The sequence below is a fragment of the Pithys albifrons genome, chromosome 22 (genome assembly GCF_047495875.1).
Source record: "Pithys albifrons albifrons isolate INPA30051 chromosome 22, PitAlb_v1, whole genome shotgun sequence".
NCBI lineage: Eukaryota > Metazoa > Chordata > Aves > Passeriformes > Thamnophilidae > Pithys > Pithys albifrons.
In genome coordinates, this window is record NC_092479.1 from 6889689 (window position 1) to 6960929 (window position 71241).

A 71241-nucleotide genomic window follows, 5' to 3' on the forward strand; every position below is an offset into this window, starting at 1 on the left:
ACCACGTGGAGTGTCCCCAGGGATGAGGGACCTGCAGCCTTTGGAGAAACCACGTGGAGTGTCCCCAGGAATGAGGGACCTTTGGAGAAACCACGTGGAGTGTCCACACAAGGAGCTGGGAGAGCCCAAACAGCCCCTGGGCTGAGGAATGTGCTGCCCTGAGCACAGCTGGGTGTTCATCCCCTGCAGGAAGCACAGGGAGCGTCGGGACATGTCGGGACAGGCAGGGGAGGAGCAGCCCTGGGAGAGGAGAAATGCAGGAGAGCTCTAGCCCTGCTCTCCTCAGCCTGCCTGAACTCAAGGAGCTTCCTGGAAAGCAGTGGGAAACTCCAGCCTGGAGATTCCTGGAGAAGAAAAAAACCACTCTGGGCTGGAAAAACCAAACCCAAGAGAAATTGTGGGTGTTGGACCTTTGGGTCTGTGAGAGCCCAAGTGTGTGTGAAAGGAGAAGGGAATGGGCAGGATGATTTTTTCAGAGATTAATCAGGGCAGTGAGTCTAAAATGGGGAGAGTTTAGAGTAGAAAATGAAGCCCCAGCAAGGTCTGCATCAAATCAACAGCAAAGAGGGGGGGAAAATCTTGTATCAAAATGTATTTTTAAGACATTTCATTTATCATTTTATAAATCCCAGATTCAGTACTAGAAATGGGGGTAAAAAAAATCTGAAAACTCACTCACAGAATTTTCTCTCCCTTTAAAATGCTTATTGTTGTGTGGGGAGATGGTACAGCAGGTTTGTAAATCCCAAATATCTGCTCATCCCAAGGGCATCACATTGAGGGAAAACCTCCCCTGGACTTCTTGTCATCATTACCTGGAAATCTGGAACAGAGATATTTGGGGAAGGGAATTGTTCAGCTCTACTTTGTGGCCTTGGCTCTCCTGGAACCTTCCTGGAAACTGCTGCCAAAACTGGAATGATCCTTCATGGACCAACCTGGAAAAGCTCTCCTGGAAGGGACATCTCCAGGTGGGATTTTTAGCACTGAGGGATCCAAAAGCCACATTTCCCACCAGCAGCAGCTGCTCAGGAACAGAATTTTGTATAAAGTTCCCAGAGATGCAGCTGAAGAAGAAGAACCACGAGAAAATCATCAATAGCCTTAATTTCAACCTAAAATTTATATTTGCTCATCCAGAAAAGGGATGAAAATATAAAACCTGGCTGGTTCAAGGCTGGAGAGGAAAGTTCCTCCAGCAGCACAGAGCAGTGAGATCCATTTGAGGGAAGGAATAGGGGAAAAGGAGGAAAAACAGCTTTTCCCAAAGCAAACCTGGGGCAGGCTGTGCCTTCCTGAGAGCTGGTGTGTGCCCAGGGGCACTGAGGTGCCAAAGGGGGCAGGGGTGGCACAGGAGCAGTGGCAGCACCTGTGGGAGATCAGCCCAGGAAATGTTTATTTGTTTTTTCAAAAATCCTAATTCTGAGCCTTGTCTCCCAGTCTGTGCTGAGCTGTAATTGCAGGACCAAAGCTGGGAAAGGGGCCTTTTCCCAAGGAGTGGTGAGAGAGCCAAATCCAACCTGTATTTACAGACAAAGGGGTGCCCAAGGGGAGAGAAAAGGCAGCAAAAATCAGAGCAGCAGAAGGAGCAGCAAGAACGCCCCAGGATGGGATTGGAGCTTTTGCTGTGTCACCAATTTTGCTTTTTACATGGATTTTTAAGGTTGTTTCTCTGAGTCAGGAGGGGCAGGGGGATGGAGGGGAGAAAACAGCAGCTCCTCCAGCCCTGCATGGGCACAGGGTGTGGTGCCAAGAGAATTCAGGGCACTGTGAACCCCCAGCACTCCACAGGGTGAGACTCAGCCCAGCAGCTCCAAACTGCCCCAAATTTCCATCCTCTGAGGCTCCCAAAGGGCCAGTCCAGGTTACTCACCCAGCCCCTCTGCCACCTCCCAGTGCCCACTCCCCAATCCTGCCAACACCCCCAGTAACTGGTCCCAAAGGGCCAGTCCAGGTTACTCACCCAGCCCCTCTGCCCATCTCCCAGTGCCCACTCCCCAATCCTGCCAACACCTCCAGTAACTGGTCCCAAAGGGCCAGTCCAGGTTACTCACCCAGCCCCTCTGCCACCTCCCAGTGCCCACTCCCCACTCCCCAGCCCTGCCAACACCCCCAGTAACTGGTCCCAAAGAGCCAGTCCAGGTTACTCACCCAGCCCCTCTGCCACCTCCCAGTGCCCACTCCCCAATCCTGCCAACACCCCCAGTAACTGGTCCCAAAGAGCCAGTCCAGGTTACTCACCCAGCCCCTCTGCCACCTCCCAGTGCCCACTCCCCAATCCTGCCAACACCCCCAGTAACTGGTTCCAAAGGGCCAGCCCAGATTACTCACCCAGCCCCTCTGCCCATCTCCCAGTGCCCACTCCCCAATCCTGCCAACACCCCCAGTAACTGGTCCCAAAGGGCCAGCCCAGGTTACTCACCCAGCCCCTCTGCCACCTCCCAGTGCCCACTCCCCAATCCTGCCAACACCCCCAGTAATTGGTCCCAAAGGGCCAGTCCAGGTTACTCACCCAGCCCCTCTGCCCATCTCCCAGTGCCCACTCCCCAATCCTGCCAACACCCCCAGTAATTGGCCCCAAAGGGCCAGTCCAGGTTACTCACCCAGCCCCTCTGCCACCTCCCAGTGCCCACTCCCCAATCCTGCCAACACCCCCAGTAACTGGTCCCAAAGGGCCAGCCCAGGTTACTCACCCAGCCCCTCTGCCACCTCCCAGTGCCCACTCCCCAGCCCTGCCACCACCCCCAGTAATTGGTCCCCAAGTGCCAAGGACTGGCAGGAGCTCGTGCTGGGTTTCGAGGTGTGGGAATGGAGCAAAGCACAGGCAGCTCCTCTTTCCATCCCAGTGGATAATGGGATTACTGGGGAGGGGACTGGGCTGAGCTTCACCTCACCTGGGCCATGGGGGGTTGTCTTTGTGCACCAAACAGATGGGCAGGTCATTCAATTCACATAAAGCAGCTTTGGCCAAGAAAAGAGTTAAATAACGTGTTACCTGAATCATCAACTCTCTGGTGACAAAAAACACCAAGTCATGGGGAAAAAAAAGCCTCTCTGGAGACATTTAAGCCCCACCTGGGTGTGTTCCTGGGTCAGGTCTCCAGCTGGCCCTGCCTTGGCTGGTGGGGTGGGACTGGATGAGCTCCAGAGGGCCCTTCCAATCTCAACTGATTGGGAATTCTGGGAAATAACTATTTTTAGGTAAAAAGAAGTGCTGAAACAGGAGCTGCTGGACAGTGGCTCAGTGGCAGAGCCTGAACTGGTCATGTAAAAACACCATTCCTGCAGTTCTCAAATAATCAGAACTTCCTCAGCACTTGGTTTTGGGAACAACATCCCACAGGTTGTTCCACACTGGGACCTCCTGCACAGGGGGGACTTTTCCTTGTGAGAATCCCTTGAGAAGTTGGGTCATCTCTGTAATATCTGATTTTCCTGCCAGGGAAATGCAGCAGGATCTGAGTGGGGGTCAGCCCTGCCCTTGGTGTGGGGAGAAGCTCCAGGGCCCATCACAAATTGAGAAGGAGCCACACACGTTGCCTTGACTTGTTTGAGGAACCTGGAAGGGTTTTTTTTTACAGAGAGCAACCAGAGTCAGGAGGGAGGAAAAACTGAGGGAGGGAAATGTCTCCACCACCTCCTGATTTTGGGGTATTTCACAGGGACCAGGATGGAACCCAGAGATGCAAAACCCTCTGAACAGGAGGGTCTGAATCACCCCCAAACAGGGAGATCTTTAAGGGCCCTCCCAACCCAGACCACTCTGAGATTCTCTGATAGTGTTTCCTGCAGGGAAGAAGGAGAAGGGTTTAATCTCACAACTGTTTTCTTGTGACCACTCACCAAAGTGCTCCCAAACATTCCTGGTCAGTCCTGCCCCTGCTTGCAAAGGGAATTCATTCCAGGCTTTTTTGATTCCAGCCCTTTATTGTTCCCAGCCCTTTTTGGATTCCAGATTGTTTTATTCCAGCCCTTTGTTGTTCCCAGCCCTTTTTTGATTCCAGCCCCTTTTTTGATTCCAGCGCTTTATTGTTCCCAACCCTTTTTTGATCCCAGACCTTATTTCATTCCAGCCCTTTTTTTATTCCAGCTCTTTATTGTTCCCAGCCCTTTTTCATTCCAGCCCTTTATTATTCCCAACCCTTTTTTGATCCCAGCCCTTATTTCATTCCAGCCCTTTATTGTTCCCAGCCCTTTTTGGATTCCAGATTGTTTTATTCCAGCCCTTTATTGTTCCCAGCCCTTTTTGGATTCCAGATTGTTTTATTCCAGCCCTTTGTTGTTCCCAGCCCTTTTTTGATTCCAGCCCCTTTTTTGATTCCAGCCCCTTTTTTGATTCCAGCCCTTTATTATTCCCAACCCTTTTTTGATCCCAAACCTTATTTCATTCCAGCCCTTTATTGTTCCCAGCCCTTTTCTGATTTCAGACTTTTTTGACTCCAGCCCTTTTTCATTCCAGCCCTTTTTTAATCCAGCCCTTTTTTAATCCAGCCCTTTATTGTCCCCAGCCCTTTATTGTTCCCAGCCCTATTTTCATCTCAGCCCTTTTTTGATTCCAGCCCTTTTTCATTCCATCTTTTTTTTTTTGATTCCAGCCCTTTTTTCATCCCAGCCCTTTTTTCATCCCAGCCCTTTTTGATTCCAGCCCTTTTTGATTCCAGCCCTTTATTGTTCCCAGCCCTTTTTTGATTCCAGCCCTTTATTGTTCCCAACCCTTTTTTGATCCCAGCCCCTTTTTCATCCCAGCCCTTTTTTCATCCCAGCCCTTTTTTGATTCCAGCCCTTTTTGATTCCAGCCCTTTATTGTTCCCAGCTCTTTTTTCATCCCAGCCCTTTTTTGATCCCAGCCCTTTTTCATCCCAGCCCTTTTTTGATTCCAGCCCTTTTTTCATCCCAGCCCTTTTTTCATCCCAGCCCTTTTTTCATCCCAGCCCTTTTTGATTCCAGCCCTTTATTGTTCCCAGCCCTTTATTGTTCCCAGCTCTTTTTTGATTCCAGCCCCTTTTTGATTCCAGCCCTTTATTGTTCCCAGCCCTTTATTGTTCCCAGCCCCTTTTTCATCCCAGCCCTTTTTTCATCCCAGCCCTTTTTTCATCCCAGCCCTTTTTTCATCCCAGCCCTTTTTGATTCCAGCCCTTTATTATTCCCAGCCAATTCCCTCACCCCTCACACCCAACCCTCTGCCAGGGAGGGAATTTGTGCCAACATCAGTGGCTGGGGCAAGTTGGGTTGACTTTTAACTGTGCTCAGAGTTCAGCCCATGAAAGGATCAATTAAAGCAAATATTCCACTGCTCTCCCTGTTAGAGGAACTTTTTCCATCTCCTCATAATGAGAGTTCTGTTCTCCTACGTGGAGTATTTAAGGTTAAGAGTTTTGGTCGTTGCTCACAAACATTATCAGATTTCCCAGACTACAAGTGTGTCTTTTGAGGGCATTTTCCCTCCTGCCTTAATTAGATTGGAGCAGGCAGATAAACAAGGATAACAATTAGCTCCCAAACTAATCACTCTTAACACGGCAACACTTCTGAAAGTCCCCAAATTCCCCAGGCAGGAAAATGAGGGTGCAAAGCAGCAAAACCCAGACCGTGGATCTGAGACACAGAGTCTGTTTTCATCTGATCTTTCATTAATTTCCCGAGTTAATCAAGCAGATGGTACAAGCAAATTCCCTGGAATTACACTTGGAGCAAACTGGGAACATCTGGTGGGGACTGGAGGGGTCAGAGCTGGAAAAATCTGGGGGAAAACCAACCAGGAAAAATGTAAGGGAGGGAAACAAATCCCTTTGCTTGTTCTGGACCTGCTGATGGTTTGGTGGCATCCAGCAGATGTTCACAGAACCCCTGAGGTTGGCACAGCCCTGCCAGCCCACAGAGCCCCCCCTGTGCCCGATGCCCACCTTGGCAAAGCCCTCCCAGCCCATGGAGCCCACCCTGTGCCCGATGCCCACCTTGGAAAAGCCCTGACAGCCCACAGAGCCCACCCTGTGCCCAGTGCCCACCTTGGAAAAGCCCTCACAGCCCATGGAGCCCGCCCTGTGCCCGATGCCCACCTTGGAAAAGCCCTCCCAGCCCATGGAGCCCATTCTGTGCCCAGTGCCCACCTTGGCAAAGCCCTCCCAGCCCATGGAGCCCACCCTGTGCCTGATGCCCACCTTGGCAATGCCCTGCCAGCCCCTGGAGCCCACCCTGTGCCTGATGCCCACCTTGGAAAAGCTCTGACAGCCCATGGAGCCCACCCTGTGCCTGATGCCCACCTTGGCAAAGCCCTCCCAGCCCATGAAGCCCACCTTGTGCCCAATACCCACCTTGGCAAAGCCCTGCTACCCCATGGAGCCCACCCTGTGCCTGATGCCCACCTTGGCAAAGCCCTGCCAGCCCATGGAGCCCACCCTGTGCCCGATGCCCACCTTGGCACTGAGTGCCACGGCCAGTCCTTCCTTGGGCACCTCCAGGGCTGGGCACTCCAAACCTCCCTGGGCAGCCCCTGCCAATGTCTGCCCACCCTTTCCATGAGGAAATTCCTGCTGCTGTGCCCCCTGTCCCTGCCCTGGCCCAGCCTGAGGCCGTGCCCTCTGCTCCTGTCCCTGTGCCCTGGGGTACAGCCCGACCCTCCCCCGGATCCATCAGGGATTGCAGAGCCAGAAGGTGCCCCCTGAGCCTCCTTTTCTCCAGCCATTTTTGGGCAGTTCAGACCAGGAAAAATCTTTGTCCTCAACTCTGAACTTCCTGGTTTACTTTCCATCCTTCAACAAACAACCTCAACCCAGCGAGTTCCAACACGTCCCTTCTCTCTTGGCACCTTCCAGGAGAACCCCCATGGAAAGGGCACCAGCAGAGCCTCCCCAGCAGAGCAGCTGCCCCTGGGCACACCCTGAGTCACCCTGCCCACCACGGCACTGGCAGGAAAGGGTGTTGGCCAGTCAGGAAACTCCTTGGGTGAGTCACCACCAACTCCAGCCATACCTCGATAACCCTGGCACTGCCCTGGCACTGCCCTGGCACTGCCCAGACCACACCAGCTCCAGCTCCTCCCAGGCTACTCCCTTTGCAAAACTCTCTGATAAAAGCAGGAGCTGTTGAGCTCCTTGACTGCTGAGGTTTGAAAACTGAAAGTCAAGAGAGGTCTCGTCGCGTGTGAAGAACTGGAGGGAAAAAAACCTGCAATTAAAAGAACTGAGGAGTACCAGGAAAAGCAAATATTTGCCTCCCAGATGGACAAAGGCAGTTCCTGGCAGTTTCACTCCAATTATTCGCTGGTTTTCAGCACTATTTGTAAGCATTTTCTGTGCTTACAAAGCATCTTCTGGGCTTGCAAAAACCCCTCCAGTACCTGCAGGAAATTTCGAGCCAAAGCCTCTCGAGAGGCTGAGAAAGGTCTGCCCTTTGCTCCCAGAAATCTGCACTGCTGGAAGGGCTGGAAAGTGGGAATTAGAGCAGCTCCAAGAGTTCTGAGAGCAGCTCCAAACCTCCTCCTTCTCACCTGCATTGATGAGAATAAACCCCAGTTTGGAGCTGCAGGGGAGGGTTTGATTCTATTCATCATTTTATTGACACCTCATTGTGCCTCCCTGGGGCTGATTTCTCTCTAAATATCTATTTTTTTAATGGATTAAATACCCGAACTCGATGGGATTGTTGCCAACCCCTCCCCAGATCAGCAGGTTTTTAGTGTGTCTGGCCCCAGGGGATGCTGTTCCTTCACCTGGAGGGTGTTTGGTACAAACAAAGCCAGGCTGGGATTTATCAGCTGTCCCAGGGCTGAGACAACTCAAATCCTCCTGGAAGAGGAGGCAGAAGGACACAGAGCCCTGAGAGGAGCTGCACCTGAGCCCAACCCCAGCTGGAATTCCCTGCAGGATGCTCAGCCAGCACAGGAATCACTGTCAATAACTCATATAAAGTTCTTTTGTAAAGAGCTTCAGAACAAATGCAATCATTTTATGCTGATTTTTAATTTATTTTTTTTAATTTTTTTTTAGGCTTTTCAGGTTTTTTGGTTGTTTTCTTATTTTTTTTAATAATTTTGGAAGTATTCGAGGCCAGAGATTGCCTTGGCTTGTTGGAATCTCACACAGATGAGACTGAAATGAAATTTCAAATGGAACAAGAGCTTTGGAGATTTGGATTTTTCTCCCCTGCACCCCGAGATGTGATTCCTTCCTATCCAAGGAAAGCTCAGGCAGGAGGGAGAAGCTGAAGGCAGAGGAGAGATGGGACATATTGGAGAGTTTGGGATTTAAAACCACACACAGAAATAGCCTCACTGACTGAATTTAGTCCATCATGTCAAAAATTGCATTTTGGAACTCCCATAGATGTTTTTTTTTGCCTCCCAATCCATGACTTGAGGTCGGAATTATCAGCCCTGAAGCTCCAAACTCCCAGGGATGTGTTCAGGAACTGAACTCTCCCTTCAAATCTGCCAATGGGACTCCCTAAAATCACCAGGACTCCAAAATTCCCCTGAACCTGAACCTGGTTGATGGGAAGGAGCATTTTGGAGTGGCTGATTCAAAGGGCTCCTCCTCGAGATGAAAAAGAGGAATTTGTGCCCTTGGAAAACAGGAGGGATGAGCTGGAGAAAAGGACCATAAAGTGAAGGAACACGGAGCCCTCCAGGCACGGGCTGCAAACAGCTCATTCCTTTGGGATGAGGCACCTCTGGGGAAACAGCAGCAAAATAAATGAGAAATGGGAGCCAAGGGATGCAAATGATGAGAGGAGGAGAAGGTTGGGAAAAAGGGGCAGTGTTTGAGTTGTGCATTTTCCAGTTCTCAGGTGTTCATGGCAGAAATAATTCTCTTCTTTCACCCTTTTTTCCTTTTTTTTACCTGACTCTGCTGGATATTAATCATGGCACAGGAAAACTTGTTTTGCTGGGGATGGAGAGCAATTTTTTCTACACCATTTCCACACAGGAGCAGGTTAAGGAAAAAATCCTTTGTCCTCCCCTGGGGCCCCAAATGCTGTGCTGGTCACTCTGCCCCAGCCCTGCCTCAGTCCTTCCACTCAGGGGTGCAAATCCCTCTAAAAGGAGGGTCTGGATCACCCCAAAAAGGGGATCTTTGAGGGCCCTTCCAACCCAGACCATTCTGGGATTCTGTTTCCTGCAGGGGAAAAAGGGGGAAAGGTTTGATCTCACAACTATTCCCTTTCTTGTGACCCACTCACCAAACTGCTCCCAAACCTTCCTGGTCAGTCCTGACCCTGTTTGCAAAGGGAATTCATTCCACCCTTTGTTCATTCCAGCCCTTTTTTGATCCAGCCCTTTTCTAATCCCAGCCCTTTTTCATTCCAGCCCTTTTTTCATTCCAGCCCTTTTTTCATTCCAGCCCTTTTCCCATTCCAGGCCTTTTTTGATCCCAGCCCTTTCCTATTCCAGCCCTTTTCCCATTCCAGCCCTTTGTTCATTCCAGCCCTTTTTTATTCCAGCCCATTTTTCTTTCCAGCCCTTTTCCCATTCCAGCCCTTTGTTCATTCCAGCCCTTTCCTATTCCAGCCCTTTTTTCATTCCAGCCCTTTTTGAATTCCAGCCCTTTCCTATTCCAGCCCTTTTTTGATCCCAGCCCTTTGTTCATTCCAGCCCTTTTTCATTCCACCCTTTTTCATTCCAGCCCTTTTTCATTCCAGCCCTTTTTCATTCCACCCTTTTCCATTCCAACCCTTTTCCATTCCAGCCCTTTTTCATTCCAGCCCTTTGTTCACTTCAGCCCTTTTCCATTCCAGCCCTTTGTTCATTCCAGCCCTTTTTCATTCCACCCTTTTTCATTCCATCCCTTTTTCATTCCAGCCCTTTTTCATTCCACCCTTTTTCATTCCAGCCCTTTTTCATTCCAGCCCTTTGTTCATTCCATCCCTTTTCCATTCCAACCCTTTTCCATTCCAACCCTTTGTTCATTCCAGCCCTTTTCCATTCCAACCCTTTTCCATTCCAACCCTTTGTTCATTCCAACCCTTTTCCATTCCAACCCTTTTCCATTCCAACCCTTTGTTCATTCCAGCCCTTTGTTCATTCCAGCCCTTTGTTCATTCCAGCCCTTTTCCATTCCAACCCTTTTCCATTCCAGCCCTTTTCCCATTCCAGCCCTTTTTTCATTCCAGCCCTTTTTTGATCCCAACCCTTTTCCATTCCAGCCCTTTTCCCATTCCAGCCCTTTTTTCATTCCAGCCCTTTTTTGATCCCAGCCCTTTTCCATTCCAGCCCTTTTCCATTCCAGCCCTTTGTTCATTCCAGCCCTTTCCTATTCCAGCCCTTTGTTCATTCCAGCCCTTTCCTATTCCAGCCCTTTTTCATTCCAGCCCTTTTTGAATTCCAGCCCTTTGTTCATTCCAGCCCTTTCCTATTCCAGCCCTTTTTGAATTCCAGCCCTTTGTTCATTCCAGCCCTTTGTTCATTCCAGTCCTTTTTCATTCCAGCCCATTTTTCATTCCAGCCCTTTCCTATTCCAGCCCTTTTTTGATCCCAGCCCTTTGTTCATTCCAGCCCTTTTTTCATTCCACCCTTTTTCATTCCACCCTTTGTTCATTCCAGCCCTTTGTTCATTCCATCCCTTTTCCATTCCAGCCCTTTGTTCATTCCAGCCCTTTTCCATTCCACCCTTTTCCATTCCAGCCCTTTGTTCATTCCACCCTTTTCCATTCCATCCCTTTTCCATTCCAGCCCTTTTCCATTCCACCCTTTTCCATTCCAGCCCTTTTTCATTCCAGCCCTTTTCCATTCCAGCCCTTTTCCATTCCAGCCCTTTGTTCACTCCAGCCCTTTTCCATTCCACCCTTTTTCATTCCAGCCCTTTGTTGTTCCCAGGTTATTCTTTCCCCATTCCCCCCTCCGGGGCAGGAAGGGCTCAGATCTCCTCTCGCCCTCCAGGCTGGGGTGGGCACTTTGCAGCCAAACCTCAGGGAAGGAGAAACTCTCAGGTGACAACGTTGTGAGTCACCGACGAAAAACGTGAGGAACAGCCTGGAAAAAACACCCCAAAAACCACCTTGGAGGGAGTTGGGGAGTATGAAGAGCTCTGAGAGGCTTCTCTGCTCAGCCTGACTAAGGGAGAAGTTTCTCCTGCCGTGCCTGTGCCCAGCAGAGCCTTCTTGCCTGGTTAATCACCCTGTAACTCATTAACCCTCAGCTTATCTCGGCAGCCCTCTCTGTGCCCCTGATGCCAGGCTGGGGGTTCTCCCCAGCACCCACTGGGCTGAGCAGGATGTGCCAGGCACGGCTGGACTGGGCACACTCTGAGCCTGGGCTGTGCCAGGGCTGTGGGACACCCACCTGGCAGAGCCCCCGGGGCTGGCACTGCCCCCAGGGCTGGCACTTTCCAGAGTCACAGAACACCCTGAGCTGGAGGGGGACCCACAGAATCATCAACCCAACCCTGGCCCTGCCCAAACACCCCAACAACCCCACCCTGTCCCTCAGAGCGTTGCCCAAACCCTCCTGGAGCTCTGCCAGCCTTGGGGCCGTGCCCACTGCCCTGGGGACCCCGTGCCAGATGTTTTGCCAGCACCTCCAGTGGCCCATTCCCTGCCTGGAGACCCTTCAGCAACTCCAGCATGTCCTGCCTGGCTGTGAAAGTGCCAACATGAAGGCAAAGAGGAACCCCAAAGCTTGGAGTGGCACAGGAGGTCCCTCCACATCTCCATGTGGGGCAGAACCAGCCCAGGGGCAGCAGGAGGGACCATCACACGTTCTGTGCCCTCTGAGGGGTTCCTGCCCACCCCAAACCAGCAGTGCTGCCCATGCCAGCTCAGCCCCCTCTCTGCAGCCCCTCCCTCAGCAGAGGAGACAGTTCTGAGCTCTCCTCAGGCACTGGAGCAGCAAAGGATTTGTTTGGAATGTTCCTCTCCTTCCTTGGCCTGGTAAATACTGCCCTGACCCAGTGAATGGTTTGGGGTTCAAAGGGACCTTCAAGCTCATCTCATTCCATGGCAGGGACACCTTCCACCAGCCCAGGTGGCTCCAAGCCCTGCCCAGCCTGACCTGGGGCACTTCCAGAGGTGGGACAGCCACAGTTGTGGCAGCCTTTAAAACAATCAGGTCCTTTCCCAATTCTGGCAGTCCCAGAAAGGCAGGAAATGATTTCTCAGCTTCATTAATAGCTCAGAATATGTTCAGGTTTATTCTGAAGCAGAAGAGCTGTTGGGACAAGTTCCAGCTCAGTGGTCCCTGCCCAGCCCTGGTGGGACTGGGAGCAACTCTGGGATCTAGTGGAATTCCAGGGAGGATCTGGGCAAAGTGTCTTTATCTCACACCCTGCAGGATTGTGAACTCATTTGTGATTTCCAAGGAAGGATATCCCTGTGAAGGACCAGGGAAAGGGAAAGAGCCCAAACTCTGAGTGGCACAGGGTGATTGATCTGCCCAGAATTGATTTGGTTTCATTTCTTGGTTTGTTTTTCCTTTAAACACCTTGAGGATTTGCCCCATTCTATTCAAACTCTTCTCGGGAAAGCATTTGAATATTGGAACAAACGTTGCTGTGCTTGTGCCTTTCTTTGCAAATGAAATCAGAGGAGCTGCAAAAGGCAGCTGTGATTCAAACCCCCCCCATTCAAATGTGGGTTTGGTTGGGAAATTCTCCCTGCTGGGAGCTCTTGCTGCCCTTTCTCCAACATCCTCTGTGTGTGTCTCACACACACCTGACAGGAGGTGAATGTTTGGTGATGCAAAGTGTGTCCTGATTTCCAATATTGATTATTAGAGGCACTGATTTCTCCAGTGACTCCCCAGAGAGAAATTAAAGATGCTCCCAGGAAAATGTGGAGGATTTTTGGCCTTTCATCGAAAGCAGGAGTTGAGCTCTTTGCCCCTGGGAGTTTCCAGACAGACAAAATGCACTGTGGGCATTCAAAGCAAGGGGTAAAGTCACAGGAGTTTCAGAACTTTGGGGGGTTTGATCCACACTTTTCTTGCAGATGTCCCTCAAACGGAGCAGGAGAAGCAAAATTCACTCATGTCTCTTAAAAATTCCTCTAGATCCCAATCCTGAAGTTTGTTTCTCCCCATTCCCAAAGGTTTGGTGGTTGATCCAAACGTTTGGATGGAAGTCCTGGCTACAGACCAGCTGTAGGTTCAGCTGCCCCTTCCCCACACCCCAAACTTTCTGTCCCAACCTTTAATAGTCCATCACTGCAGGAATGATCTCTCCAAGGTAATTCTGTGCCTCCTGATCCAAGCTCTGCTGGGATCCCACTGCTGATTGATCCCAGTGAACAAAAATTCCCAAATATCTGGCTCCATCCTGAAAATTTCCCCCCAGGGAAGCAAAGCCAAGGAAGTAGAAGCTTTAACCCCACCAGGAAATTTTGTGCCTCCTGATCCAAGCTCTGCTGGGATCTCTGACTGATCCCAGTGACCCAACATGAACACAAATACCCAAATATGTGTCCCCATCCCAAAAAAGTCCCCCCAGGGAAGCAAAGCCAAGGCAGCAGAGGCTTTAACCCCACCAGGAAATTCTGTGCCTCCTGATCCAAGCTCTGCTGGGATCTCTGATTGATCTCAGTGACCCAACATGAACACAAATACCCAAATATGTGTCTCCATCCTGAAAAATTCCCCCAGGGAAGCAAAGCCAAGGAAGTAGAAGCTTTAACCCCACCAGGACAACCAACTGCACCACCCAAAGCAGCAGAAGATAAGAAAGTTTCAACTCCTTCAGAGTGACTCCACCCAAAAAGACCTGGGAAGAGGTCAGAGCCCCCACCATGGGAAGGTTTTACTCTCCTTCCTGCTCCCCTTTCCCAGCAGCTCAGGGGTTAACCAGGCAGACTCCTGCACCTTTTATTTGCCTTGGATTTGCCCCAGGTTTGAGTCATCACGTTCAAACAGGAGGGAAAAAAACCCCCAACAACACCCCACTGTGCTTTATATTCCCAAAAGGACCTTCCCATCCCAGGCCACTTCTCGGTTCTTTCCAGGGAAAGGAGCACTGGGGAATTGAGACATTCCTGTCTCCTTCCCTGAAGGAAAAGCAGGATCTGAGCCCCGAAGAACCACGACTTAGGTGGGCTGATGTCTCAGTAAAACCCATGATGTCATATCTGCCCCTGCAGGAAGATTTGGGTTTTCTGCAGCTCCACGGGAGGTGGGACCGAGGGGTTTTGTAGCAGCAGAGAGAGGAAGGAACGCGAGGAATGCGGGGTGGAAACACTCAGATCTTTCCCCCACTCTCGCAGAAAGACCTGGATTTTTTTTTTCCCCTTTCCTCCGAAGCTTTAGAAGTTCAAATGAAAGCCTGAAAGGTGCGAGTGACTCAAGGCAGGATTCAAAGCCAACCGTTCACAGGTTTTTCCTGTTCAATCAGGGGCTGTGCAGGAACTCGGGGAAGGTTTGGAACCGGATCCTCTCCAGGGCTGGGCTGGGCTGGGCTGGGAGACACTTGACCTGCAGCACATTAACCCCTGGCACGGCTGTTCCAGCCTGGCACCCCCTGCCATGCCCAGTTCAACCCAGTGCCCACCCTGCACTCACTGGGGTTCTTGCCCTCCTGGTGGGCAGGATGGATGACAAAGGACACGAATCTACACCCAGTTTGGATAACTCTGGGAACCTTTCCCAACAGGAGCTGAGATTTCACCTCACAGGATCCTGGAAGGGAATCAAGGCTGGAAAAGCCCTCTCTTGGAATCAGGGTTGGAAAAGCCCTCCCCTGGAATGAAGGATGGGAAAGCCCTCTCCTGGAATGAAGGCTGGAAAAGCCCTCTCCTGGAATGAAGCATGGGAAAGCCCTCTCCTGGAATCAGGGTTGGAAAAGCCCTCTCAGGTCATCAAGATTGGAAAAGGCCTCTCCTGGAATCAGGGTTGGAAAAGGCCTCTCCTGGAATGAAGGCTGGAAAAGCCCTCTCCTGGAATCAGGGTTGGAAAAGTCCTCTCCTGGAATGAAGGCTGGAAAAGGCCTCTCCTGGAATCAGGGTTGGAAAAGCCCTCTCCTGGAATGAAGGCTGGAAAAGCCCCCTCCGGGAATCAGGGTTGGAAAAGCCCTCTCAGGTCATCAAGGTTGGAAAAGACCTCTCCTGGAGTCAAGGCTGGAAAAGGCCTCTCCTGGAATCAGGGCTGGAAAAGCCCTCTCCTGGAATCAGGGTTGGAAAAGCCCTCTCCTGGAATGAAGGATGGGAAAGCCCTCTCCTGGAATCCAGGTTGGAAAAGGCCTCTCCTGGAATGAAGGCTGGAAAAGTCCTCTCCTGGAATCAGGGTTGGAAAAGCCCTCTCAGGAGATTGAGTCCAACCACTAACCCAGCACAGTGTCCACCAATAAATATATATATATATACATACATACATATATATATATATGCATATATATGTGTGTGTATATATGTATGAGTACGTGTATAAATATATATACATACATATATATTTTTATTTATTTTCATATTTTTATATATGTATTTTTGTATATTCCAGATATATATATTTCATATGTACATATACATACCTATATATATGTGTGTATATATATGTATATGTGTATATAAACACACATACATCCATATATATTTATTTATTTTTATATTTTATACCTAGAATTTTATTGTATATTCCAGATACATAATTTTTTATATATACATATACATACATATATATATACACATATATACATATATATACATGCATATATATGTGTGTGTATATATGTATGTGTATAAATATATATACATACATATATATTTTTATTTATTTTCATATTTTTATATATGTATTTTATTGTATATTCCAGATACATAAATCTTTATATATACATATACCTCCATCCATATATATATGCATATATATCTGTGTGTATATATATGTGCATACATATATTTTTATTTATTTTTCTATTTTATTGTATATTTCAGATACATAAATTTATATATATATACATATACATACATATATATGTGTATATATATGTATGTGTGTATATATATGTATATATGTATATATACACACACATGCATACATAAATATATATTTATTTTTATATTTTTTATATATAATATTATTATATATTCCAGATACATATATTTTTATATATACATATACACACATACATATATATGTGTGTGTATATATATATATGTGTGTGTGTGTGTGTGTGTATATATATATATGTGTATATATATATTTATGTGTGTGTGTCTATATATTATTTATATTTATATTTCACATATATATATATAAATAAAAGAATGCAGGGGGTCATTTTATCCAATGTCTTGCAAACTTCAGGAGGCCAAAAAAAAAAAAAAAAGTGGAGTTTTCTCCCCTGCAGCTGCTTTTGGCCCTGGCCATTTCCAGAGCAGACAGATAATTAATTAATTACTGCTCTATCTCCAGCCTGGGTCAAGGGGAGGGCACAGCCCTGGGATGGGCAGGGCAGGGCAGGGCAGGGCACCCGAGGGCAGGTTGGGGCACCACCCTCTGCAAGGAGGGCAGGAGAGGGGAAAGGGGAGGTGGAGGGTCATGAGGTCCTGCCAGGGCAGAGCATCCTTTCAGTGGGTTGGCATATTAAGAATAAACAGCTGCAGTGCTCAGGAACAACCAAACGTTTCCTCAGCAATCCTGACTCCTTGGCAGGGCATTTGCACAGGATTGCCCTGGGCCTGGTGTGGAGCAAGAGGAATTCCCAGTGCCCAGATTTCAGGCACCCAAAATGTTCATCACCCCCTAAGAAAGCTCAGAAATATTCACAGGGACAAACATTCCCAGAAGGAGGAGACAGACACTTGATGAGTGGAAAATTCCCCCTGGAATAAGTGTCAGCTCTTCCTGTGCTGTTCCCAAGGACAATCTGGAGTGACCTGAGGGTTTAATTTGGTTCCTTCTCTGCAGAAGCTGCAAATTCCTGGTGCTTGTGGCCCTTTCAGTGATTTTCTTTCAAGCCCAAACTTCCATTTACCTCCTTCATTCTGCTTTAGAATTAACCTGAATTTAACCTGGAAATCGAGTTTGGCAAAGATTCAGCGTCTCTAAAAACATGAATAATCAGTTCCCTTCCCCACGGATCTCAGAGCTACAGAAAACATCCCAAAAATCAGAAAATAGTCCCTAATTATCACTCCCTGGTTCATTTTCAGGCAGAGAGCTGGAAACCCTCCCACATCTGCTGAAAAACTCACATAATCCAAGAAATTATGGGAAAACTCATCCCCTAAAAATGATGGGAAAACATCCCCTAATAATGATGGGAAAATATCCATTAATAAGTTGAGAAAACATCCCCTAATAATGATGGGAAAACATCCCCTAATAATGATGGGAAAACATCCCCTAATAATGATAGGAAAATATCCATTAATAAGATGGGAAAACATCCCCTAATAATGATGGGGAAATATCCATTAATAAGATGGGAAAACATTCCCTAATAATGATGGGAAAACATCCCCTAATAATGATGGGAAAACACATCCCATAATAATGATGGGGAAACACATTCCCTAAAAATGATAGGGAAAGACATCCTCTAAAATGATGGGAAAACATCCCCTAATAATGATGGGGAAACATCCCCTAAAAATGATAGAAAAACACATCCCATAATAATGATGGGAAAATATCCATTAATAAGATGGGAAAACATCCCCTAATAATGATGGGAAAACACCCATTAATAAGATGGGAAAACATCCCCTAATAACGATGGGAAAATATCCATTAATAAGATGGGAAAACATTCCCTAATAATGATGGGAAAACATCCCCTAAAAATGATAGAAAAACACATCCCATAATAATGATGGGAAAATATCCATTAATAATATGGGAAAACATCCCCTAATAATGGTGGGAGAACATCCATTAATAAGATGGGAAAACATTCCCTAATAATGATGGGAAAACACACAACCTGAAGTTCCTGGGAGACCCAGTTTGGGTTATCTCCTCATTCCATAAAGATTCCCTCTTTCCAGCCATATTTTTTAGCTGTGCTCCCACCAGGGAGAGCAGAGCTTTGGGTTTGGCCTCCTTTGTTAAAGATTCCCTGCAAACCTGTTCCCACTCCTGGGAATCTCCTGGTTTCTCTGCTCCCACTTTCCAACAGAGCAGGAAATGCTTTCATGGGAATGATCCAGCACTGGGAGTTCCCATCCCCAGGAAAACATCCCAAGTATCATTCCAGACAGAATCATTACACATCCCTGGGGTTAACACAGAAATAAATCAGAAATCAAGTGGCTCGTCTTCTTTTTCCCTTTTTTTCCAGTGGTAATTCCTCTCCTGCCTCTCAAGGAACTGTGTCCATAGCCAGGAGTATTTTCAGGAATCACCACCAAGTGAGTGGCAGGGACCTCTTTCAATGCCCAGACTGGCAGCAGCAGGAACCACTTGGGCACTGGGCAGAGCCTCAGGAAGTCACAGAATTGTGACAATTCCATGTTAAAATCCCACCTGAGTGTCTCAAAATCCAGGAGTTTTTGCTCCTAAACCCTTTGGAAAACTCCATGAAAACTCCCCCACCAGCAAATCCTTCACCAAGAGGGGGATAAAGTCCAACTTACTTGTTGTCTCCCGTCCTTCTGGTCGTGCAGAGGTGAAGAAAACACTCCCCACACCAAAACAATCCTTTTCCCCCGATGGAAGGAGCCCAATCCCAGCTCCAGGCTCGGGCAGCACCTCCCGGAGCAAAGGGAAAAGGAGGTGGAAGAGGAACCCCCTGTGGAATCTGGGAAGGGAGATTTATTCCACCAAGGGCTGTTATCTCAGCCTTGGCTGAGCCAGGGAATGCTGGTGAAAATCTTTGCCTGGTACAATCCGGAGCTGCCGCTTCACAGGCCAGGAATTCTACATTGAATAATTTTTAACTTCAGCTCCGGGCAGGAAAAGCAGGGGAGGGAAATGGTGCTTGATTAGGTTTTAGTCATTAATTTCCTGGGAAAAGAACTCCTGGGTGAGGAGGAAAAGGGGGAGGGAAAGGGAACCGTCCCTTCCAAACTGTGCCCTGGGGTGGAGGGAATGAGGGAATGTGGCACAGGGGGAGATTTTCTGGGAAATCAGGAGATGAAAGAGAGTTGGGAGAGCAGATCGTTCAAGGCCTGGAGATTGTGGGATCCTCCAGGTCAATTAGTAACATAGAAATGAGATTTGAATAGATAAATAAATGAGAGGGAAACGCATGTAAATGGAATAACATGCAAAGGAAGTGAAAATGTAAATAAATAAATCAATAATGGTACATGAGTGTGTAAATCACGATACATAAGTATATAAATAATGATATATAAATATATAAATAATTGTGCATAAATATATAAATAATTGTGCATAAATATATAAATAATGATGTATAAATATACAAATAATTGTGCATAAATATATAAATAATAATGTATAAATATATAAATAATGATGCATAAATATACAAATAATTGTGCATAAATATATAAATAATGATGTATAAATACATAAATAATTATGTATAAATATATAAATAATTGTGTATAAATATATAAATAATGATGTATAAATATATAAATAATTGTGCATAAATATATAGATAATTGTGCATAAATATATAAATAATGATGCATAAATATATAAATAATGATGTATAATTATATAAATAATTATGCATAAATATATAAATAATTGTGCATAAATATATAGATAATTGTGCATAAATATATAAATAATGATGTATAAATATATAAATAATTATGTATAAATGTATAAATAATTATGCATAAATATATAATTAATGATGTATAAATATATAAATAATTGTGCATAAATATATAGATAATGATGTATAAATATATAAATAATTATGTGTAAATATATAAATAATTGTGCATAAATATATAATTAATGATGTATAAATATACAAATAATTGTGCATAAATATATAAATAATTGTGTATAAATATATAAATAATGATGCATAAATATATAAATAATTGTTCAGAAATACAAATATTGATGCAGAAGTGTATAAATCATGCTGCAGAAGTATATAAATAATGATATATAAGTATATAAACAATGGTGCACAAGTATATAAATAATGGTATAAAAGTATATAAATAATGGTATATAAATGTATAAATGATTTTTTTTCTGACCCAGTCCAGCCCAATCCACTCAGAAGTGCTGGAATAACCCCAGTTGACAGTTGTGGTCAAGTTTCTTGTGGTTTTATCCTGGGCTGCAGCTCAGCCCCCACTGCCACCAACACAGACCAGGAGAATCCACATTAAAACACAAACACGCCGAAACCCAGACCAGGGACCAAAGGCCTGAGCTCTGGGGACAATCCCAAACCCAACAAGGAGTTGCTCTCTGTGATCCTTGGGGGTCCCTTCCAGCTCAGGACATCCCATAATCCTGTGATTCCAATCTGTGAATCCCAGGGCTCATTCCCTGAGTTTTCCATGATATTTCCAAGTGGTGTTTCCCTCCCAAGGTGATGAAGGCCCCAGAAAACCACCAAAACCTGATGTGATGCCAGAGAATGGAATATTACATGGAATATTTGATGGAATATCTCATGGAATATTTCATGGAATATTTCATGGAATATTTGATGGAATATTTGATGGAATATTTCATGGAATATTTCATGGAATATTACATGGAATATTTCATGGAATATTTCATGGAATATTTGATGGAATATTTGATGGAATATTTAATGGAATATTTCATGGAATATTTGATGGAATATTTCATGGAATATTTCATGGAATATTTAATGGAATATTTGATGGAATATTTCATGGAATATTTCATGGAATATTACATGGAATATTTCATGGAATATTTCATGGAATATTTGATGGAATATTTGATGGAATATTTAATGGAATATTTCATGGAATATTTGATGGAATATTACATGGAATATTTCACGGAATATTTCATGGAATATTTCCCTCAAGGCTTTGAGAATCTCTGTCATCACCCCCAGTTTTGCCCCAAGGACATTTTACCAACCCCTTCCAGCTCAGGACATTCCATAATCCTGTGATTCCATTCTGTGAAGAAGCCACTGAATCCCAGGGCTCATTCCCTGGGTTTTCCATGCTCTTTTCCTCCTTCCAAGGTGATGAAGCTCCCAGGAAACACCCACAACTCGATGTGATGCCACATCCAAGGTGTCGCTGTCATTGTCACAGCTGGCTTTGATCCCTTTTCCTCCTGCCCTTTCCCTCCCTGAGAGCTTTGCAGTCGGTAAAAGGTTTGCTGAGCACCTGCACAATTAAAGCTTCATTAAAACAGCCACTTTAAATTGCTGTGTCTGTTGATTAATTGTTGTTGGGCCAGAAAAATCACCTGAGCAAAGCGCTGGAGTCAGTCGGGAAGAAGGCAAATAAATTCCCTGTTCTCTTCCCATCTTGCTTTCTGAATGTGCAACTCAGCAAGTTGAAATGTCTGTCCTCAGGAGGGAGCTGGAAATACAGAGATATTTCAGGGAAGAGGGAAACTTTCTCTTAAAAGGAGTTGTCACTGCTCCGAAATCCACAGGATGTTTCTGCCGAGCTTTAGTCACGTTATTGTGTCATTTATTGCACAACACACTGGAGCAAACACCTGCCTGGGATGCTCAGGGAGGGATGCAGGGAGGGATGAGACAGGTTTTATTGCTTAAATGGACCAAAAGCATCAAAACAAGAACGTGGATGAGGAAAAGTTGGAATTTCCCAGGTGGGTGATGCAGAGGGAACGTGGGCAGTGGCAGTGACAGGGTTGGACTCGGTGATCTTTGAGAGCTTTTCCAAACTAAACCATTCAATGGTTCTGAAAAGGGAATTAATACATCCAAAAACCTCCATGCAGCCCAAGAAGGGATTAGAAGCTTTATTTTCAGAGCACTCACCGCCACAAATAGCACATAGAAATGGGATTTGATCAAAGCAGAAATGAAAGGGAAGCGTTTAGAGAAAGAAATTATTTCCATCTCAACTACACCACCAGCAGGAGCATCAAAACCGGAGCCTATAGACAGTTTTTACCCCTTTTAAAAGTTGCTTTGTGCAAGGATTGACTTCAAAGCTGCTCTCACTTGCAAGCACAGGCAAATATTTACAGCCGCGCTCAGTGGAAACAATAAAGTCCAACTCCAGCTTCGCACGGAGCGAGAATAAAGGGCTGGAGGAGCGCGGGGCTGTTCGTGGGGAGGGCACGAAAACAATGGGCACAAAAACCCTGAAAACAAACCCTGGGGAACAGCCCGGAGGGGCTGGGAGAGCCGCGGAGGGGACAGAGTGGGGACAGAGAGGGGACAGAGCGGGGATAGAGCGGGGACAGAGAGGGGACAGAGCGGGGATAGATCGGGGACAGAGCGGGGATAGTGCGGGGACAGAGAGGGGATAGAGCGGGGACAGCGCGGGGACAGCGTGGGGACAGAGCGGGGACAACGCGGGGAGAGATCGGGGACAGAGCGGGGATAGAGCGGGGACAGCGCGGGGACAGCGTGGGGACAGAGCGGGGATAGAGCGGGGATAGATCGGGGACAGAGCGGGGAGAGATCGGGGACAGAGAGGGGATAGAGCGGGGACAGAGCGGGGACAACGCGGGGATAGATCGGGGACAGGCTGGGAACAGATCGGGGACAGAGCGGGAATAGAGCGGGAACAGCGCGGGAAGAGAGCGGGGACAGTGCGGGGATAGAGTGGGGATAGACTGGGGACACAGCGGGGATAGCGCGGGGACAGAGTGGGGACAAAGCGGGGACAGAGCGGGGACAGCGCGGGGATAGATCGGGGACAGATCGGGGACAGTGCGGGGACAGAGCGGGGATAGAGCGGGGATAGATCGGGGACAGATCGGGGACAGATCGGGGGCAGAACGGGGATAGAGCGGGGATAGATCGGGGACAGATCGGGGACAGATCGGGGACAGATCGGGGGCAGAACGGGGATAGAGCGGGGACAGAACGGGGACAGACAGGGGACAAGGCGGGCACAGACTGGGGACAGAGCGGGGACACCAACAGCAGGTGCTGCCCGTGGCAATGGGAACCATCGCTCAGCAACGCCCAGCCCAGCGAGGGCAAAGCCGAGACTTCCCCCCCACACGGAGCCTGAAGGGCAGACACCTCGTGGCGCTTCTTGGGTTGGTTTCTTGTAATTATAATTATTATTATTATTATTGCTGGATCCAGGCGGCACGGAGGAATTTAAAGCCGTGCTTACAGGGGGCATTGCAGGAGAATCATTCCCTCTCTCGCACCACCCAGAGGTGGGCGGAAAAATGGGAATCCTCGTGCTGGAAAAAACATCCAAGGAAAAATGGGAAGCCTCGTGCTGGAAAAAACATCCAAGGAAAAATGGGAAGCCTCGTGCTGGAAAAAACATCCAAGGAAAAATGGGAAGCCTCGTGCTGGAAAAAAACATTCAAGTGACATTTCTAAAAGTCCTCTTGTCCCCAAGCCAGGCTGGTTTGCCCCCACGTTCTCCTGCAGGGTGATGCCCTGAGGCTGCCCAGGGTGACTGTGGGTTGTTGCTGTGCCCTCAGGTCGAGCAGAGTTCACAGCCCCGCTGGGTTCCTGCAGTTGGCACCAGGGTGGTTTATTGCCTTTGCCCCCTCAATTACCCCCTTCTGCCTGTCCCACCCCTCCAAGTGTTCAAGGCCAGGTTGGAGCAACCTGGGACAGTGGAAGGTGTCCCTGCTCTTGGCTGGGAGTGGAATGAAGGGAAGTTCTGGCCAGGTGAGGGTTGGTCTCTTCTCCCAGGCACTCAGCAATAGGACAAGGGGGCACGATGGGCTCAAGCTCTGCCAGGGGAAATTGAAGTTGGAGATCAAGAAAAAATTCTTTCCAGAGAGAGTGCTCAGGGATTGGAATGGGCTGCCCAGAGAGGGGGTGGATTCCCCATCCCTGGAGGTTTTTAACCTGAGCTTGGCCGTGGCACTGAGTGCCATGATCTGGTAAAGGGACTGGAGTTGGACCAAGGGTTGGACTTGATGATCTTGGAGGTCTTTTCCAACCCAGTTAATTCTGTGATTCTGTGGATGTGGCACTGAGTGAGAATCCACCACGTCTTGATCCAACCCCACTGTGATCACCAGCCCAGGGCACTCCATGCCCTGGGCTGGTGATCACAGTGGGGTTGGATCAAGGGTTGGACTTGATGATCTTGGAGGTCTTTTCCAACCCAATCCATTCTGTGATTCTCTGTTGGTGGATTCCCCATCCCTGGAGGTGTTTAAGGTGACACTGGACATGGCACTGAGTGCCATGATCTGGTAAAGGGACTGGAGTTGGACCAAGGGTTGGACTTGATGATCTCGGAGGTCTTTTCCAACCCAATCCATTCAGTGATTCTATGAGATTTTTGCTTAAAATTGGCTCTTAAAAGAAACCTCTAAGACTCAGTTTATGAGTTTTGGAAGCTGAAGAAGGTGATTGTTGAGGTCTCTTCCAACCCAAACCATTCTATGGTTCTATGACCTCAGGTGCACTCAGGTGACAGTAAAACAGGACAGAAGGACCTGACTTAACCATCAGCTCAGGACTGAATCACAGGCAGAAAACCTGGATACAGAAAAGGAAAAAAAGTCCTAATTTCGGGTAAAATGAATGCTTAGAATTAACAATAACTTCACACGATTCAACAACCGGTTGATGTGGAAGACAACTGGCAACATCCCCCTTTCCCAACGCCTGCAAAAAGCCTTTTTAGCACCTCTAAAGAGACTCTTCCCCAGCAATGCCCATCGCGGGCAGAGCTCCGGGCTGTGTTTGTGCAACGCCCTCCCTTGCAGAGCAAACACGGCGCCCCGGAGCGCAGCAGGCTCTGCATATTGAGGGGCATCAATAAAATGGGATTTACAGCAATGTCGCAGGAACGTTTTGTGCTTATGGAGCTGCAGATAAGATAGGAGGGATTGGGAAAGGCTCATTAAAGCGCGGGCTGGCAGGCAGAGCGGTAACGAACTCGCGTTTCAAAGCTCGTTAACAAAGAGGGAGCCGCTACAAATGAGCAGCTTGCAGGGGGAGGTGAGCGTTGAGAGGGAGGATTAACCCGCTGCTGGTGGTTATAACCCAACCTCTCTGTTCGAAAAGTCCACTGATTTTATGGCCCTGAAATACTCCCCAGCTCCCCTGGGGATGGAGAGCTCAGCACGCTCCTCCCACCCACATCCCCGTCCAGGTCAAGGTTTAATCAGAGCGTTGCTGAGAGCCACTTTCATTTATTTTCCTCTCACCGAAGTCACAGAATCCCAGACTATTCTGAGCTGGAAGGACCCACAAGGACCATCGAGTCCAACTCTTAAGTCAATGACCCACACAGGGGATTGAACCCATGACCTTGGTGTTATTACAACCAAGTTTTAACCAACTGAGCTTGGATTTCTCAAACACGATGCAGAAACAGCAGCAAATTGAAGTGCTGGTCTTTAGTCCCCTGGAGTTTCCAGATGATGCTGCAGTTGGACCAAAGCACCAGCTGCAAGTGAAAGAGGCTGGAAAACTGGGTGTACTGGGAGTGAACTGGTGGCTGGAGAAATGGGTGTACTGGGAATGAACTGCTGCTGGAAAACTGGGTTTACTGGGAGTGAACTGGTGGCTGGAAAACTGGGTGTACTGGGAGTGAACTGGTGGCTGGAAAACTGGGTGTACTGGGAGTGAACTGGTGTCTGGAGAAATGGGTGTACTGGGAGTGAACTGGTGGCTGGAAAACTGGGTGTACTGGGATGACTGGAGAAATGGGTGTACTGGGAATGAACTGCTGGCTGGAAAACTGGGTGTACTGGGCATGAACTGGTGGCTGGAGAAATGGGTGTACTGGGAGCGAACTGGTGACTGGAGAAATGGGTGTACTGGGAGTGAACTGGTGACTGGAGAAATGGGTGTACTGGGAGCCACTGGAGAACTGGCTGTACTGGGAGCCACTGGAGAACTGGCTGTACTGGGAGTCACTGGAGAACTGGCTGTACTGGGAGCCACTGGATAACTGGCTGTACTGGGAGTCACTGGAGAACTGGCTGTACTGGGAGTCACTGGAGAACTGGCTGTACTGGGAGCCACTGGAGAACTGGCTGTACTGGGAATCACTGGAGAACTGGCTGTACTGGGAGTCACTGCTCTTGGGACCCCCAGGAGGGACTGAGCTATTGCAGAGGGTGTCACACCCTGAGACAGAGGAGTTTGGGTCCTTTGTTTCCTATTCCAACCCCCAAATTAACTTCTTTGGAGAAGCCCCACCCTTGCAGAAGGAGAAAAGCTGAATTTGTGTTATTTTGTGGATAAATTACACCAATTTGTGTTTGCCATCAGCTCCCAAGTTTCCTGACACTCAGAAACTTCCCCAGGGCAGCAACACTGACAAAGTAACTCTAGAACTGCAGTTCCCCCCGTTCTTTGCCGGGAAAGGCAAAGCTCTCTGGGCAGGAGGAGAGGAGGGCACTGCCTTGCCCCGGGCAGGAGGAGAGGAGGGCACTGCCTTGTGCTGGGCAGGAGGAGAGGAGGGCTCTGCCTTGTGCTGGGCAGGAGGAGAGGAGGGCACTGCCTTGCCCTGGGCAGGAGAAGAGGAGGGCTCTGCCTTGCCCCGGGCAGGAGGAGGGGAGGGCTCTGCCTTGCCCCGGGCAGGAGGAGAGGAGGGCACTGCCTTGCCCTGGGCAGGAGGAGAGGAGGGCACTGCCTTGCCCCGGGCAGGAGGAGAGGAGGGCACTGCCTTGCCCCGGGCAGGAGGAGGGGAGGGCACTGCCTTGTGCTGGGCAGGAGGAGAGGAGGGCTCTGCCTTGTGCTGGGCAGGAGAAGAGGAGGGCACTGCCTTGCCCTGGGCAGGAGAAGAGGAGGGCACTGCCTTGCCCTGGGCAGGAGGAGGGGAGGGCACTGCCTTGCCCCGGGCAGGAGGAGGGGAGGGCACTGCCTTGTGCTGGGCAGGAGGAGAGGAGGGCACTGCCTTGCCCTGGGCAGGAGAAGAGGAGGGCACTGCCTTGCCCTGGGCAGGAGAAGAGGAGGGCACTGCCTTGCCCTGGGCAGGAGGAGAGGAGGGCACTGCCTTGCCCCGGGCAGGAGGAGGGGAGGGCTCTGCCTTGCCCCGGGCAGGAGGAGAGGAGGGCTCTGCTTTGGCCTGGGCAGGAGGAGGGGAGGGAAGGGCTCTGCCTTGTGCTGGGCAGGAGGAGAGGAGGGCACTGCCTTGCCCCGGGCAGGAGGAGAGGAGGGCACTGCCTTGTGCTGGGCAGGAGGAGAGGAGGGCACTGCCTTGCCCTGGGCAGGAGGAGAGGAGGGCACTGCCTTGCCCTGGGCAGGAGGAGAGGAGGGCACTGCCTTGCCCTGGGCAGGAGGAGGGGAGGGCACTGCCTTGCCCCGGGCAGGAGGAGGGGAGGGCACTGCCTTGTGCTGGGCAGGAGGAGAGGAGGGCACTGCCTTGCCCCGGGCAGGAGGAGGGGAGGGCACTGCCTTGTGCTGGGCAGGAGGAGGGGAGGGCTCTGCCTTGTGCTGGGCAGGAGGAGAGGAGGGCTCTGCCTTGCCCCGGGCAGGAGGAGGGGAGGGCACTGCCTTGTGCTGGGCAGGAGGAGAGGAGGGCACTGCCTTGCCCCGGGCAGGAGGAGGGGAGGGCACTGCCTTGTGCTGGGCAGGAGGAGGGGAAGGCTCTACCTTGCCTTCTACCCCCCTCAAGTGGCCACAGCACCAGGAGATCCCTGGATTTCCACTGCCAGGACACTGGAGAGGGGGGAGAAACTGCTGTGACTGCAAAAAGAAGAGGAAAACAGGGACAAAAAGAGGAGGAGGAGGAGACTTGTCACAGAACAAGGCGAATTTCCGTGGTGTTGGAACTCGGGATTCCCAAAAGCCAGACCTGACACCACAAAGGAGTGGAGTTGGTGTGTTGTGAACTTGAAAACCCCTCAGAGCCAGCCCTGGAGAGAAGGGCAAAAATGATCCTCCTGCCAAGGATTCCTGGATAAAAAGCAACTCCAGACCAACCAGCTTTTCAAAGCCCATTTTCTGTAGAGAAGGAACAGGAGTGTGGTTGGCAAACATCCTTATCCAGGAAGGAGGAAGCAAAAGGCAGAGCAAAGACAAGTCCCCACCTTTGGTGCTTGGCATTGTGGCACTTGAGTGGCACAACAATTCACCCAAACCCAGTCTCAGGTCCTTAAACTGGCACCTGGCAGAGAAATGAGGGTGAAAAGCACAACAAAGCTCAGCTTTACAGGCCAAGGAGGCTTTGCCTCATCAGGGCAGAGAGGCTGCAGGATGTAAACACAGTAATTAAGGCACTCATCCTAATTGCAGGCAGTTAATTGTGCTGGTTGCTGCCTAATTGAGCCACTCTCCCAACTGCAAGTCCCACAGAATTCCAGATCCAGGAGAGGAGTCCAAGCCCTCACTGCCCACAGCCTGAGTTTGAGGGATCCTCTCCTTCCACCTCAGCTTTTCCATTGTTATCCAACGATTCAGGATGAGAATTCCCTAAGGAATGGTGTTGATGGGCTTAGGGAAACAGCAGCGAGCTGAGTTTGCAGCATTGAGGGCAGCAGGGCTTTATTTTCCTTTTCCTGAGCAGGTTTATACATTCCCTGGCACTAAAATGAGAAATACTTCAGGAGAAAGTCCCCCAGGTAGTTAAGGCTGTTTAACTCCATTTCTTCCAAAATCAGTTTTGGTGCTTCCTGAAAGTAGAAACAGAATTCAAAGTGCTCATATTCTTTATAAATAATGAACTCATTAAGGCTTCCCTGCCCAGCAAGTGCTGACACCCCCTCCTAAATACAATATATTTTTATATCTGTGTCTTTTCCATGGCAATGACTCCACCAGGCTCTGCTAAACCATCCCCAAGTCCCAACCCCGAGAACTCTGGATCAGGTCAAAGCCTTTGTTGTCTGGGCTGTGTTTGGCTCCCAAGATGCAGCTGCTTTCACCTCTACCCAGGAGGAAGGACCTGCCAGGGCAGGGCAGGAGCAGCTCCACGACACATTTGTTGGGCTTGGTTTGGAGGCAGAACAAGAAATAACTTTTTCCTGCTCTGCAGAAATGCCCAGGCAGAGAAAGGGTGTCCTCATTTCTCCATCTTAATTCAGATTATTAATTGTGAGAGGTCACATCCATTAACTGTTTGATATCCTGCCAAATTCCCACCTGTGAGGAGCAGGAAAACATCAGCAGGGATTCACCACCAGGGAAAAAAGAGCCACAGGTAAATTCCAAGTGGCTTTTCCAGCAAAATTCTCCCACCCCTCAGCAGACTTTGAGGGCTCTCCCACGAGTCAGGAGCCTCCAAACCATCAGTTCTGGGGATAAAATTTGCTTTAGGAGATGAGGAAAGTTCCACAGGGAACAGGTGAGCCCCTTGGCTCCCTCCTGGCAGGAGATAAAGGAGTGGGAATGTGGATAATTCATGAAATGACACGCTCTGTTCATCTTAATCACTGCTGAGCTCAGACCCTCCTGAAAGAACATTTACCTGCAGCCCCAGATTGGCTCTCGCTGTGTTATCTGAGGGCAGCATATGCTTGGAATTAGATTTTCCAATATTATCTCCCCACTTGCTCCCTTTGTTATATTTTCCAACTGAGGGTTTCTCGTGAGGCAGAAGATTTTTTGACAGGTTGCAAACTCAAATGAAATGCACCATTAGGGCTCTTCACTTCCCTGTTGGGCACAAAGCCCTTCTGCTCTCGTCATGACAGATAATAAGAGTCTATTTACCAGTCTCTCTTCATCAGAAGTAAATTTTCATTCTAAAATGATATTGTAGAATGAGGGAATAATCTGTAATGAAAAGTAAAGCAGCCACTGTCGTCTCTTATTTCATAGCTGGGATCTACTTAATTCCAAATTATTCACTGCCAAGCCAATTAAAACGACAAATCCTTGTGCTGGATGGATTTCTGATTTAAAATGCAGGCTGGAGAGAGGCTGCTCACACAGACTGGGCTCTTTCTGGTGTTTAATCCTTCGTGTCCTGCCCTTTCACTGCTCTGAGGGGCAAAGAACCAGCTCTGGAGATCACCCAGCACATCCAAAAATGTGCTTTTCTCTGCTTTTAGCAGGGATAAAACTCCACCCCCTGCTCCTTCTGTGGCAAACAGGCAACGAAATTCGGGTGACAAACCCACTGGGGTGTCCCAGTTCAGCTCAGGAGCCTCGAGCTGGTCCAGCCTTTGCTCTGCAGATGGAAAATTCTCATTCCTGAGACAATTCCAGGTGCCACAAGGTGTCACCATCCACCACTGAGTGCCTGGAAGTCTCTGCACACCGAGGCACCTCCTGGAAGTCTCTGCACACCGAGGCAGCTTCTGGAAGTCTCTGCACATCGAGGCAGCTCCTGGAAGTCTCTGCACACACCGAGGCAGCTCCTGGAAGTCTCTGCACACCGAGGCACCTTCTGGAAGTCTCTGCACACACCGAGGCACCTTCTGGAAGTCTCTGCACATCGAGGCAGCTCCTGGAAGTCTCTGCACACCGAGGCAGCTCCTGGAAGTCTCTGCACACCGAGGCAGCTCCTGGAAGTCTCTGCACACCGAGGCAGCTCCTGGAAGTCTCTGCACACCGAGGCAGCTCCGGGCAGGGCAGAGAGTTCTGACAGGACATTAAGGAAGGTGTTTTGGGCCATGGCACGAGGTCTGTGGTTCAGACACCCTGAGCTGTGGCACCGAAGCTTTCACTGCACTAAACTCGATGCAATCCCCACCAAACCAACCCCTCAAAGACAATCCTGGGTGTTCTCAAAGCTGCTCAGTCAGAGAGGTTTGAAAGGAGGGCAGTGCAGGTTCCCACTGCAATGACTATTGAAGTCCAGATCTGCTCTCAGGTCCTGCCTGCAGCTTCCACTTCAAAAAGGAAAGGACACACAAATGAACTAAATGGAAATAAAAATACTAATAATCACCAGACTCAGTTTCTTGCACATTTGCACACTCAGGGCCCCAGTTTTCCCCCTATAAAGTGAATATAATGCAGGGCCTTTCTTTGAGGTGCAGCAGAAGCTTCTCAAAGCCCTCGTTCCTCAGGTGGGCACGGCCAAACCAACACAACCCCCGTGTGTGCCCACCTGCCCTTCAGGCAAGTTCCTCCCAGAGCCCAAGAGCTGCAGATCTGGCTGGAACACGATTTTGCTGCCCCAGGACAGGTCCTGTTCCCTCACTGGTCACAACCAGCTTTTTGTTTGCTTGTCTAAGTCATGGTTATAAAAAGAGAACTTATCTCTTGGAGCCATCACTGGGAAAGAAAATTCATTCAAGAACTGAGGCAGTTACAAAGTGCTGAGAATGTAAACAAGGACAAGTATCTCCAGCCATCTCTTCCCTGGGACTTTGCTGTAAAACTTGTTTTCAGCCCCACTTGGCTCCTTTACCAAGAGGAGCTTCTTAGACACAAGGCAGGGGTGAGAGCACTTGTGAGCAGGACCAGCTCTGAGCTGTATTTTTGAGATATTATCACACCCCAGAAGGCTCTGACCTCCACAGGCAGCAGAAACTTCCCCTGCAGGAAAGATCCAGTGCAATTTTTTCAATTTATTCCTGTTAAGTTTTCTTTTGGAGAAACAAAATTCTCATTCACCTCCTTGTGTCTTCAAAAGGTGCATTTTTAGCAGAGCACAGAGATCATAGAAAAGGTGTGAAAGGCTTTAAGGGGATCTTGTAGCTGGCATGAATCATGATTTTCATAAACTCAGAACAGTTGGGCAATTGCTTCAAGTCAGTTTGGAAGGAAATGGAAGCCTCCAGTAGCAAGATTTTAAATAGAATCAAACTTTTTGGGGCACACGGATCAAGTGAGAGCCACCATCAGATAACTCGACTGGGTGGGAAGCTCTGCCAAAAAATATCAGGCAGGAGACTTGTCCCCTGCAATAATCAGCAAGAAAAGTCAGTTATTTACTTAAGAAATTCTTTAGGGGAGAGTGAGAGCTTTCCAAAGGTCATGGTCCTGGACTCAGAGTCACCCAGCAATAAAGAGCTGTAAAATGGCACAGCAGTGAGACCTGTGTGCAAACAGAGTTTACTGGGATGTTGGGAAAAGCAGGAATAACCAGACAGGGCTCACAGGCTCTGGGGCAGTGGGATCTGCACTGGGCAGGAAAGGCCCCTCACAGCAAAGAACTCCTTCCTAATGTCGAATCTAAACCTCCTCTCTGTCAGTTTGAGCCCAGAGTCCCACGGAAGAAGTAAGATCACACATTTTCAGAGAGCCTGGACTTGTCCCTGTGGCAGTGCCTGAGTCACCTGTGGCTGGGAATTGGGAATGGTACCTTGGGATGGGGATGATGCCTTGGGATGGGGAGTGGTACCTTGGGATGGGGAGTGGTGCCTTGGGATGGGGAGTGGTGCCTTGGGATGGGGATGATACCTTGGGATGGGGAGTGGTACCTTGGGATGGGGAATGGTGCCTTGGGATGGGGAATGGTGCCTTGGGATGGGGATCACTCTTCAAATGGGATGAAGGTGAGGTGGGTAGTTAAAGGTAATTGATGTTAAATATAAAAGAAGGGGAAAAAAACTCCGTGACTCTTGCTTAGAGTGTCCTGATTTGGGGGGGTCTGTTGCTGGGGCCATTGCTATGGAGGACCTGTTGCCAGGGCTGTTGCTATGAGGGGGGCCATTGCTATGGGGGGGCCATTGCTAAGGTGGTTGCTATGGGGGGCCATTGCTAAGGTGGTTGCTATGGAGGACCTGTTGCCAGGGCTGTTGCTATGGGGGGCCATTGCTAAGGTAGTTGCTATGGGAGGCCATTGCTAAGGTGGTTGCTATGGAGGACCTGTTGCCAGGGCTGTTGCTATGGGGGGGCCATTGCTAAGGTGGTTGCTATGGGGGGGCCATTGCTAAGGTGGTTGCTATGGGAGGCCATTGCTAAGGTGGTTGCTATGGAGGACCTGTTGCCAGAGCTGTTGCTATGGGGGGCCATTGCTAAGGTGGTTGCTATGGGGGGGCCATTGCTAAGGTGGTTACTATGGAGGACCTATTGCTAGGGCTGTTGCTATGGGGGGGCCATTGCTAAGGCGGTTGCTATGGGGGCCATTGCTAAGGTGGTTGCTATGGGAGGCCATTGCTAAGGTGGTTGCTATGGAGGACCTGTTGCCAGAGCTGTTGCTATGGGGGGCCATTGCTAAGGTGGTTGCTTTGGGGGGGCCATTGCTAAAGTGGTTGCTGTGGGGGCCGTTGCTAAGGTGGTTGCTATGGGGTTTTCATCATCGTAGTCATTTTCATTGTCTTCATTTTCATCATTGTCTTTATTTTCATCATCATCATCGTCTTAGTTTTTGTCATCATCATCGTCTCTGTCATGTTGCTGTCATTGTCATCATCATCATAGTCTTTGTCATCATCATCATCGTCGACATCATCATTATCATTTTTGTTGTCATTGTTGTTACTTTCATCATCATCTTCATTGTCATCTTCATTGTCTTCACTGTTGCTCTCGTTGTCCTCATTGCTCTCATTGTCCTCATTGCTGTCATCGCCGTTGCCATTTTTGTTGTCATTCCCTTGCTTGTCCCCTCCTCTGGAGCTGTGCTGAAGGTTCTCCCGAGGCCCTGCCTGTCCTGCAGTGAGTGTGACCACGGCACAGAAAGGAGCAGAGAGTCTTTATTCCAGGAAAGCCCTGCCAGAGCCACCTGGTTTGGAATTGCAGGGATAAATGTTTGATCCCTGTGCAGGTATCAGCTCTGAGAGGCTCCAACAGGGCCCAGACTTCCCCGGAGTGGCTCCATCCTGGGGGCTGAGCCACCAGCCAAGCTCAGATGTGGTGGATTTTATCCCCTGCAAGGCACAAATCCCTGCTCAGCCCACAGCAGCTCAGCCCATTCTTCCCAGCCTGTCCATCAGCTTTTAGCTGCTGTCAATGAGCATCCATTGTTAATTACTTTTGCACCAATTTCCAGGGAGGGTGGCAAAGATTTTAACTCAGTTAATTGCCTGATGGATTGGGGTGTGCTCTGAAGCACACACTGCTGAAAACCTTTGGAGCATTGGCCTCTTTTTGCCTTTTTATTTAAGAATAATTAAAAAAAATAATTCAACTGCAGTACAATTCAACAGAAACCCTGTTAAAAAAATATATATATTAACTACCCAGAGAAACCAAAGAATTCCAAATTGAATTGCTCCAGTCTGAGTGTACCATTGTAGTTCTGCTCTCATGATGTGGGAGACATTATAATTGTTATCTCTGGAGAGGCGTCAGCTTAAATCTGCTCTCAACAATAATCTTTCTCTTCTTGTGTGTGTATCAGTGAAGGTTTCTCATTTTACCAGCCCACTGGAGCAGGAGGCTGAGGCTGAGCAAGCTTAACCTTGAACAATTTATTTGGGAACAAAAAGGCACCTTTGTTTCCACCCTCCTGAGGGCACGTGGAGGGCTGGGAAGGGCTCAGGCTCCACAGAGGGTCACAGGGATGAGTCCAGGCTGCAGGACAGACCCCTCAGACCCACAACCCACTTTTGCACCTACTCATTTTCAAGCTCATGGTCTGCTGGATTTTTGTCTGCCATTTTTGTCTTTTTTTTTAAATTATTTTGCTTTTTTTTTTTGCCAGTTGTGATTGCACCATTTCCACACAGAAAGGTGCTGGGAAATGCAGATCCCACCTTATCCAGGGATAAGCAGGGACAGCAGAAACACCACCACTCTGTCACCATCCTGGAACATCAACCCAACCACCAAATGTCCCAGCTCTGGAGGGCCAGGCCAGGCCTGTGCTGGGAAGGGGCTGCCAAACTCATTTTACAGCAGTCAGGAATGATTTGGGCTTGATGTGACTTGGCAACAGTTGCTGATGAAAAGCATTTCCCCCTCATGGCAACAGATCTAATCACAAGTGCCCTCAGTCAAGTGAGGTCCTGAACCTTCCTCCTTACAGCTCATTTCCCAATACATTATAAACCAGCAGTTCATTATGTAATATGTAAAATTGCATATGCAAACAAGATGCCTCCCCACAGTTAACTTATTCCTAAATTATCTTCAGTGCAATTACTGCTCAAAACATTCCTGGAGCTGTTTCAAGCTCTGCCAAAAAAAGAGTTTGAGCAGCATTTAAAATTAGCTTCATGTTATGTGTGTGTCTATGTGCATATATATGTGTGTATATATATATATTTATATATATTTATATTTAGGCCAGGTCAGATGGGGCTTGGAGCAACCTGGGCTGGTGGGAGGTGTCCCCTGGCAGGGGTGGCACTGGATGAGCTTTAAGGTCCCTTTAACCCAAACCATTCCATGATTCTATGATTTATATATATATATATTTAAAATGAACCCTTTTTCAAAGTCTCCCTTTTTCTTGACCCCTTGGAAGTTTCAGATTTCATTATATAAAACCAGGAATTCTTTATATCCCAAGGAGCACATCCAAGTGTTGGTGGCACCTCCTGCCCTTTGAGGGTTGTCTGTGGCAGTTGGCAGTGTGAGAATAACAGAGGGAGAACCACAGAGTGAGGGTTAAGTGTGGAAGGACAGATCCTGCTCCAGGAAAGAGCAGTTCCATGTGGGAATCCAGAGAGGAGGAATTGCCATCAGGAAACCACTGGAGTTTTGCAGGCACTGACACCGATTGGATGAGCTGATGGGCCCCACTGTGGAGCAGCCTGAGCACTTTGGGAAGGGGAGAACTCCACTCCAAAGGACTCTTCTTGTGGGGCTTGGGACTGGGAAGGAGCAGAGGAACTTTTACAACTTGATGGATGTAAAACTGCAAGGAAACAGATGAATTATTTATGACCAAGAGCCACGTATGAACCCAACCCCCTGGATCAGTCCTGATGCAACACAGCAGTGGGAAAGATCTAATCACTTGGAGCAAATCCCTCAGAGCTGCATCCCATCCTGTTGGAACTATCATTTGAAACCACTTTTAACACTTTACAAAGGGCCATAAATCACCAGGCTCTGAAACAGGATGCACAATTATCCGAGTGCTGGTGCCTCCAATCTGCTGGCAATGAAAAGATGTCAAGGCCATTAAAATGATAAACACTTTATCATTTCATTTTTCCCCCAACCAAGGGAGCATTAAAAATAAATGACAAAAATGCAAAGCAGCTTTAGACATCTCAGCAAAGCTCACAGTGTTGGGAAGCAAGAGGGAGGCCAGAGCCTTGAGATATGTGGGGTGTGTCTTAAAGGAGTTCTTTGAAATGACCTGACATGACAACTGAATTAATTCTGAGTGCAACCAGCTGGTTGTCTCCTCAATCAAAGGTGCTGTCACATCTTTATGGGCACTACCTGGGCAGCTGGAAAGGACCCACAAGGATCCAAGTCCAGCTCGTGGCCCTGCACAGACACCCCAACACTCCCACCTGCCCAAACAGCCCTTGAGCTTTGGCAGCTCTGGGGTCACAACCCCTGCACCCAATCCCTCCTCCCAGTTACCCACAAATCTCAAGGAGCTTAGAGAGCCTCAAGCTTCTTTTAGCAATGTAGGATCCTTTCCTGCTTTTCCATTTTCTTTTCTCAGGCAGCTTAGATCACATCCTCTGTCTGTACAAAAGCAAAAGTACCTGTTCCCCACCCCAGCTTCTTTTTCCACTCCTATTTCTTCTACAGCTCAAGAGCTTTCACCCCTCAAATCAAGAAATTAGACTTGTGCCCATAATCCCAGTTGTATTTCCAAGCAGAGTTCCCAAGAAGCTTTTGATGGAGGCAGGGGAGAGAAGCAGGGAAAAAAAACCTGCAGAGAAAGCCCCAGGAGAGAATTTCAGAGCTGAGTTGCTGTGAACTTGGATTAATACCTCAGGGAGGGGAGGTTGAACCCAAGCCATTATGTTTGCACAAAGCTTTAGCACTTCATCTAGCAAAGCTCATGCATTTCACACAGCAAAATGTTTCAGTGTGTGTGTGCAACATAATTTCTACTTCCCTCTTGGTGCACATGACACCAGCCTTGTGGAAGGGCTGGAGCTGCCAAATAGAATTCAATGAAACATGAGGGTTTAGGGTTATAATTTTAAGAACTGACTGTCAGGGTCTTCCATCTGCAGTGCACTCACCTTGAGCTGGGGATGAGGGAGGCAGCTCTGCCCAGGTGTGCCAAGCACAGCTTCAGAGTGGGCCCTGTGGGGGCACAGCCCCTTCCAGCTGTCCCAGCTCACCCACCAACCCCACGGGGGGACTGATGGCAAGGACACTCAGCTCCTCCTTCTCCTCCTCCTCCCCAGAGCTGTTCCACCTTGGTGTGCAGAGCCCATTTAACTGACAAATCCACCTGAAAGCCTCCTCATCCCAGTGGGATGATCTCCCAGGGCCGTTTCTCTTGGGCTGTGCCACTGTCACCTTGGCTCTGACAATGATGTCTGTCAGACCTGGCACGGTGAGTGCACAGGGGGCACTGAGGCTTTGGGCTTATCCCTCCTCATCAGCCCAGAGCTGGCAGCATTTTCCTCACAAATCACCCTATTTCAGGGAAAAAAGCATTGCTGAATTTAAGCATTCGTGTTTCAGACCCCCCCAGCTCAGCACCCTCCTGTCCTTTGGTTCTGCTCTCCCTGTTATGGAATGTTGCAGGGAAGAATCCAAACAAAATTTGATTTTAGGGAATGATGCCCAAACCCCTCCCATCCCAAACCATCATCTTCCTTTCAACCACTAAGAAGTTGTCCTGATTACCTCAAATCCTGGCACCTCTGGCACTGTGAGCAGCCTCTTTCAGTGTTCCTGTTCCTCCTGCTCCTTTCTTTGAACGAGACTGAAGTAAACATACATTAATGTTAAAATTGGCATTTACTAAAGGTACATTCTCTGCCAGAGAATTGTTCTCATGGTACCACAGGTAAGGCCATCACAGGTGGATTTTTTTAGGACTTTAAGGTGTGGAAATAGAGTCTCTGTAGCACAGCCTGACTATCTCTCTGTAGGGCTGAGCAGGAAGAGCCACCAAACTGTTTCCTTGTTTATTTTAACTCCAGTTCTGGTGGAAGTAACAAGCCAGATGAGCTGAAACCATGATCTGCTTTGGGTGTTAATGTTGCTCCCTTCATTCTGTGCTTAAAAAGGAAACACATGAATGAGCTCCACAGCCATTAAAAAAACCCCAAACAGCTCAAATATGTTTATTTTGGCACAATCTAAAAATATACAAATACCTTAAATAACAGGGATCATTAAAGCCAATTTTTTTTAAAACATACATTGTTATTTTCAAGGGAGATGGGAACAAAACCACCACATTATATATTTAATTTGACAGTGCAAACCAATGAGGAGCAGTTTAGACCAGGAATTCACTGGGTCAGACAGCAACAACAACAGCTGAAGAGTCCCTGAAACACAAAAATTAGTAAAAATATCTGCTGCATTTAGAAGTTTGCTGGGTGAGAGAGGTGTTGTCATTGAGAAAAACTGGACTGCACAACTGGAGCTTCTGGTTACAAGGAGCACAGGAGGATGAGGAGGCTCAGACAGCCCAGTGAGCTGATCCTTCAATAATTTAGGGGGAGAAAGGACATATTTGCAACTGAGCAACACAAGAATGCACTGTCAGGGACAGGCTGACAAGCACAAATTCCCTGCTCCCAAAGGTGCAGTTTCTTGGCATTATTTGCATAGTTACTCCTTTTCCTAAGGAAAATACTCAGCAACTAAGTTCAGAAAAAAAACCCAACCTATGACTTCTACACATGATTTCTCAGCAGCACAAAGACAAAAAGACACTGAAATGACAGAAACAAAAGTGCCACCATTTCCTGAACCTCTGGAACTTGGACCATCCAAAATGTAGAGATCACATTTCCCATGGAAAGCTGAAGGGTCTGAAAGTGGCATTGCCTGTCCAATAAATCAATAATTTTATTTATCATCATGATAGAAAGACAATGTGGAGTTTCAGGAGGTTTTTTGCACAGGAGGCTCCTCATGATTTTTTTTTATCCCCTATAGATTTTACATGAATCTCACTAACTCTGAGAGGAGATACAAGAGCCAACACAACTTCACTGAAACTTCCAGAAAATGGGTCTATTCAGTAAGATAAATTTATCTCCTCCCATTCCACTTCTCCTCTTTGAACAAGCTTTTAACCCCAGAGAAAAGGGAATCTGGATCACAAGTCTGGGGCTCTCCATATGGGTGTCATGTCAGATCAAGACAATTTTGTTCTCCTTTTCCTGAAAAAAAGGAGAACCAACTGTTCCAGTTCACATTCCTGCCAGTGGATGCTGAGGAAGAGCTTCCAAAGAATTTATTTTAGGAGCACAGACCCAGAATGGAGTGGCAGCTAAACCAAAACAGGCAACAGCAACACAGGTAGGTGGCAATGCACAGGCTGCATAGTTAGAATTCACACGAGGTGACAGTGACACTCCAACCAGTTTAGCAACCTCTTTTTTTCACTGATTTCCCAGTCACCCACTCTCATGCCCATCCCAGTATGCCCAGTAAGGGTTCACATGGCAACAGAGTCACCCCTGCCAGGAAAAGAACTGGTGAAGGACAACCTAGACAGAAACAAAAGTCCTTTTGCAGCTCCTGGAGTTCCCTGAAGGAGTGACCCCTCAGGCACACAGAGAGGGCAGGAACATCCTCAGTGGGGGATGTTTTGGCTGGTGCTTTGAACAAGGAAATCCCTGCTGAGCTCTGCCCTAAGGTGCTGGCCTGGAGAATTCAGGAGTGTTAATGAAGGGCTTGACCAAAGAAACCCCTTATTGCATTGGCAGAGGCTGCTCTGACCTCTCCAGTCCATCCCAAACCTCACTGAGGTGTCCAACAACTGTCCTGCAGGAATTCTGGGCTCCCAGGTGTCCCAACCAGCAGGGACAGGTACAAACCCCAGCAAACAGCTCTTTAGCCAAGGACTGAGCTGAAGCCAATTGAAAAAACTTCCCAAGACATTCCCACACTTGGGACTGGACCCCTATTTGAGCACAGCCTTCCAAAGCACCAAGAACAGCAGTATCTGGAGGGTGGGTCCATAGTCACAGTTAGAAAACAGGGTCAGCTGTGTCAGAGGCTGCAGAGGATGCCCCAGGAGCATCATTTTTTGCTGCCAAAGGATTCTGCATGTTAATTATTGTTATCTTGTTAAAGCAGTGGCACTTAAGTGTTCCCATTTCTAACTGGGTCCCTTCCCCAAGCCCACATCCCTGGGTAATGCCAGGACTTTGTGTGGGCACACAGAACAAGCCACAACACAGGGAGAAGACCTTGCCAGAACACAAAGTGTTCCAAAGAAAGGCAGATTCTTGAAAGATTTCAAACCCAGCATATGTAGGAAAGAAAGGAGCCCCCAGAGCTGGAATAGTGCACTGAACTGGGGGTCACTGCCAGCAGCTCAGCCCTGGCAGGACATTTGGCACAAACCCTCTGACAGTCATTTGGTTCCCGTTCAGGGTCAGCTGCTTGCAACGTTTTCCTGGCACTTCAGTGGGTTCAGAAAAGGGTTCTTTGACACCAGGAACACTTGAAGTCCTCAAGAGGAGTGAAGGCTAAACATTGCTGACCCTGGTTTCAGAGGAGATGATGGCAGCAGAGGCAGAGGTGAGCAGGGAGCGCTCCCGGCGGACGTAGCGCGGCTTCCGCACTGAAAGGCACAGAACCAGCGTCAGCTCCTGCTCCAGGAAAGTGCCCTCAGCACTGACTCCTCATGGAGAGGGTGGGCAGGCACTGGGAGGGGATGCCCAGGGGTTTTTGGAGTGCCCAGACCTGGAGGTGCCCAAGGGGTGACTGGCAGTGGCACTCAGAGCTCTGGGCTGGGGGACAAGGTGGGCATCGGGCACAGGGTGGGCTCGGGGACCTTGGAGCTCTTTCCCAACCTCAGGGATTCTGTGAATTCCTAATTCCTCAGTGACCAAAGTGATTCTGGACTTGGAAAAAAAAACCCAAGAAAACCAAACCACAAAAAAAACCTACATAGAGTTGATCATAGAATGAATTGGGTTGGAAAAGGAGATCATCCAGTCCAACCTGGGTCCAACTCCAGTCCCTTTACCAGATCATGGCACTCAGTGCCACGGCCAAGCTCAGCTGAAAAACCTCCAGGGATGGGGAATCCACCCCCTCTCTGGGCAGCCCATTCCAATCCCTGAGCACTCTCTCTGCAAAGGATTTTTTTCTGATCTCCAACTTCAATTTCCCCTGGCAGATCTTGAGCCCATCGTGCCCCCTTTGTCCTATTGCTGAGTGCCTGGGATGCTGCAGAAGTCCACAAATAACCTTTGGAAACAAGTTCCAATGGCCTAGAAAATGAGATGCCCAGTATAAAGTGGCATTCCTGTTATTTGAAATGCTTACAGTACATGGAGCTTTCCATTTTCAGCCCTAAAACCCCCTCACAACTGTGTTTCTTCCATAAATCAAGGTCAAGGAGCCAACACTTTCCAACAGCAGCACTGGCTGCCAGTTTAACAGCCTGCAACACATCTAAAAATGTCTGAAGGCTCAAGACTGCCTTAACAGGAAGGAAATTTTAATGTTTAAATGAAATCTGCCCCAAGAAATTAATTTCTGCACGAGTTTTGCACGAATTAAAACCACACCTTGGCAAAAAGAGCCAAAATAGCAGCACCCTCCTCAGCACACACACTAATGGTGTGTCCCAAGCACTGTGGGTTTGCTTTCAAGAAGCTGAGAAGTCTGAAAATGAGCCAACCTGGCATTGTCAAGGAGAATCTAATCCTGAAAATAGGCCCCAGACTGAATAATTTACTTAGGAAAAAAAATACTGCACCTCCTTGTAAGAGTTCTCTGCTAGGCCAGGAGTGGAAGAGCTATTTTAGGAGCTGTCACAGATCTATTTTCTCATCAAGCACTCCATCAATACTGGCTGCCTGCATTAATTAAAGCAATCAATCCTATCAAAGAGGCCTTACTGGACAGATCTCATTGGATTTCTGTCCCCTCAACTGATTCCACAGTTCTACAGATCATTATTTTGACTTGTTGGGTATTCTCAGCATTCCCACTTGGAGACAGTTTCCCTGATTTTAACAGGGAGGAAAAGGCAGCCAAGAGGTGAAATCCTGGGAGCAGCACATGGCAGGGAGCAGTTCCTCACCTGAAGAAGCTGGGGGAGGTATCATGGATGCCTGTACAAAACAGGAGAATGAACATGTCAAACAAAGCACTTTTTCCACAGTCTTTCATTAAAAAAAAAAATTAGAGTTCCAATAATATTCACTGTGTGTTCATAGTTTTGTTTGGAAAAATAACTCAGTGGATGGTCAGTATTTATCTTTCCCCTTTCAGTTTGGACAAAAGCTCCAAACATCTTTTGTATTATTTCAGTCTCACACAGCAGATTAAGGAGCTCATTAATGAACTGTTACAATTGAAATTATTGTTTAGCTGATGTTTTATTTGCTTGTTCCTGTTGGAGGAACAGAATTTACTTACTGTTTCACTAGGCTGGAGAACAGATGCTAAAAGGGAGAGAAAGAGATAAGATTAACCCTCATTAATCTGTAAGGCTGGAACTGCTGGTTTTCTAAAAACACATCCAGGCCTGGAATAGTTTAAAAACCCAGTTTAGTCACAAAACAGAGCAGGGCAGTCAGAAAAATCCATCAGTAGAATACACAGGACTCTTCAAGGTTCAAGATAAAGGGTTGCAAAGGTCTTTAAGAGGGACTTCTTTTGCTTCCAAAGGAGGCAGCCCCAGCAGCCTCTTTAACAGGGAGAAATTTCAGTGGGAAAAATGTCACTGTGAGCCAGAAAAAGGGAGCACAAACAAAACCAGTGGAGCAGTGAAAGGTGCAGCCTTTAGCCAAGGGGTTGTTGCCTTCCTTGGCCACATGGTCATCATCCCCCAGGCAGAATGAAAGCTGAAAATCAGCCAGGGAAATGTTTGGAAGGTTTTCTCCCTCAGAGAAGGAACACTTTTGCTTTATCCTGCTGGATCAGAGGGAATTATCAGCACAAAATAGGGAAATCAGACCAGCAGCACTGAGGTTTGGTGTCCTGGCAGCTCAGAAATGTCCCACAACAGCTCTTGGTGCCCTGAAAACTGAAGGAGAATGTGACACTAACTAAATTTCCTCAGAAAAGCAACCCAGAGGTTTCAATCCCTCAAGGAGACCAGGAGTTCCTTGGCACTGACCAGTCCAGACTCAGAGAGACCCTGATGTGAACTTTCACATGCACTGAGACAACAGAGATTGCAAAAGTGATGGGCCTTGAAGTCATTGTGAGTAAAAAACCATTCTCAGCCAAAGACTGGGATTGTGTTGCTCCCCCCCCAGCCCCTGTTGTGGCTTTTTTAGGGTCATTTGTGCTGTGACAGTCCAGGGATTCGTGGCTGAAGCCTGGGCAGGGCTGGTGGCTCAGCAGAGGTGCCAAGAACAGCTCCCTCTCAGCAGAAGGAGCTCTAACACAGCAAATGTTGGGCTCGAGGTTGGCATGGGCATCACTCCAAGGCACTGCAGAGTCCCAGGGCAGCTCCAGGCAAACCCTGGGGACAATGGAACCACCACCTGCCACAGGTTTGGCTCCCTAATTCCCAGAAACTGCAACCAGGCAAAGGTGGACACACAGAAGAACATCACAGAAATGGAAGCATCTGATGTCTAAAATCTTGGGGCTCATGGCTGAGCACAACCCAGGGGTTCCTTCCCTAGTTTTGGTGGAATCACTTTGCCATGAAGTCAGATTTAGGCTGCTCCATCCCTGGAACTGTCCAAGGCCAGGCTGGACAGGGCTTGGAGCAGCCTGGGCTGGTGGAAGGTGCCCCTGCCCCTGGCACAGAGGGTCTTCAAGGTCCCTGCCAGCCCAAACCAGTCCATGATTTTACTTAGATGGTTTCACTTCTCAATAACAAGAGTGGCAGAAATAAAGAATAAATTTCCTTATAAAAGAAAAGCTAAGGGGTGTTTGCTTAAGAAAAGTAAAAATCAGGCAGTTTGTTCTTCCAAACCCCACTAAATCCTGAATTTTTAAATCCAGTGCAATAATGAGGGAATTGCAATTCCATTTTTAAATCCAGTGCAATAATGAGGGACTTGCAATTTCATTTTTAAATCCAGTGCAATAATGAGGGACCTGCAATTCCATTTTAAAATCCACTGCAATAATGAGGGACTTCCAATTTCATTTTTAAATCCAGTGCAATAGTGAGGGACCTGCAATTCCATTCCCTTTCTCCTGCTGCTGCCACATCCATGGTAACTACACCACCCTTTGCTGTTACTGCTCTCTAATCCAAGAACAAACAACAGCTGTTTTTTGTAAGGCTTTAGAAATGTCTCCCATTCAGTGACAACTGAAGTCAAGGGTTGTAGTCTGGAAAATCTCTGGAACCAAGGGCTGGGTGAGTGAGAGTCACTGAGCCAGGTGAACCTCAGCACACCCAGATCTCTGCCCTGCCTGGAAAGCAGGACCCTAAAAACACACACCAGGAAAGCAGGACCCTAAAAACACACACCAGGAAAGCAGGACCCTCAAAACACACACAGGAAAGCAGGACCCTAAAAACACACAACAGGAAAGCAGGACCCTAAAAACACACAACAGGAAAGCAGGACCCTAAAAACACACAACAGGAAAACAGGACCCTAAAAACAGACACAGGAAAGCAGGACCCTAAAAACACACACAGGAAAGCAGGACCCTAAAAACACACAACAGGAAAGCAGGACCCTAAAAACACACAACAGGAAAGCAGGACCCTAAAAACACACACCAGGAAAGCAGGACCCTAAAAACACACACAGGAAAACAGGACCCTAAAAACACACACAGGGAAAACAGGACCCTAAAAACACACACAGGGAAGCAGGACCCTAAAAACACACACAGGAAAACAGGACCCTAAAAACACATACAGGAAAACAGGACCCTAAAAACACACAACAGGAAAACAGGACCCTAAAAACAGACACAGGAAAACAGGACCCTAAAAACACACAACAGGAAAGCAGGACCCTAAAAACACACAACAGGAAAGCAGGACCCTAAAAACACACACAGGAAAACAGGACCCTAAAAACACACACAGGAAAACAGGACCCTAAAAACACACAACAGGAAAGCAGGACCCCAAAAAATACACAGGAAAGCAGGACCCTAAAAACACACAACAGGAAAGCAGGACCCTAAAAACACACAACAGGAAAACAAGACCCTAAAAAACACACAGGAGAACTTGACCCTAAAACACACAACAGGAGAAAAATTGCCACTGCTTTGGAGGACCAGAAAAACCAGCAGCAGCTACACCGAGTTACAACCCACAGGAAGACAATTAAAAGGGTTTAAATCAATTTAGAAATTAAACAGACAACTGGAGGTATCTTACCTTTGTTTCTTCTGTAGAAAATGTTAGGAAGTTTGTTGGCACGTTTGAGGTAGAAGAAAGAAGCAACAGAGAGAATGAGGAATAAACTGATGAAAAAGGTCCCTAAGATGAGAGAGGCTGCCACTTCTGGGCCCCCTGTGCAAACAAACACAACAGAAAGAGAGGGAAAAGATCATTATTCACTGGGAATCTCTTCTACTAAAAGGGTTAGACAACAGATAAAAGCCCAACTTCCTGATGCTCATTCTGTGCTGGAGAAGTTCATGTTCTGAAGAGCAATAAATGCCTCAAATTGAGAATATAGACAAGACAAGACTAATGAGAAGGGGATCAGCAGAGCCACCTTGGCCTGGGCTGCTGAGCCTTCCCTTCCAGGAAACACTCAATCACTTCCACCACTAAATCACTTGATTCAGTCTCTTGCTGAAGCTGCTGCCCAAATATTCTCAATTTGGATTCTTCTTACCTGTGTCCAAGTAGTTTTAGGGGTTTAAACTGAAATGACTGGGAGAAAACCAAGAGATGTGTGACCCCCAAAGCCCCCAAAGGTTCAAAACTCAGCTGTGTGGGCTCATAAACAACCAGCTCCACCTGGACCAGGAAACCACTTCAAGGTCACAAGGGGAAAGAACCATTCAGTAAAACAGTTATTTCAAAATTCAGCTCAGATTTAGGAAAGATTCTTGTGGAGAACAAGCCAGGAAAGGTACTACAGAAATTGCTACTACACTGAGAAGAAACCCTGGTAAGCAAATAAAATCTAATAATTAAATAAAACCTAATTAAACCCTATAATTTCACAACTTGTTTCCAATTCCTTGGTAGAGAGTAAATAATCCCCAAACCTGCACCCAGGGGCTCTTTCCATTTACTCACCTATGTTCTGTATGAAAGGACTTACAGTGCTTATATTCATTTGGAAATTCATCCCTCTGCCACCAGCTGAAATTAAACAGAAAGTTTTTAGAGTAAAACCTGACAGGAGCTACAGATTGGGTGAAAATCTCAGTAAAAGATTGCTCAGTAATTATTTGAAATTGTACAGAAATCCTGCTTTCCTCCATGATAAATTTGTTATGTCACTCTGGGATTTTTTTTTAAAAAGAAACAAACATCAACAGAATTTGTCCAAAAAAAAAAAAAAAAGAAAAAAGAATTCCCTGCTGCATTTCCCAGGAGTTCAGATCAAGTTTCTGATGAGTTTCATTAAACTTCTTTACAAGGACTTGGATGGTTCTCACCTCTCCAACAAAGCACAGACACAAAATGAAATCTGGGCTCCTTAAAATAGATTTTTCAGAGACCTCAAGCACAGTCTGAGCTATTTTGTGCTCTGGAGAAGTCCTGGCAAACACCCACAGTGCAGATTAAAGCTCTCACTGTGTGTCTGACACAGATCCCACTCTGGGAGATTCACCATTTTGGTGTTTAGGGCTGGTTTAGTTCATCACTTTTAATTAATGCTGCATTTGCCTTTGCATAACAAGGTCCTGAAGGGTTTTTTCCCTTCCTTAGGAGGATTCCACATCACTGCAGTTTCTTTACACTGAATTTCCAAGTTTTACAGGTTTTGTTGCACATTCAAAAAGCTCAAAGCCACAGGAGGGCTTTGGAAAAGTTTTACAGAAGAGGGGGAGTGAAAACCTGCAATGTTTGATGCCTTCTTGATCAACCTTTGCTGGGCCAGGTGTGAAAGAAGAGATGGCAGGACTGAAAACCATCACAAAGGGCTGGTAAAGAACTCACTGTTTCTGCATTCACTCAGGTTGGACCCAGAGGAGACAGGCAGGGTTTCATTTCTGCATTTAATGCAGCTGCTGCTCCCATCCTCATTCCACCTCCTGTAACAACCTGCAAGGGAACAAGAGGTACAGAGGGAGGAAAACAACAAAACCCCCAAATATCTGCCCCTCTTTGGGTATTTCTTACTCTCCAGAAAGAGGCAAAGACAACAAATTCCCTCTGCTGGTTACAAACATCTCCTCCTTCCTATTCTATTACAATTATTTTTATTATTCATTTCATTTTATTTCTAGTATATTATTTTCATTTCAAAGTGTTTATTCCAGAAAAAATCCAACTTTCCAAGGGGCAAAAAGGAGAGTTAGAACCAAACAACCCCCAGAGGGCAGTTCCACCACACTCCACATGGTGCAGTTTGGAGCAAGATGGGAATTGTCCAAAGTATAATTACCCTCCAGGACACCAAAAAAAGAGTAATTTTACTGTTTTCAAGGGTCATAAAAACAAAATTTAATATCATTTTAATACTGACAATACAACAGGCAGGGATGATGTGCCAAGAACCAGAAAAGGTGCACTTGGATAAAAGAAAAGGTGTTGGAATTGTATTCAACCCCCTGCAGGATGGCAAGTTAAAATACAAATAGTGCCATAATAAAGTCCTTTTTTCCCCAGGGCTTTCAGGCACTGTAGGATTTGTTTCACTTTAAAGACAAGACAAGCTGGTTCAAGGACTGTGTGACAGATGGTGAGTGTTTTCTATCAGTCACCTCACCATGCAGGGCCCTGATTAAACCTGCCCTGGGTCTCTGGTGTTGAATCTCCCAGTTTATGTTTAAATGTGTCTTGGTTAAGAAAAAGGAATTTTAGGGCCCATCTTCCCCAGTAGCTTCATTTAATACAATAAAGCTGTGCTGGTCTCACTTAAGGCTTAGGCTTGAGTTGTGCAGATTAGGAGGATATTCCTGCTGGATCTTATCCCAGGCTGCATTTAAAGGGAAAAGCCACTTCCTGGGCTGGCTGAAACCCAGTTCTGGAGAGCCCTGAGCCAAAGTGGTATCAATTATCCCCAAAGCAAAGCATCAGGAAGGTGCTGATCTCCACCCAGCTCTGCTGCCCCCTTTTCCTGGGGCAGGAGCAGCAGATTTGGGGCCCACAACCAGAAAGTGCAGCCCAGTGGGAAGGCAAAGGCTGCCCAGAGGGACAGGGAGGAAGCACCAAAGCACTTGGGTGACACCAAAGCTGCTGGGAGATTATCAGATTACAGGAAAATTTAAGAGAATTTAATCCCATAACTTGGAGGCAATTGTTTGTACCACAACTAAGATCATTTAGAGGCAGAAATTAAGGTATAACTTCTCTAAGAGTTGCTTCATTTAAATGAAGCAGTGGCTTAAAGTGTTCTAGCAGAGGGACCCCAATTTTAAAGTCACTCATTCCCTTGCACTGTGAGCTCTGAAGTCACTTTTCCTGCTTTTACTCTCTGATTTTAAAGAAAACAGCATTAAAAAAGGACCTCCCTTCACTCCTGGAGAGTGAGAAAAGCAGTTTTTAATTCTGTTTAGAAGCAAACAACTCCAGGTGTGTGGCAGGAGGAAGACTGAGGCATTCTGTGCCAATAAGACCATTGAAATTATTCTTACTAATGCTGCCTTGGATACCCATTACAGCATTCTGGCTTTTGATGCTCATTATCAGGGCTTTTAGGGCTTTTAAGCATTTACAACAGCTCTTACATAATCCAAGTGCACACTAAATAAAAAGCCATAAAGAATTACCTTATCAGTAATTTTTTTTATTCCCTTCACCATGAAAGAACAACATTTGTGAGTCATGAGCAGCATTCCTTGTGTGTGCAGAGGAAGAAGGACTTGCAGATATGCATTTATTATTTTGTTTTCACTCCCCAATTAATTAAACACAATTGGTGTTAATAAAATTGGGATTTTTTTTATCCCTGGAATTGCCAAGGCCAGGCTGGATGGGGCTTGGAGCAACCTGGGATAGTGGAAGGTGGGGGTGGCACTGGAGGAGTTTGAAGGTCTTTTCCCACCCAAACCATTCCAAGATTTTATTAAGCAATGACAATCCCTACCTGGACTGCACTGGTTGGTCACTGGACAGGAACTGTTTGAATCCAACACATCCACACAACATTCTGTTTCTGAGACCTGAGAAAAGAAATCACACCCTGCAGTTCATGTAAGGATTAAAATGCTTCAAGAGCAAGAAACATCCCCCCAGAGGAGGCAGAGGAACAAGCAGAGCTCAGTTCCAACCTGCTGGAGGAGCTTTTCCTCTGCATTCAGCAGCTTCCCAAGGAGGGAACGAGCTGGAGGCACCACCAGGCTGAGGCTGAGGTGGCAGAAACACTCTGAGAACAAACACACCGTGCTTGGGACACTCCACAAAGCCTCAAAAGAGCTGAATTGGAAGGAGAATTCAGAGGGGGAGGGAGTTGTCCTTCCCACAACAAACTCCCAGACAGGTCTGCTCAGAAAACCATTGGCAAGCCCCAGTTTTCATTGAATATTCCAAGTGGTGCCAACCCCTCCACTCAGAGCAATCCAGCACAAGCCTCTCCCTTCAATATTTAACATAAAAACAAAACTTCACACAGCCTGAAGGCACAGGGTTTATTCTTAATTTTTGTTTATATAAATGCCAGTTTCCAAATGATTTACAAATTGCAACAAGCTGTGACATAAAGCTCAGAGATAAATGGTTGTTAGAAACTCTGTGGTTCTTTTGAGAGATATTTGGAACATCTCAGAGACCTGGGAATATCCACACTCTGAACCTGTGCAAGAAAAATAAGTCACCAAACTTCCACATCTTGCAGGTACAATCAGTCTGAAAAAATCTTGGCCAAAAGGAACAAGACCTGCTGCAGAATCAGCCACAGGAGTAGTTTAAATATACCTAATAAGTAACAGCAAATATTACTTGTGCTTATCAGCAAACACCATCAAATCTGAAGGTGACAAAGATCAAAGTTACCAGGACAAACGGCTGGGGCTGTTAAAACTGAAAGGAGCAGGTTGGGCTCTCAGTTGGTGCATCCTGGGGAGGTGGAGAGCAGAAAAAACAAGCAGATTTACAGATAAAATGCTAAAGACCAGTTCCTTCAAAATGTTTTGTTGGTTGAACTCTCCTGCAAAAAGAATTTTATACTCTGACCTTTTTCTGTGACTTGAAGCTTCAAAGCTCCCCAGTCTTTTGAAATGTTAACTTTTGGGTATGCAGGGTTTGGATTATTTGCAGTTTAACTGCCAAGCAGTTTAAAAAGGGGTTTCAAGCAGTTTAAAAAGGGGTTTCAAGCAGCTTAAAAAGGGGTGGTTTTTTTGCTCATCAGGGTGTTTTATTGTGAGGCTTTATCCATTGCACCCTCCTGTCCTACAGGGAGAACTCCCTGTCTGACCAGGCAACCAGAGCAAACTGACCCACTGCAAAGGTTTCAGTTAATGGTAATTTCTGCTCAATTAAAAAGCCCTCCAGAAACTACAGTAGGAGAGGAAAAGAAGGATCCCAGTTAGACAAAACCCCACAGAGCACCTACCGAGCTGTCTGTGGATTTGCTGGCAACTTCTGCCACGAGCCTTGTTAGGAGAAGGACATATGGCACCTCCATGCCCAGCAAAGACACAGCTCTGCATTGAGAGGGGGAAATAAAGGATTTATTAATGCCCCAGAAGTGAAGGAAGGATTTATTAATGCCCCAGAAGTGAAGCATCCCCTTTGCTAAGGAAGTTTTGCCCACTCTCCTCTTTCATTCGCAGCAAAGGCCTTTAAATGAAACCCGAGGAGGGGAAGGACTTACCTTGGGTCAAGCCCCGAGTCTGAGACATTCAGGATTTTCCTTCCAGCTGCAGAAGGGCAGGGTTCTGGTTGTGGTTGCTAAGGAACAAGGAGCCTTATCAGCCTGCTCCAAACTGGGCCACAGCAGAGCCTATTCCACAGGCAGGATCTGCAAATCAATGTGATTGCCATGAGCAGGTCCTGCCTGGCACCAGCAGCGATAACCCCCCAGTCAGGGCTGCACGTGGCACTGGGATGGACTGGGAGCAGCACACGGGGCACAAAAAGGCAAAGCTGCAGCTCAGCTCCCCCATGGCAGCACAGCCCTGAAGCATTAATGAGGTAGGAAGCATTAATGAGGTCTGGCTGGTAATAAATTGTATTTCTGACTGGCCTGAGAACACGTTTGGCCAGAATATTTTGGTCAGTCTGCACCAAAGCTTTGCTTTTAACTCCTCAAACTGCCATGGAAATCCACAGCAGTTCATGTTTCTTATATTACATTGTCTGATAAAATAAAAGGCATTTGAGGAGCAGTGTCAGCCCCTCCCTGTGTCAATATATAAATCTGCCTTTTCTCTAGTCTATAAAAGCCACAGCCAGTTCTCAGAACTGCCCCACCTGAAGCCCAGACTTAGGAAAATATAATCCTTTTTATTATACATAAAACACTGGGACAGAGAAGACCCTCAAACCAAAGCAAAGAGTCTGAGAAAAGCCTCCAACTGCAGGGGAAAACTCCTTTAGTGACTCATTTCACCAAGTGAAATTTGTTACTGTTTTTGTTAAATAATAATCCACTGGCTGTGCTTTAAATTACTGCCAAATATGCACCATGACCCTTGGCAAGTTGTTTTGCTGAAGAACAGAATCATTGAGCAGTTCCTATGATTAATTTCTGGGGTTTTTTTTTTTGTTGTAAATCACTTACACAGAGTCTCAACTTCAAACTAAGATTAGTTCAGCTTGGTGGGAAAACTTATTATTCTGTCCTGCCATCAGTGAGAGCTCCAAGATCAAGGGCTGCAAATCCTGAAAACCAAAACTCCAGTTTTGCTGCTGCAACTCCTTTCCACACTGAGGATTGGGGAAGAGCAGGAAAACCTTGCACTGGCCTGATCTTCTCCAATTTAAGCATTTAATTATTTTATGTTAATTATTATCTCACGTTAAAACAATTTTAGGCATACACAGACTTTGCCTTATCAGTTTTCCCCAAGTTTTCTGCCATCAGTTTTCTAAAATTCCTCTTCAGAAATGAGATTTTGCTCCTTGGCTGCCAAAAAATTCCTCTGGGGAAAACTGTTGGTATTTGCTAATAATTTGTTTCATTGATTTGGATGCTTTGCACAGATTTTTGTCAATACCTGATTATTATAATAGGTGTAAATACCAATTAAAAGGCAGATTTATTTAAACAATATGTGCTGCTTACCTAGACAATAATGTCCAGGACTAAATGAGAAAATATTGGGGAAAAAAAAAGCCACTTTTAAGTGGCCAATCCTCCTTTTTGTGGGTGCAAAGCTGAATATTGGCTGGATTTCCATGCCTGAAAGAACTCAGGCCACTCATCACCAATATTGTTGCACTGCTGGGCAGACATTTGTGCTCAGCCACAACCCACAACCCCCTCCCTGCAGCTGCTCCAGCAGGGATGGGACTCACATCAACCTGCCCTCAAACCATCAGCCAATACTTTGAATTCCCATCAGAAAAAGCCAATATTTGAGATTAATATGGATCTCCACATGTTGCTGGTTGGAACTGCAGCAAAGGGAAAGCTGAGCTGAACGAGCTGCTTTAAAGGCATAAACTTATTTGTTATATTTGTTCTATTTCCTCAATTTACATTTTATTGCAAGTCCCACAATTATTTCTCCACATCCTGGTCAATTCTTTATCAGCCAGTAAAAATTAGCAGCCTATTAACATAATAGATATTTTCCTTAACATAATATTTTCCTTACCATAATAGAAATAATAATAATATATATAAATATATATTTATATATATATATGTTTGTTTATTTATGTAAATATTCTATATTATTATATATTATGGTTTTTATATATATACACACACACATATATATATAAAAATAAATATATATACATATATACACACACACATATATATATAAAAATAAATATATATACACATATATATACACACACACATATACATAAAAAATAAATATATATACATATACACACACAGACATATATATATAAATAAATATATATACATATACACACACACACATATATATAAATAAATATATATACATATATACACACACATATATATATAAAAATAAATATATATACATATATATACACACACACATATATATATAAAAATAAATATATATACATATATATATACACACACACATATACATAAAAAATAAATATATATACATATATATATACACACACACATATACATAAATAAATATATATACATATACACACACACACATATATATAAATAAATATATATACATATATACACACACACACATATATATATAAAAAAATAAATATATATACATATATACACACACACACATATATATATAAAAATAAATATATATACATATATACACACACACACATATATATATAAAAATAAATATATATACATATATACACACACACATATATATATATAAATATATTTATATAACCTTAATATATAGTAATATAGAACTCTCTCCAAATGAGGCAGAAATTCAAACCATGAAGGTCACACTGAATATCTACTTTTTGTTTAGGATGATTCCTGTGAAGAATATCAGACTTTAAATGCAATAATATGTTTAAATGCAATAATATGAAAAGCATATATAAGTGTTCCTAAAAACCACAGCTCTTGGCAAGAGTTTGTGATCTTCAAGTCAGGGAATAAATGAAGTGCAGAATTCCAAGAGAGCAACTCCCAGTTCCAGTGAATTGGCCTCACTGTCCAACCCACAGAAGGAACACAACCCATTTTACTCCTTTCCAGCCCCCATGGATAATATTTGATACCATAACTTGATAATTAGAAAGAAAAAAAAGCCCTAAAACCTTCAGGATATTCAGTCTGGGGAAATACTGACTCAGAGGAGCTGAAGTTTTAGCTTGGAAATGAAGTAGGAAAGTAGGTTTGGGTTGGATATTAGGAAAAAAATTCCTTAGTGTGTTGGTGGGCAGGCCCTGGGTGGGCAGAGATGTTGGGGCTGTTCCAGCTCTGGAAGTGTCCAGGGACAGGCTGGAGGGGGCCAGGGACAGGCTGGAGGGGGCTGGAAGTGTCCAGGGACGGGCTGGAGGGGGCCAGGGACGGGTTGGAGGGGGCCAGGGACGGGCTGGAGGGGGCCAGGGACGGGCTGGAGGGGGCCAGGGACGGGCTGGAGGGGGCCAGGGACGGGCTGGAGGGGGCCAGGGACGGGCTGGAGGGGGCCAGGGACGGGCTGGAGGGGGCCAGGGACGGGCTGGAGGGGGCCAGGGACGGGCTGGAGGGGGCCAGGGACGGGCTGGAGGGGGCCAGGGACGGGCTGGAGGGGGCCAGGGACGGGCTGGAGGGGGCCAGGGACGGGCTGGAGGGGGCCAGGGACGGGCTGGAGGGGGCCAGGGACGGGCTGGAGGGGGCCAGGGACGGGCTGGAGGGGGCCAGGGACGGGCTGGAGGGGGCCAGGGACGGGCTGGAGGGGGCCAGGGACGGGCTGGAGGGGGCCAGGGACGGGCTGGAGGGGGCCAGGGACGGGCTGGAGGGGGCCAGGGACGGGCTGGAGGGGGCCAGGGACGGGCTGGAGGGGGCCAGGGACGGGCTGGAGGGGGCCAGGGACGGGCTGGAGGGGGCCAGGGACGGGCTGGAGGGGGCCAGGGACGGGCTGGAGGGGGCCAGGGACGGGCTGGAGGGGGCCAGGGACGGGCTGGAGGGGGCCAGGGACGGGCTGGAGGGGGCCAGGGACGGGCTGGAGGGGGCCAGGGACGGGCTGGAGGGGGCCAGGGACGGGCTGGAGGGGGCCAGGGACGGGCTGGAGGGGGCCAGGGACGGGCTGGAGGGGGCCAGGGACGGGCTGGAGGGGGCCAGGGACGGGCTGGAGGGGGCCAGGGACGGGCTGGAGGGGGCCAGGGACGGGCTGGAGGGGGCTGGAAGGGTCCAGGGACGGGCTGGAAGGGGCTGGAAGGGTCCAGGGACGGGCTGGAAGGGGCTGGAAGGGTCCAGGGACGGGCTGGAAGGGGCTGGAAGGGTCCAGGGACGGGCTGGAAGGGGCTGGAAGGGTCCAGGGACGGGCTGGAAGGGGCTGGAAGGGTCCAGGGACGGGCTGGAAGGGGCTGGAAGGGTCCAGGGACGGGCTGGAAGGGGCTGGAAGGGTCCAGGGACGGGCTGGAAGGGGCTGGAAGGGTCCAGGGACGGGCTGGAAGGGGCTGGAAGGGTCCAGGGACGGGCTGGAAGGGGCTGGAAGGGTCCAGGGACGGGCTGGAAGGGGCTGGAAGGGTCCAGGGACGGGCTGGAAGGGTCCAGGGACGGGCTGGAAGGGTCCAGGGACGGGCTGGAAGGGGCTGGAAGGGTCCAGGGACGGGCTGGAAGGGGCTGGAAGGGTCCAGGGACGGGCTGGAAGGGGCTGGAAGGGTCCAGGGACGGGCTGGAAGGGGCTGGAAGGGTCCAGGGACGGGCTGGAAGGGGCTGGAAGGGTCCAGGGACGGGCTGGAAGGGGCTGGAAGGGTCCAGGGACGGGCTGGAAGGGGCTGGAAGGGTCCAGGGACGGGCTGGAAGGGGCTGGAAGGGTCCAGGGACGGGCTGGAAGGGTCCAGGGACGGGCTGGAAGGGTCCAGGGACGGGCTGGAAGGGTCCAGGGACGGGCTGGAAGGGTCCAGGGACGGGCTGGAAGGGGCTGGAAGGGTCCAGGGACGGGCTGGAAGGGGCTGGAAGGGTCCAGGGACGGGCTGGAAGGGGCTGGAAGGGTCCAGGGACGGGCTGGAAGGGGCTGGAAGGGTCCAGGGACGGGCTGGAAGGGGCTGGAAGGGTCCAGGGACGGGCTGGAAGGGGCTGGAAGGGTCCAGGGACGGGCTGGAAGGGGCTGGAAGGGTCCAGGGACGGGCTGGAAGGGGCTGGAAGGGTCCAGGGACGGGCTGGAAGGGGCTGGAAGGGTCCAGGGACGGGCTGGAAGGGGCTGGAAGGGTCCAGGGACGGGCTGGAAGGGGCTGGAAGGGTCCAGGGACGGGCTGGAAGGGGCTGGAAGGGTCCAGGGACGGGCTGGAAGGGTCCAGGGACGGGCTGGAAGGGTCCAGGGACGGGCTGGAAGGGTCCAGGGACGGGCTGGAAGGGTCCAGGGACGGGCTGGAAGGGGCTGGAAGGGTCCAGGGACGGGCTGGAAGGGGCTGGAAGGGTCCAGGGACGGGCTGGAAGGGGCTGGAAGGGTCCAGGGACGGGCTGGAAGGGGCTGGAAGGGTCCAGGGACGGGCTGGAAGGGGCTGGAAGGGTCCAGGGACGGGCTGGAAGGGGCTGGAAGGGTCCAGGGACGGGCTGGAAGGGGCTGGAAGGGTCCAGGGACGGGCTGGAAGGGGCTGGAAGGGTCCAGGGACGGGCTGGAAGGGGCTGGAAGGGTCCAGGGACGGGCTGGAAGGGGCTGGAAGGGTCCAGGGACGGGCTGGAAGGGGCTGGAAGGGTCCAGGGACGGGCTGGAAGGGGCTGGAAGGGTCCAGGGACGGGCTGGAAGGGGCTGGAAGGGTCCAGGGACGGGCTGGAAGGGGCTGGAAGGGTCCAGGGACAGGATGGAAGGGGCTGGAATGTCCAAGGACAGGCTGGAAGTGGCTGGAAGTGGCTGGAAGGTGTCCCTGCCCATGGCAGGGTGTGGAACAGGATGATCTTTAAGATCCCTCCCAACTCAACCCATCCCAGCCCAACCCAACCCACCCCACGATTCCACAATAACGTGGATTTTATCAGGATCAAACACCCCCAGCAAAGTCTTTTTCACCATAAAATATGTTTCATGCTTGGCAGAGTTTCCTCTCTGGATTATGGAAAAGGAGATAATGTCATGCACAAAGAGGAGCCTGAATTGGGAAGTGTTTGTGCTTCCGAAGCCAACGCAGACGCCTCAATTAAAACAAGGATTTCACACCAGAGTTTCACATCTGAAACAAACCTCAAATCACTGTCAGCTTGAGTGCCACAACACACCCCAGAGAAACAGCCACTCAGGGGGATTCTTCCTCTGGCTGCTTTTAAAAGCAACACAAACAATTCATGAACACCAAGAACTCGGAGACTTTTTCCCCTCCCACTCCTTTAGTTTATCTTTTTTCCTGCAGTTTCTCTATATCCATTATTTATCTTTTTTCCTGCAGTTTCTCTATATCCATTATTTCTGCTGCATTTCAGTGTCTTTCCTGCTTAAAGCTTTTTTATGAGCAAAGAAATTCCTACAGGTACCTGGAAAAAGATGGCAACAAAAAGAAACTTTGCCTGAATTTCAGGTGGTTTCATCATTCCCTCAGCAGATCAGAGTTGGAAACTGCACCACATTCATTCTGATGTGACCATAAGTTAGTCCTGAGAGCAGCAAAGCCCAAATTCAGGCTCAGAGGGCTGTAAAAATTAAATTCTCACTTACCAGCTCCTTCCCAGGGCTGTGCATCTTCCCCAGGGAACAGCAAAGCCCTGAGGTTTGGGGATTGCTGTGAATTCCTCGCTGCCACTGCAGCTGTTTCACAACCAACCTGCGTGGCAGAACATCAGATATGGGCTGTGCTGGAACCAAAACAATCCTCCATCAAATTCAGCCTCCAGGAGGACTCGTTTTTCCAGCTTTCTGAACATGCCCCCAGTGAAAAGAACCACCATCCTACCCCTCCATCCCCAGGGTTGTGCAACAATTAAACCCTCACACCCTCCTGCTCCACTGAGCTCTACCTTAAGCCAGGCTTTGCTGCAAAAGCTCTTCCACACCTGCCTTGAGCAAACACTAATTAACACCAGCACTAATTAACACCACCATCTCCTGCTGCAATGTATTTTGCTGGTACAACAGCTGGAGGGAATGTGCTACAGGGAAAGATGGAAAAAGGGTATAGAATAAAAGAACAGAATCATGGGGTGGTTTGGGTTGGAAGGGACCTGAAAGATCAACCAGTTCCACCCCCTGCCATGGGCAGGGACACCTTCAACTATTCCAGGTTGCTCCAGGCTGGAATTGGGCACTGCCAGGGATGGGGCAGGCACAGCTTCTCTGAGTAAATAATTTCATCTTCATATTTAATCTAATATTAAATCTATTTACTCCAACCCTCCTGTCTGGCAGTATGAAGTAATTCCCCTCGTCCTGTCCCTCCTGGAAACAGTCTCTGTCCGTGACTTTGTGAGTTCTCTCCAGGTCCTGGAAGGCCACAATGAGATCCCCCTGGAGCCTCCTCTTCTCCAGGCTCAACAATCCCAATGTTTGCATGGCCTGTTTGGGGCTTTTTTTACCCCAAAATGGTGCAACAAAAAATCCGTGTTATCGAGGCGTGTATTGGGTGGAAGTTTAGCCAGAAAAAACAAACAAACAAACAAAAAAACCCACCCAAACCCACCAACAAAAACAATAACGCCAAAGAGTAAACCTCAAAACATCTCAGATTATCACAAAAATTGATTTAGACTGAGTAAGTTTATCAGGAAATAAAGCACCGGGGGTTTCAGCGGGTGATGAAGAGGAGAAGATTCGCTGCCAAACCCACCGGGAACCGACGAGGGGCGACCCCGCCAGGCCTCACTCTCAGCCCGGGGCACCTCCCGCCAGCCCCGGGGGGGCTTTTCCCCCGGGAATTCGCCCTCCTCGGCAAACCCCTCTGACCCCGGGAACAAAGGGGCACTGCCCGGGACTCTCTGCCCGCCCCGGGGCCCACCGGCCGTCCCTTTTCCCTCCCGCTCCTCCGGCCCGTCCTCACCTGCGGACTCACCTGAGCGCCCACCGCGGCAGCACCGCCGGGGTTCCCGTTCGTACCCCCCGCCCTCCGCCGGCGCCCTGCCCGCTCCCCCCGTTGCCCATTGGGAGTTGTAGTCCAGTCGCCGCCTCCCTCCGCCCCGCTTCCCTTAGCGGCCATTCTGCTTTGAACTACAACTCCCAGCAGCCCCCGCGGCGCGCCCCACCTGTGCCCCGCTCCCCGCAGGTAAATGCGCTCGCTCGGCCCTTGGCGCGGCGCCGCGCGGGCTGATGGGAAAGCGAGTCCTGCACGGCGGGCAGGGCGCGGGCGTGGTGGGGTACTGGACTACAAGTCCCGACGTGCCTTGCGCGGGCGCCGCCATTTTAGGCGTTGCCTGGCAACGCTGACGCGGCGGGAGGGAGGAGGCGGCGGGGCCAGGCCTGTGCGCCCACAAATCCTGAAAATACCGGGAATTGCGGGAAAGGAGGGAATGGGCTGCCCAGATGTGCATTCCCCAGCCCTGGGAGTATTCAAGGCCACTGTTGGGTGGAGCTCGGCGCAATCTGGTCCCTTGGAAGGTGTCCCTGCCCATCACAGAAGGGTGAAATGAAATCGTCTTTTAGGTGCTTTCCATACCAAAGCATTCCATAGTTTCATAAAGGAAGCTTTGAGAAGCAGAGGAGCATCATCCTGCCCATCACCTACACCTGAACATCCCCCAGTCCCAGGTCCCAACTGCAGGAAGGGCAGGAAAATTCCTGCAAACTTCTCAGCTAAACTAAGACTTGAAACAAAACCCGGCATAAAAGTTGCTCTTCTGACCCAAAATCTTCACCCTCACTCTGCCCAAGTTGCCTCCTCTCGAAGAGGAGCATTAAATTTGTACCAAGTTTGAGGCATCGAACTTGTAACAAGGTTAAAATAAAGATACCAGACAAGGCCAAACACCAGCTGGGAAAAGGTCTCTGTGCCACAAACTGGGTCTTTTGGAAAAAAAAAATTGCCATATTCAAATTCTTTGAAAATTCCTGGACCACACATGGGAATATTTTATCCAGTGAGGAAGAAACTGAGTGTAATAAGGAACAAAAACACTTCCCAAGGAAACTCCTGTTGGGTTTTGCTGAATGTTTATAAACTGAGGGCAGCTCTTCCCAAAGCTCCTCATCTGCTGCAGGAAAACCCCCTTTGCCTTCCATTCCTCCTCCCAAAGGAGGGGAAATGTCTCAGATCGGGACCTGCAGCCTCAGAGGAACCTGAACCTTTTATCCCCAAGGAGTGGGAAGTGCTGAAGCTGCAGCAGAATTCTCATAATTGGCTTCATTTGCTGTTGCACAGAACCAAAGTCACATCATTTGCACATTAACGGGGCTCTGGAAGAGCTTCTGGGGCTCCTTGGAATTCTGGGTGCAAAGAACCCACAGCAAATTCTGCATTTTGAGTTAAAAGCTTCTGTGTCAGCTCAGCACAGAATTCCTCCTTATCTCTTTGTGGATTAAACCTCCTCCTGCTTTTCTCTCTGCTCACGATGATTTCATAGCCAGGGAAACACATTCAGCTCCTGCTCCTCTCAGCTGTGCTTTGCTTATTTCTTTATTTCTTTGCTTAATTCTTTCCTCTAATTCTTTGCTTATTTCTTTGCTTATTTCTTTGCTTATTTCTTTGCTTATTTCTTTGCTCTATTTCTTTCCTTTATTTCTTTGCTCTATTTCTTTGCTTAATTCTTTGCTTATTTCTTTCCTTTATTTCTTTCCTTTATTTCTTTCCTTTATTTCTTTGCTCTGTTTCTTTCCTTTATTTCTTTCCTTTAGTTCTTTGCTTATTTCTTTGCTCTATTTCTTTGTTCTATTTCTTTGCTTATTTCTTTGCTTAATTCTTTGCTTATTTCTTTGCTTTATTTCTTTGCTCTATTTCTTTGCTTATTTCTTTGCTTAATTCTTTGCTTTATTTCTTTCCTTTATTTCTTTCCTTTATTTCTTTCCTTTATTTCTTTCCTTTAGTTCTTTCCTTTAGTTCTTTGCTCTATTTCTTTCCTTTAGTTCTTTCCTTTATTTCTTTCCTTTAGTTCTTTGCTCTATTTCTTTGCTCTATTTCTTTCCTTTATTTCTTTCCTTTTCTTTGCTCTATTTCTTTGCTTTATTTCTTTCCAGATTCCTCTTCCCAAACAAGCCCTGACTCCCTGGGATTCCTCCCTCAATGACATCCCCTCCAATATCCAGATTTCCCTTCCCAAGCCCTGATTCCTTGGGATTCCACCCTCAGTGACATCCCCTCCAATATCCAAGCTTTTCCTCCCCAAACAAGCCCTGATTCCTTCGGATTCCATTCTCCATTACATCCCCTCCAATATCCAGATTTTCCTCCCCAAACAAACTCTGATTCCTTGGGATTCCACCCTCCATTACATCCCCTCCAATATCCAGATTTCCCTTCCCAAGTCCTGATTCCTTGGGATTCCTCCCTCAATGACATCCCCTCCAATATCCAGATTTTCCTCCCCAAACAAACTCTGATTCCTTGGGATTCCACCCTCAGTGACATCCCCTCCAATATCCAGATTTCTCTTCCCAAGCCCTGATTCCTCAGGATTCCATCCTCCATTACATCCCCTCCAATATCCAGATTTCTCTTTCCAAACAAGCCCTGATTCCTTGGAATTCCACCCTAATGACATGCCCTCAGATACTGAGGTTTCTCTTCCCCAAACAAGCCCTGACTCCTTGGGATTCCACCCTCAATGGCATCCCCTCCAATATCCAGATTCCTCTTCCCAAACAAGCTCTGATTCCTTGGGATTCCTCCCTCAATGGCATCCCCTCCAATATCCAGATTCCTCTTCCCAAACAAGCTCTGATTCCTTCTATTCCACCCTCAGTGACATCCCCTCCGATATCCAGATTTCCCTTTCCCAAACAAGTCCTGATTCCTTGGGATTCCTCCCTCAATGACATCCCCTCCAATATCCAGGTTTTCCTTCCCAAACAAGCCCTGATTCCTTGGGATTCCACCCTCCATTACATCCCCTCCAATATCCAGGTTTTCCTTCCCAAACAAGCCCTGATTCCTTGGGATTCCACCCTCCATTACATCCCCTCCAATATCCAGATTTCCCTTCCCAAGCCCTGATTCCTCAGGATTCCACCCTCCATTACATCCCCTCCAATATCCAGATTTCCCTTCCCAAGCCCTGATTCCTTGGGATTCCACCCTCAATGACATCCCCTCCAATATCCAGGTTTTCCTTCCCAAACAAGTCCTGATTCCTTGGGATTCCACCCTCAGTGACATCCCCTCCAATATCCAGATTTCCCTTCCCAAGCCCTGATTCCTTGAGATTCCACCCTCAGTGACATCCCCTCCAATATCCAGATTCCTCTTCCCAAACAAGCCCTGATTCCTTGAGATTCCACCCTCAGTGACATCCCCTCCAATATCCAGATTTCTCTTCCCAAGCCCTGATTCCTCAGGATTCCATCCTCCATTACATCCCCTCCAATATCCAGATTCCTCTTCCCAAACAAGCCCTGATTCCTTGGGATTCCTCCCTCAATGACATCCCCTCCAATATCCAGGTTTTCCTTCCCAAACTAGCCCTGATTCCTCAGAATTCCATTCTCCATTACATCCCCTCCAATATCCAGATTCCTCTTCCCCAAACAAGTCCTGATTCCTTGGGATTCCTCCCTCAATGACATCCCCTCCAATATCCAGGTTTTCCTTCCCAAGCCCTGATTCCTTCTATTCCACCCTCAGTGACATCCCCTCCAATATCCAGATTTCTCTTTCCAAACAAGCCCTGATTCCTTGGAATTCCACCCTCCATTACATCCCCTCCAATATCTGGACTTCTCTTCCCAAACAAGCCCTGATTCCTTGAGATTCCACCCTCAGTGACATCCCCTCCAATATCCAGATTTCCCTTCCCAAGCCCTGAATCCTTGGGATTCCACCCTCCATTACATCCCCTCCAATATCCAGATTTCCCTTCCCAAGCCCTGATTCCTCAGGATTCCACCCCTGGCAAGTGCCCTGTTGCTGTAAAACACACCCAGCCTTTGCCTGAGCAGTTTCTGCTCCTGTTTTAGTGCTCAAGTAAGAACCAGAAGCCCCAAAACTTATTTTCCCCAGTGCTTTTAATATTTTCCTTAACAGAGGAGCAAAATCTTCCACCAAGAATTCTCCTACAGGAGCAAAACCTCTTTGTTTTCCTCACCCACTGATATGTAAATCCTTTGTAAATAACTCCCAGCCACAAACCTTTGTTGTGCACAAGTTTATCCTGCAATAAAAAATTGCTTTTGATGTGGTTTCTTTTCCCCTTTGTGCTCTCCATGCACACCAGGCCCTGCACCCTCCCCAACCCCAGAGTTGTTCCACCCACTTTGGGGCACATCCACATTTAAATTTGCTTTTTCTGAGTCAGCTGCTCCTTTAAATCAGAAGTTTAAAGGTTTGCAGGGTGCCAAAAGCTTCGGGGCATGCAAAGGGAACACCCTGGAGCTCCTTCCAGACCTGCTGGGAGCTGCTCAGCACCTTTGTCTTGCCTTTCCACTTGCATGGAAAAGTCTTTTTTTTTGGGATGTCTGGGAGTTGAACTTTTCCAGGCCACAAGTTCTACTCTGCAAATTGGACATAAAATATTTTTTCTCTCCTTTATTACAAAGCAAACCAGCGTCTTCAGGTGCAAATATTTGTAAAACACACAAAGGTAGGAGGTGAAAAAACCCATAAATATTCATCATTCTTAATGAAACCCTTTTTTCTGCGTGTTTAGTGGAAGGTAAATCTGTCAAATATGATAATTATATGAATTACAGCTAATGAGGTTTAAATGTTGTTTAATTTCCATGGCTTTGCAAACATTTTCCATGCCTTAGACACAGGGAAAAGGAGGTGGGGGAATCACTCTTGAGGTTCTTGCTGTGAGTCCAAAGATTAAATAGAAGCTTTATAAACATCCCTAAAAGTGTCTTACAGCTTTAATGCTTCCAGTAATGCACAGCTTTAATTACTATCCCCTTGAAGAAAAGGGATTCTCAGGGATATATTGACTTCCATCTGAGGTTTATTAAAGAGTAAATTGCATTCTGCTTTGGTGGGATTTTTCATCTGGCTTGATAAGCACGAAAATCAATGGCAGGGAAAGGATTTTTGAGGAGCTCAGGGTGGCCCAGAGATGAGAAATGCTGGGCTGGAAGATGGACAGGAGTGAGGACAGGATGAACAGCAGTGGCTTGAAATGTTCTTGAGCAATCAGAAAAAAAATAACTTTCTTTTCACAATAAAAAGTCATCATTTCTGCAGCCCCAGAGCCCTTGGCTTTGTTGCTTTCTTTTGTTTGGTGGGTTTTGTTTTCTTTTCTTGCTGACAGATTAATTTGCTGGAGAACTGCTCTGTGGAGCAGCACTTTTTAAAAAGATCAACTGTGGGTTCATAAAGGAAAACCTGCATTTAGAATTTCACTTTTATCAGTGCAAGACTTGGGGTACTGATAGACAGGAAGCTCAACAGGAGCCAACAGTGTGCCCAGGTGGCCAAGAAGGCCAAGGGGATCCTGGCCTGGATCCAAACCAGCGTGGCCAGCAGGCCCAGGGCAGTGACCCTTCCCCTGGACTCTGCCTTGGTGGGGTCACACCTTGAGTGTTGTGTTCAGTTCTGGGCCCCTCAGGTCAGGAAAGAGATTGAGGGGCTGGAGCGGGGCCAGAGAAGAGCAACAAGGCTGGAGAAGGGACTGGATGTGGCTCTGAGTGTCCTCTGAAACACCTCCAGGGACAGAGAATCCAACATGTCTTGATCCAACCCCACTGTGATCACCAGCCCAGGGCACTCCAAACCTCCCTGGGCAGCCCCTTCCAGTGCCTGACCACCCTTTCCATGAGGAAATTCCTCCTGATGTTCCACATGACCCTCCCCTGGTGCAGCTTGAGAATGTGTCCTCTCCTGTGTCCCTGTTCCCTGGGACAGAGTCTGACACCCCCTGGCTTCCCCCTCCTGGCAGGGATTGCAGAGAGCCAGAAGGTCCCCCCTGAGCCTCCTTTACTCCAGTCTGAGCCCCCCCAGCTCCCTCAGCTCCTCCTGCTGCTCCAGCCCCTTCCCTGGACACTCTCCAACCCCTCAAGTCCTCCTGAACTGAGTGACCAGAACTGGCCACAGCACTGGAGGTTCCCCAGCACAGGGGGACAAACCCTGCCCTGCTCAGCTCAGCTCCCTCAGTCCTTCACAGCTTGAAGGGATGGATTGTTCCTGAAGAACATTCCCAGCTCAGGAAGCCACAAGGAAATAGGTTTGTGCAACAGGATGTCCTGCCTGGAGGTTCCTGCCCAGCCCCAAAATGGGTCATTTGGTGGCTTTTCCAGGACCTCCAGTTCGGTGCCATTCATCAAACTGGCCCTGGGGGGGTTGTGCTTTCCGACCCTGGTGCTTTGTGAAGCTCTTTGTCATCTCCAGGGAATTCACAGCCAAATTCCAAAGGCATGCAGGGAGCTGCAGGGAGAACAGGGAGGTGCAGGGAGAACAGGGAGCTGCAGAGAGAACCAGGAGATACAGAGAGAACCAGGAGGTGCAGAGAGAACCAGGAGGTGCAGAGAGAACCAGGAGCTGCAGAGAGAACAGGGAGGTGCAGAGAGAACCAGGAGGTGCAGAGAGAACAGGGAGGTGCAGAGAGAACCAGGAGGTGCAGAGAGAACAGGGAGGTGCAGAGAGAACCGGGAGGTGCAGAGAGAACAGGGAGGTGAAGAGAGAACAGGGAGGTCCAGAGAGAACCAGGAGGTGCAGAGAGAACAAGGAGGTGCAGAGAGAACAAGGAGGTGCAGAAAGAACCAGGAGGTGCAGAGAGAACAGGGAGGTCCAGAGAGAACCAGGAGGTGCAGAGAGAACCAGGAGGTGCAGAGAGAACAGGGAGGTGCAGAGAGAACCAGGAGGTGCAGAGAGAACCAGGAGCTGCAGAGAGAACCAGGAGCTGCAGAGAGAACAGGGAGGTGCAGAGAGAACCAGGAGCTGCAGAGAGAACCAGGAGCTGCAGAGAGAACCAGGAGCTGCAGAGAGAACAGGGAGGTGCAGAGAGAACAAGGAGGTGCAGAGAGAACCAGGAGGTGCAGAGAGAACCAGGAGGTGCAGAGAGAACCAGGAGGTGCAGAGAGAACAGGGAGGTGCAGAGAGAACAAGGAGGTGCAGAGAGAACCAGGAGGTGCAGAGAGAACAAGTGGGTGCAGAGAGAACCAGGAGGTGCAGAGAGAACAGGGAGGTGCAGAGAGAACCAGGAGGTGCAGAGAGAACCAGGAGGTGCAAAGAGAACAAGTGGGTGCAAAGAGAACCAGGAGGTGCAGAGAGAACAGGGAGGTCCAGAGAGAACCAGGAGGTGCAGAGAGAACCAGGAGGTGCAAAGAGAACAAGTGGGTGCAAAGAGAACCAGGAGGTGCAGAGAGAACAGGAAGGTGCAGAGAGAACAGGGAGGTGAAGAGAGAACCAGGAGGTGCAGAGAGAACCAGGAGGTGCAGAGAGAACAAGGAGGTGCAGAGAGAACCAGGAGCTGCAGAGAGAACCAGGAGCTGCAGAGAGAACCAGGAGGTGCAGAGAGAACAGGGAGGTGCAGAGAGAACCAGGAGGTGCAGAGAGAACCAGGAGCTGCAGAGAGAACCAGGAGTCTGATGGCTTTTTTTATTGCTTCTGTGCCAGCCCATCATTGCCACCGGGTTTGAGAGCAGCAGCACAGGAGCCCAGCTCAGCTCCACAGCTCTGCATCTCTCCAGGAAAGCTCAGAGCAATTTTCTCTCAGTGATTCTCACAGCTCGAAGCTTAACAGAATTTCTGGAGGAAAAGCCATTACCCCTTCAACAAAGACTCAGTTTTGCATTCCCAGCCCACCACAAATTCAGCTTTAAGCTGTTGTCTTGAGCAGCAGGAGAAATCCATTGCTGCCTTTAAAACTTGGGGTTTGATTTAAATTAGTTCAGCTTCTGGCAAGAGAGGCTTACAGAAAATAACGTGGACACTGAGTTTGGTTTCCCAATACCCAGAGCAGAGAGGAAATTCTCTTTGAAGAATCAGTTGTGACAACTTTGCTCTCCCTTCTATGAGTGACTTCCAGAAAGCCAAAGTCACCTCCAGCTTCCATCCTGCAGCTCCCAGCCTGTCACACGAGACATTCATGGGCATCAGAATTAGGATTACAACTCAACTGTCTTCCTGTTAATCTTCCAGCACTTGATTAGCACCATCCTGTCCTCAGCTCATGAAAGAAAAAGAAAATAAAGATGGAAAAAGTCCTTCCTATTTATCCTCCAGTCTTTCCAAATCAACACCTACTCAACTGGATTAATTGTGTTAATAATCCCTTCTCATCTGAAAGTTTTTTAACCCTCTCTTTGCCTCATATTATGCAAAATATTCAATTATTTCTCCCCTTTCCCCCCTTCTATTTTATTTAACATCTATTAAATCTGCCATTCTGTGTTTCCTGGGTCCAGGAGCAACAAACACATCATTTCCATACCCAGCAATATTTGAACACTGCTTTGTTCACAGTAAATACCAATAATAGGTTAAATAAACAAGTTGTTATATGATTATTTGAATGCTGATAAAGACTCTACAGGAAAAAGTCAACAATTACACCCAGGGAAAGGCATGACCAAGAATATGGCAGATCCATAGAACACAATAAAAACCCAAGGAATTCATCTGCCAGTTCATGAAAGGGGTTTTTAACCCTTCAGAGGATGGAACCAAATCTTCATCCTCCTGTAATTTTTAGCATTTTTCTCAGGAACTGAGGATGGGATGGGTGATGGGGAAGGAATGTTCTAATGAGAGTGTTGGAATGTTCTAATAAGGGTTGGACTTGATGATCTCAGAGGTCTCTTCCAACCCAACTGATTCTATGATGGCTCTGACAAGCTCTGCTGTGCCCAAGGCTGTGGCTCCTGGAGCTTCTGCCAGCAGCTATTCCCATCCTCCATGAGATCCCTAAACCTTTCCACAGGGATATTCCTTCCCCATCCCCTGGGGACATGGAGAGGAGAGGCAGGGGGTGTTTATCCATAGCTGAGATCCTGGAGAGGAGAGGCAGGGGTTGTCTATCCAGGATTGGGAACATGGAGAGGAGAGGCAGGGGGTGTCTATCCAGAGCTGGGAACATGGAGAGGAGAGACAGGGGGTGTCTATCCATAGCTGAGATCCTGGAGAGGAGAGGCAGGGGTTGTCTATCCAGGGTTGGGAACCTGGAGAGGAGAGGCAGGGGGTGTTTATCCAGGATTGGGAACATGGAGAGGAGAGGCAGGGGGTGTTTATCCAGGATTGGGAACATGGAGAGGAGAGGCAGGGGGTGTTTATCCAGAGCTGGGAACATGGAGAGGTGAGACAGGGGCTGTCTATCCAGAGCTGGGAACATGGAGAGGCAGGGAGTGTTTGTCCAGGACTGGAAACCTGGAGAGGTGAGACAGGGGTGTCTATCCAGAGCTGGGAACATGGAGAGGAGAGGCAGGGGGTGTTTATCCAGGGATAGAACCTGGAGAGGTGAGACAGGGGTGTCTATCCAGAGCTGGGAACATGGAGAGGAGAGGCAGGGGTTGTCTATCCAGGATTGGGAACCTGGAGAGGAGAGGCAGGGGGTGTTTATCCAGGATTGGGAACCTGGAAAGAAGAGGCAGGGGGTGTCCATCCATGGATGGAACCTGGAGAGGAGGCAGGGACTGTTTATCAGGGTTGGGAACCTGGAGAGGAGAGGCAGGGGGTGTTTACCTGGACTGGGAACATGGAGAGGAGAGGCAGGGGGTGTTTATCCAGGACTGGGAACCTGGAGAGGAGTCAGGGGCTGTTTACCAGGACTGGGAACATGGAGAGATGAGACAGGGGGTGTTTATCCAGGACTGGGAACCTGGAGATGAGGCAGGGGGTGTTTACCAGGGCTGGGAACCCTCAACGTGCCTCCCTGCACACACAGGACATGAGCAGAGGAACCAGCAATTCCCCAGCCACCCACTCATGGCCCTGAAATCCCATCTGTGCAACCCTGGCATGTGGCACTTGCTGGAGGCCACCCTGCTCAAGGTGACACCTGTAGGGCACAGGGAGTGTAAAACTGCTCCTTAATTCTTGTTATGAACAAAACCCAGAGGAAAAGGGGCTGTGTTTCTGTTTCCTGGGGGTGGGGGCTCTGGGGAGCTGGGGATGGGCTCCAAAGTGCTCCACACAGACAGCAATTCCCAAAACAAATGCTTGGAGCATCCCTGACACTCTGAGGTTGTTGTGCATCTCTCAAATCTGCAGAGCAGGTGACACCTGCTTTGTTTTCTGCTTCATTTTTTGTCTCCACTGTCACAACTCACTGAGACAGTCCCAAGTCTTTTCCTCCTCCTCTCTGTCTCCCTGATGTCAGTTTTGATCAAAAGCCCTTTCAGAACACACAGACCTGTCCCCTCCTGACACCTCCATCACAGCCAAGATTTATTTCCCCCGTGGAAACTGTGTCAAGCCTGACTTAGGCTGTTCACAGGTCAGGGAGCACAAGATGTGGAAAAGAAATACACTCAGGAGACCCAGGGAAGTTTGTTCTTCAAAAAAATCCCTTTATATCATCATATTGATCATTAGCAGGAGTGGCCAGAAGGTTTAGAGGAACTCAATTATTTATTCCGTGCTGGTTGTACAAATATTTGAGTTTGCCCTTAGGAGAAGCAAATTGGTGCACAAATTTAGCTGTTAATGTCACAGCCATTGCAGAAACACTTCACTGTCTGCAGCAGGTACATTAAAAATACATCAAAGTCTCTCCAGGGGAGTTCAGCCCTCACTTTATGCTCTGATCAGGGAGAACTATTTACTTGAGGACTAACTAAATCCAAGAGTTGACCTTCCAGGGGGTGTTACTTGGCTGATTCCAGGGCCAGGCTGAGGGGTGGGAAGTGAGTTTGTTCACTGAGATATTTCCCTCTCACAAAAGGAGAGTTGAAATACCTTCACTGCTGCTTTTCATTGGCTCAGTTGGTTCAAATGTGGTTGCAATAACACCAAGGTCATGGGTTCAATCCCCTGTGTGGGGCATTGACTTAAGGGTTGGATTTGATGATCCTCGTGGGTCCTTCTAGCTCAGAATAGTCTGGGATTCCAAGGAAGGATCTCTCAGGCCCAGGTGGTGCCTTGAGACACGAAACATCCCCGTGACATCCTTGATAATTGAATTCTGAACCAGGACTCGGGGGCTTTGCTACCTCAGATCCACAATCTAGAACTTAATCTTTCATCCTTCTAACCAGACAGAGGATTCCTATGGAGAATATGCAGCAATTAGAGTCCAACCTTCAAAGATTTCCTTCTCCTCTTGTAGTTTTGCACTCAGAAGCAGTGGCAGGGCCCAGTGCTGGGTTTGGGAGAGCCAAAGGGCTGCTCCCAGAGGCTGCTGAGCATCCTCATTTCCCCCTGCTAAGTAGCTGTTGTTTAGCAGAGGATTAGGCTTGAAGGAATTGAGTGTAAAAATACCCCCAAACATTTGCATTTTGTGTGTAAAGCAGCGTTGGTGTCTGCAGGAACAGATGGGGAATGGTTTGCACTGTGAATACAAATATTATCCTGCTCCTCTGTGGTTTATCACACACAGAAAAGATTCTGCCTTGCCTTTACTTGCAGGGGGACAAATCCACAACCCTCTTCTGAGCTCAGTGCAGGCCAAGGTGTGGTGGTCTCCTTCCTCCAGGGGTTGCCCAAACTGTCCTGCCTGTTTTATGGAAAAGTGACTTTATTGATCTCTCAGGTCACACAGAGGGACTGTGGGGTTGCATTGGGGGAAAAGAGAAGGAAAACTGATGGTTCATCCTTGGGGTGGGGAGAGTCATGGAATGGGTTGGGTTGGGAGGCTCCTTAAAGCTCATCTCATTCCACCCCCTGGTCTTGGACACTTCCAGGGATGGGGAATCCATAACTGGACTCTCTGGGCAACCCTCACAGCCAAGAATTTCTTCCTGATATCCAGTCCAAGCCTGCCCTCCTTGAGCTCAGTGCCATTAACATGACAGAAATAGAGACTTCAAGGTCACCCTTGTCCCTCAGGGTTGCTGGGAAGGTTTGTCAAACACCAGACCCAGCTCAGGTTGGTGAATTCCCACGGGGGGAAGAAAGCAAAAGGGATCAACTCGGAATGTGCTGTTTGTGACCTGGAAAGATGAGTGTTGGCACAGAAACCTCGGGGTGTGAGACCACAGAGACCACAGGGAACCCAGTCCCTCATCCCCACCACCAGCAGGTCCTTCTGGGAGGGAACCACAGGCTGCAATTCGGGGCTGGTGGACCAGAAAATGTCCCTGGTGGGATGAACTGCCATCCCAACACCCCCTTCCTGCCTGGAGGTGCCCTGGGCAGTGCCAACTACCCCCAGAGTGGGGAGAGGAATCCACTGGGCTGGAAAGGCTCAAACCCAGCAGAAGACACTCAGCTCATGGAAAGGGGGAGCTTTACCAGCAGAGGGCAGGTGGATTGTTACGTAAAGAGAGAAGCAAGAGGTCCCTGCAGACATTCCCTGCTCAGCGCTGACATCACAGGCCATTTCCCAAGCTCCTCATGTCACCGGGAAGTGAGTAACTCTGCAGGAACACGAGCTGGGACAATCACCAGAGCAATTAACCACCAGAGCAATTAAGGTGGCGGTGAGAGCCGGGAGCTCTGCCCTGCCCCTTGCTGGAGGAGGGAGTTCAGCCT

At 48.2% G+C, this 71241-nt stretch overlaps 1 protein-coding gene across 5 annotated transcripts; it reads right to left on the minus strand.

Annotated features, from left to right (window-relative positions):
* Positions 1-37899: 37899 nt before the first annotated feature.
* On the minus strand, positions 37900-58663 carry C22H1orf159 (chromosome 22 C1orf159 homolog). Of its 5 annotated transcripts, XM_071575827.1 has the most exons (12): positions 58591-58663; positions 57264-57369; positions 51584-51684; positions 50675-50821; positions 50414-50504; positions 48950-49025; positions 46858-46962; positions 45988-46053; positions 45112-45246; positions 42216-42241; positions 41878-41908; positions 37900-40404 (listed from the first exon to the last, which is right to left on the minus strand). In XM_071575827.1, exons 5-12 carry the CDS (start codon positions 50483-50485, stop codon positions 40310-40312), a joined length of 606 nt encoding a protein of 201 aa, XP_071431928.1. In that variant the 5' UTR covers positions 50486-50504; positions 50675-50821; positions 51584-51684; positions 57264-57369; positions 58591-58663; the 3' UTR covers positions 37900-40309. The 5 variants fall into 5 exon arrangements, with proteins under 5 accessions (XP_071431928.1, XP_071431924.1, XP_071431925.1 ...); XM_071575823.1 differs by lacking the exon at positions 51584-51684; XM_071575824.1 differs by lacking the exon at positions 51584-51684 and having other exon boundaries at positions 58579-58646.
* Between the last annotated feature and the right edge of the window lie 12578 nt (positions 58664-71241).

Excerpts from the sequence above, each read along its gene's own strand:
- C22H1orf159 (XM_071575823.1), bottom strand. The coding sequence starts at position 50,485 with ATGGAGGTGCCATATGTCCTTCTCCTAACAAGGCTCGTGGCAGAAGTT. Across the intron at positions 46,963-48,949 it reads GACCAACCAGTGCAGTCCAG|GTTGTTACAGGAGGTGGAAT; the intron begins GTAGGGATTGTC and ends GTTCCCTTGCAG. Across the intron at positions 46,054-46,857 it reads CCTGAGTGAATGCAGAAACA|CTGGTGGCAGAGGGATGAAT; the intron begins GTGAGTTCTTTA and ends GTTTAATTTCAG.